We start from the raw sequence: 71,074 nt of genomic DNA, 5'->3' as shown, positions 1-71,074 counted from the left end.
CTATCTCTAAGAATCTTTTCCAACAGCTTTCCCACCACAGGCGTAAGGCTCACTGGTCTCTAAATACCCGGACTATTCCTACTACATTTTTGAACAAGGGGACAACATTCGCCTCCCTCCAATCCTCCGGTACCATTCCCGTGTACAACGAGGACATAAAGATCCTAGCCAGAGATCCAGCAATCTCTTACCTCACCTCGTGGAGCAGCCTGGGGAATATTCCGTCCGCCCCAGGGACTTATCCGTCCTAATGTATTTTAACAACTCTGTGCAATGTTCGATTGGTTCAATGTTCGAGGGGACGAATGGTTCGATGGTTGAGCTCCAACGATGGGCACTAAACTGACTGAACTTTGATAAGTTAGCACCTTTTACTTTATTTTCTTTTCCTTCATATATACTGTAGTGCATAGTACTCTTTTAGCTTTAGTAAAATCTTTAAGAAGTGTATTCCATGATGGTATTTGCTGTGAGTTTGATACTGTGGGCGGGCGCGAGGCATAAACTTGATTCTCACAGCACCTGCGTGTATGGGAGGTGGGGTTGGTGTGTGGCTGGATCTCCTTTTCCCCTAGACATATACCAGCCTGTTGGGTGAGTGTTACAACTCCAACACCTCTTCTCCCTTAGGCTGCGTCCGCACTAGACCGGATAATTTTGAAAACGCCAGTTTTGCGTAAGAACGATTAGCATCCACACGATGAGTTTTTAAAAATATCTCTATCCACAGTGAAACGGAGAGATTTCGGCGAATCTCCTCCTCCTGAGCATGCACAGGACACATCTACCAAAAACAAAGAACGTGTTTGGTGTCAAATCTCGCTGTGGAAGTGCGCATTTGTGTAGTTACAGACTAGAAAAACTTAAAACGACGGACAGCTGTTGGCTCTCGTGCAGGAGAACTTAAAAGTAAAATAAAAACAAATACTGGAGCATACAGGGGCAACCGATAGGGAGTTCATGGACAGATTGACCCGGCTGACGACGAACATTGAAAAACTGACTAACTCTGTTGCATTAATAAAGCACCTTGTTAAATGTATAAAACAGGTCTGCATCAATGTTATCTTGTATTTCCATACAATGTTACATTAGGCTGTTACACATCTATTGTCAGAGAAGTACTTGGATAAATAGGTAAACCACCTTCATACAAGCAAGGACAGAAAACAGGGCCAAGTCAGTATACTTATTTATTCAGTAAGTTATGGGTCAAAGTATTTGGTGAGTACATTTCTAACACTTCTGGCATCAGTTTCGTTGCCGTCTGTTCTGAAATTGTTAGGTTGCGTTCAAGAAAACAATGAAATAGCGCTCTGCCGTCTGACAGAGTTTTCAGAAGTCTCCGGTTACCTCGTCCACACTGATCCGGCCAATCCTGCGTTTTCAAAAATGCACACTTTGGAAAGCATTTCTGAAAAGCTCCGGTTTCGGGAGACGAAAACGCCGTTTTACTGTGGACGGAGGGTAAAAACGAAGAGAAAAAGCTTTGGTTACGGATTTATCCGGTGTAGTGTGGACGCAGCCTAAACATGCTCCAGAAAAATGGTTCAGCACAGCCAAGACAGAGAGAGAAGAGCATCCCTGTGGCCGTTCCCATCAAAAATAAGTATACCGTTTTGGATACTGTTGGTGGGGATGACGTACCAGGAACAAGCTGCAGTGGTCCTGACTATGGCACTGAGGTTGGACCCTCGACTAGGAAGGGGAGGAGGGAAGAGAAGAGAGCGGTATTGATAGGGGATTCTATAGTCAGGGGGGCGGATAGGAGATTTTGTGGGGAAGATCGGGAGTCTCGGATGGTATGTTGCCTCCCTGGTGCCGGGGTCCGGGACATCTCAGATCGGGTGCAGGTTATTCTCGAGAGGGAAGGCAAGAATCCAGATGTTGTGGTCCATGTAGGGACCAATGACGTGGGTAGGATGAGTGAGGGGCTCCTGCGCAGGGAGTTCAGGGAGTTAGGTGCGAAGCTGAAGAGCAGGATCTCCAGGGTAACAATCTCAGGATTGCTACCTGTGCCACGTGCGAGTGAGGCAAGGAACAGAAAGATTATACAGATTAATACATGGCTGAGAGGATGGTGCAGGAGGGAGGGCTTCAGGTTTTTAGATAATTGGGCTTTGTTCCAGGGAAGGTGGGATCTGTTCCGAAGGGACGGTTTACACCTGAACTGGAGCAGTACTAACATTCTTGCAGGGAAGTTTGCTAGTGCTTCTTGGGGGGGTTAAGACTAAATTTGTAGGGGGCGGGGATCCAGAATGTGAGAGAGGATAGCGAGAGGAAGAATAAAGGACGGGGGGGGGGGGGCTACACGGTTCCGGAATATTAAGTGTGTAGTAGAGAAAGGTGAGGCGGAACAAGTGATAAGGAGGACACATGTACAGAGGGATGGTCTGACGGAACATGGAGTTAAATGTGTTGAAAGAGTAAGTAAATTTAGGAAGGACAACAAAATTCTAGGGGCATATAGCCGGATGGGATTTCGGGGAGCTGGGTTAAGCACAATAGGCAGCGATTCAAACAGAGAGAGAAGAAATAGGCTAAAAATTCTATATCTGAATGCACGAAGTGTCAGAAATAAGGCGGATGAGCTTGAAGCCCAGGTGCGAATGGGTAACTATAATGTTGTTGGGATAACGGAGACATGGCTGCAGGGAATGTACAAGGGTATACGTGCTATCGTAGGGACAGAAATGTGGGCAGAGGGAGTGGGGTGGCCATGTTGGTGAGGAATGAGATTCAGTCCTTTGCAAGGGGGGACATAGGGTCAGGAGGAGTAGAGTCTGTGTGGATAGAACTGAGGAACAGAAAGGGCAAAAGGACCCAAATGGGTGTTGTCTACAGGCCACCAAACAGTAGCATGGATATTGGGTGCGTTGAATAGGGAGTTAACATTGGCATGTGGCAAAGGTAATGTCGCAGTAGTTATGGGGGATTTCAACATGCAGATGAACTGGGAGAATCAGGTTGGTGCTGGACCCCAGGATAGGGAGTTTGTAGAGTGCCTACGGGATGCATTCTTGGAACAGCTTGTACGAGAGCCGGCCCGCGACAAGACTATTCTGGATTTAGTGTTATGAAATGAACAGGATTTGACAAGCGATCTTGCAGTAAAGGAGCCATTAGGAGGTAGTGATCATAAAATGGTAAGTTTTTATCTGCAATTTGAGAAGGATAAGGGCAGCTCGGAGGTGTCAGTGTTGCAGTTGACAGGGGAAACTATGGAGCCATGAGGGAGGAGCTGGCCAAAGTTGACTGGACGGATATCCTAGCAGAAAAGACAGTGGAACAGCAATGGCAGGTATTCTTGGGAATAATGCACAAGGTGCAAAATCAGTTCATCCCCCAGAGAAGGAAGGATTCAAAGGGGGGAAAGGGGCCACAGTGGTTGACAGAGGAAGTCAGAGATTGCATAGCATTAAAAAAAAGGAAGTATGACAGAGCTAAGGTGAGTGGGAGGACAGATGATTGGGAAGTTTTTAAGGAACAACAGAACTTAACTAAAAAGGCAAGACGGGGAGAAAAAAAATGAGATACAAACGCAAGCTATCCAGGAATATAAAGGATGATAGCAAAAGCTTTTTTAGGTATGTGAAGAGAAAGAAGATAGTTAAGAACAATGTTGGGCCCTTGAAGAATGAATTGGGTGAAATTGTTATGGGAAACAGAGAAATGGCAGAAGAATTTAATGAGTACTTCAGATCTGTTTTCACTAAGGAAGACACAAGCAATCTCCCAGATGTATGGATGGGCCAAGGACATAGGGTAACAGAGGAAATGAAACAGATTGACATTAGGAAGGAAACGGTGATGAGTAGACTGATGGGACTGAAAGCTGACAAATCCCCAGGTCCAGATGGTCTGCATCCTAGGGTACTAAAGGAGGTGGCCCTGGAAATTGCGGATGCATTGGTAATCATTTTCCAATGTTCCTTAGATTTAGGATCAGTTCCTGAGGATTGGAGAATGGCTAATGTTATCCCACTTTTTAAGAAAGGAGGGAGGGAAAAAACAGAGAACTATCGACCTGTCAGCCTGACATCGGTGGTGGGAAAGATGTTAGAGTCCATTATTAAGGATGAAATAGTGGCATATCTAGATAGCAGTGATAGGATTGGGCCGAGCCAGCATGGATTTACCAAGGGTAAATCATGCTTGACTAATCTGTTGGAGTTTTTCGAGGATGTAACCAGGAAGTTAGATGGGGGAGATCCAGTGGATGTAGTGTACCTCGATTTTCAGAAGGCATTTGATAAGGTCCCACATAGGAGATTGGCGGGAAAAATCAAAGCTCATGGCATCGGGGGGAAGACATTGACATGGATAGAAAACTGGTTGGCAGATAGAAAACAAAGGGTAGCGGTGAATGGGTGTTTCTCGGAATGGCAGGTGGTGACTAGTGGGGTGCCACAGGGCTCGGTATTGGGACCACAGCTGTTTACTATTTACGTCAACGATTTAGATGAAGGCATTGAGAATAACATCAGCAAATTTGCTGATGATACTAAGCTGGGTGGCAGTGTGACATGTGATGAGGATGTTAGGAGAATTCAGGGTGACTTGGATAGGCTGGGTGAGTGGGCAGATACTTGGCAGATGACGTTTAATGTGAATAAGTGTGAGGTTATCCACTTTGGGAGTAAGAACAGGAAGGCAGATTATTATCTGAACGGTGTAGAGTTAGGTAAGGGAGAAATACAAAGAGATCTAGGAGTCCTTGTTCATCAGTCACTGAAGGTGAATGAGCAAGTGCAGCAGGCAGTGAAGAAGGCTAATGGAATGTTGGCCTTTATTACAAAGGGAATTGAGTACAAGAGCAAGGAAATCCTTTTGCTTTTGTACAGCGCCCTGGTGAGACCACACCTGGAGTATTGTGTACAGTTTTGGTCTCCAGGGTTAAGGAAGGACATCCTGGCTGTAGAGGAAGTGCAGCGTAGATTCACGAGGTTAATTCTTGGGATGTCTGGACTGTCTTACGCAGAGAGGTTAGAGAGACTGGGTTTGTACACGCTGGAATTAAGGAGATTGAGAGGGGATCTGATTGAAACATATCAGATTATTAAGGGATTGGACAAGATAGAGGCAGGAAATATGTTCCAGATGCTGGGAGAGTCCAGTACCAGAGGGCATGGTTTGAGAATAAGGGGTAGGTCATTTAGGACAGAGTTAAGGAAAAACTTCTTCTCCCAGAGAGTTGTGAGGGTCTGGAATGCACTGCCTCGGAAGGTAGTGGAGGCCAATTCTCTGGATGCTTTCAAGAAGGAGCTAGATGGGTATCTTATGGATAGGGGAATCAAGGGATATGGGGACAAGGCAGGAACAGGGTATTGATAGTAGATGATCTCAAAATGGCGGTGCAGGCTCGAAGGGCCGAATGGTCTACTTCTGCACCTATTGTCTAAAGTCTCAAAGTTCCGACAGCCCATCATCTCACGCAGACGGTAGAAGGAAGAAAAACTCTTCCTGCCATGAACCTCCAGCGCCGCAGCTTGCCGATACAGCACCCTGGGAGCTCCGACCACAACCAACTCCGAGTCCATCCAAAAACTTTGAGCCTCCGACCAGCCCTCCGACACCGAGCACCATCTCTGCCGAGCTCTTTGACCCCGGCACCGGCCACCAAGCAACAGGCAAAGCCGAGGATTCGGGGCCTTCCTCCCGGAGATTTTCCCATCGCACTGTAGCAGCGGCAGTGAAACAGGCATTTCAAAAGTTTCACCAGATGTTCCTCTGTGCTTCACCCATCCGTCTCCATCAAATCAGGATCGTACACGGCATCCTACTTGACAGATTACAGATATTCATTCCTGGGGTGGCCGCTGCGCGCTGGAAGGATTTATCTGAGGAACGTCTGTCAGGGATGAGTGTTGAGGATGATGTGGACTTTTGTAATCCATCAAATCACATAATCACTCAAACCATCCTGCAAATATGCCCTAGATCTACGTACGCTTTCAAAATTAAAGTCATACTTTTCTGCAATCGTAGTAGCATTATCAATCGCAGCAAAAATCTCACGCAATTGCTTAACGTTCAGTTCCTGGACGACTTCACTTTCGCTACTGCGTTCGGCTTCAATTGTCATCTTTTCCTCTTCCTCTGTCGGTTCTTGGTCATGGGATGCCAAAACCTCTTCAACGTCATCTTCGTCAACTTCCACAAACTCTTAGCCCAACTCACTACAGTATATCCTTACTTTGCTCACCACGATCGAAGCGCTTAATTATGTCTAGCTTTACGCTAAGTGTAACACCCTTACGCGCTCTTTTGGGCTTTTCCGATACCTTAGAACTCATATTGCTAACTGATGGACAAAATAAATCGACATAAAGCACAGATGCTCACAGGCACGAGTTTAAGCAATGTCGGCTGGAATTGCTTTAGGAGCTTGGCTGCTCGGCGCGCGTGCTGCCTTTTTTCGTAACAGGGAAAACACCTTCTGTTAGCGAAAACAGGTAACTAATGTAGGTATTTCGTAACAGCGAGGTGTCGTAGAGCGAACATTCAAAAAACGGGGGACACCTGTACTAGACATCTGAGCCTCCGGGCGTTTAGCGCGCTTAAAGGGCCCCTGGAACTGACTGAGCGACAGAAAGAGGCCCTGGCGGAATTGAAGAACTCGCTCTGGGGGGCGCCCGCTATATGACCGTCCGTTCCAGCTTTTTGTGACGGCTGTCCCACTGCAGTTCTCACTCAGGCTCATGGGGACAGGCGTAGACCTGTTGCCTATTATTCCACCAAGTTAGACCCCGCCGCTCAGGGATCACCCCCCTGCTCGCAGATGCTCCCGGCCATTTACTCCCTAGTTACGGCTGCTTCCAACATCACTCTGTAGCAGCCGGTTACAGTGTATTCGTCCCATGCTATTGTAGCCTTGCTGACCTCCCACGAGACCAGCATCTTACTCAAGCCAGACTGAGTCGCTATGAAATTGCATTACTAAACAACCCACTCCTCACCTTTGCATACTGTAATGCCATCAACCCCGCTACGCTTTTGGAGACGAGCCCCGCTGAGTTGACTGAGCCTCTTCATGACTGTCTGCTCCGGAACCATTTTCTCACCTCCCCACGCCCTGACCTCTCAGATGCACCTGTTCCAGGGGCACAACTTGCCCTTTACACGGATGGCAGTTCCACAGTCTCTGAGACCGGGGAACGCCTCTGTGGTGCTCTCCGGCCCCCAGTGTCTGAGACCGGGGAACGCCTCTGTGGTGCTCTCCGGCCCCCAGTGTCTGAGACCGGGGAACGCCTCTGTGGCGCTCTCCGGCCCCCAGTCTCTGAGACCGGGGAACGCCTCTGTGGCTACGCCGTTGTGGGGGACGACCAGACGCTTGACAGTGGCGCTCTCCAGCCCCCAGTCTCTGCCCAAGAAGCAAAGCTTTTCGCTCTCACTCGCGCCTGTATTTTAGCCAAGGACAAAAGGGCCAATGTTTATACAGACTCTCGCTACGCATTTGGGGTGGCCCTTGATTTTGGACAACTCTGGGCGCAGCGGGGATTTCTCACCTCCTCCGGGACCCCATCCAGAATGCCACGTATGTAAAGAATCTCCTCCAGGCTACACTCCTCCCTGAAAAATTGGCCATGATTAAATGTTTGGCTCACCTGAACGACGACTCTGCAGTGACTAAAGGCAACAACAGGGCCGACTTGACAGCCAAAAATAAGCTGGCCAAGTTAATGCCCGAAGCCTGGCTGAAGATCCTTCCGTTAGTTTTATACCATATGAGAATTACCCCACATTCCACTACAGGGGTATCTGCAGCTGAAATTGTTTATGGACCCCATGGGATGCTGACATGCAGCCTCCCACCCAAATTGGCCTTAATGTCATGGGGGACGAATTGCAGAAGTACTTTCGCCAATTAACGTCCTCTCTAAAGTTTCTCCACTCCCAGGTAAAGAATACCCTTAAGGATTCTGGAGGGGGGGAACGTCACGTGATGACGTAGGATCGAGACGCTGGAACCCAGCCCTCCCGTAAAAAACCAATAAATTAATACTTAAATGAAGAAGAACTAGCCAATACTTTCATAAGGTTACTTATAAATTACTCTGGATTGTTTCAAGCTATGCCTCATAGACAGAGGACGAAGAAAAATACTACCGCGAAGACAGCTGAAGTTCGAAAAGAATCAAGGCCTACTTCTACCGAAGAACCGCGGACTCAGGTACAACACGCTACTGGCGAAATGGAACAGGAAACTGCAGCAACATCGGCCATTTCGAAAGGAAAAGATCAACGAGAACTGCGCAAGCTTACAGGAGTGAGCATGCGCGAACGACAACATGAAAAACTACAAATCCCAACAGCGACTTCAACTGAAAGTGACAGCGACTCTGATAGAGAATCAGACTCTCTGGAACAACTAGGTAAAGACGGAGATGAGAAGTCCTTTGAAAATATATACAAGATTTTGAGGCAAATAATGCATAAATTAAATGCATTAAAAGCATTAAAAGTAATTAAAAGTAACCAAAAAGTAATGAAAGAAAAAATGATGAGTATGGAGGCTATGTTTGATAATATGACAAAGAAACAAGAAAAAATGGAAAAGAAAATTACAGATTTGGAAATGAAAATGGAAGACATGGATGGAAGAATGAAGGAAATGGAAGTAGATAATATTGCCTGGACATCAGAAAGAAAACAACTCGTGGAAAAAATGGATAAACTTGAAAATTTTAATAGACGCAACAATATTAAAATTGTTGGACTTAAAGAAGGCATCGAAGGAGAAGACCCAATAAAATTTTTTCAAAAATGGATTCCTGAAAAATTGGAAATGGGGGAAGAATTTTCAATTGAGATTGAAAGGGCACACAGAGCTTTAAGACCAAGATCTCAAGATGAACAAAATCCGCGATCAATTTTGATAAGATGTTTAAGATACCAGGATAAAGAAAAGATTTTGAGGGCGGCTGCCCAAGGTGCCAAAAGAAGAAAGGGTCCATTGATGATAGCAGAGAAACCAGTTCTTTTTTATCCTGATATAAGTTATAACCTTTTGAAGAGAAAGAAAGAATTTAATTCAGCAAAAAAAATTTTATGGGAAAAAGGTTATAAATTTTTAATGCGTCACCCAGCAACACTGATAGTTTTTCTGGAAGAGGGAAAAAAATTTTTTTCTGATTATCGAGATGCGGAGGTGTTCGCACAAAAACTTCCATCTACTCCCTAATTCAACGTAGAGACTTATAAATGTAATGGTTAAAGACGAAGATAGAGACAGTGAATGGAATTGATGGACATTTAAGGACGATACAAGGGAGAAAAGTAAAATTTTAGAAATGTTAATTGATAAGAATGTGTTTTTTTTTCTTTCCTTTTCTTATATATATACTTTTTACGTTGCGGGGGGGATGGGGAACTTTGAATCGGTTACTACGGGATTCACGTGTGTAATCATGGCGATTGCCATGACCCGTACAACAGAGGGGGGTAATGTTGTGTTTTTTTTCTTTCACAACATTAGTAGGGGGGTATTTTGTTTTTTTCCTTATACTCTATTTTTCTTTTACTTTTTTGCCTGGATGACTGGTGGGGACACACATAGCAACATGGAGACTTCTAAAAGGATTTCCCAAGATACCATGACAGTTGAAAGATTAGGTATTATTATAGATTGGAGTAACATAATTAAAAATAATGACTAACTTATTGAATTTTTTAAGTTTTAATGTTAATGGGCTTAATGGACCAGTAAAAAGAAAAAGAATTTTAACATATATTAAAAAAATGAAAATAGACATAGCTTTCTTACAAGAAACTCATTTAACGGACATAGAACATCAGAAATTAAAAAGAGACTGGGTTGGAAATGTTATTGCAGCTTCATTTAATTCAAAGGCGAGAGGAGTTGCAATATTGGTTAATAAAAACTTACCAATTAAAATACAAAATGTATTAATTGATTCGGCAGGAAGATATTTAATTATACATTGTCAAATTTTTTCAGAACTATGGACACTTATGAATATTTATGCACCAAATGAAAACGATGTAAAATTTATACAGGAGGTTTTTCTGAATTTGGCTAATGCACATGATAAAATATTAATAGGTGGAGATTTTAATTTTTGTCTAGATCCAGTTTTAGATAGATCAATAAAGGCTATTACAAAATCAAAAGTAGTAAAATTAACTCTATCATTGATGAAAGATCTAAATTTGATTGATATATGGAGAAGAATTAATCCAAAAGAAAGAGATTATTCATTTTATTCAAATAGACATAAAACATATTCAAGGATAGATTTTTTCTTATTATCAACGAATATTCAAGATAGAGTGAAAAATGTGGAATATAAAGCAAGAATATTGTCTGATCACTCTCCTTTAATAATGACAATGATTATGATAGATAAAGAGGAATCAATTTATAGATGGAGATTTAACTCAATTTTACTAAAACGACAGGATTTTTGTGATTTTATGAAAAAACAAATTCAGTTCTTTTTAGATACAAATTTACATTCAGTTGATGATAAATTCATACTGTGGGAAGCAATGAAGGCATATTTGAGAGGTCAGATAATAAGTTATACTTCTAAAATTAAGAAGGAATATATGATAGAAATAGATCAACTGGAAAAAGAGATTATAAAATTAGAAAAAGAATCTCAAAGAAATATGACAGAAGAAAAACGAAGACAACTTATCAATAAGAAGTTAAAATACAATACACTCCAGACATATCGAACAGAAAAAGCAATTATGAGAACTAAACAGAGATATTATGAACTAGGTGAAAGATCACATAAGGTCCTTGCATGGCAATTAAAAACAGATCAGGTTTCCAAAACAATAAATGCAATCCGAACAAAAGTGAATGAGGTTACTTATAAGCCTCTAGAAATTAATGAGGCTTTTAAGAACTTTTATTCTGAGTTGTATAAATCAGAATCAAAAAACGATGATGCTAAGATAGAAAGATTTTTAGCACAAATAACTCTTCCAAAATTAGATATGGAAGAACAGAAGGGATTAGGTATGCCTTTTACAGTGAAGGAAGTTGAAGAAGCTCTAGGATCACTTCAAAGTAATAAATCCCCAGGAGAAGATGGTTTTCCGCCTGAATTTTATAAAAAGTTTAAAGATTTATTAATTTCTCCTTTTATGGAGTTAATACATCAAGCGGAAAGAACACATAGACTTCCAGAATCTTTTTCAACAGCTGTTTTAATAGTGTTGCCAAAAAAAGATAGAGATCTTCTAAAACCAGCATCATATAGACCTATTTTTTTATTAAATACTGATTATAAAATAATAGCAAAAATCTTATCTAATAGATTATCTAAATGTTTACCAAAATTAGTGCATATGGATCAAACAGGATTTATCAAAAATAGACAATCGGCAGATAACGTAACCCGATTAATTAGTATAATCCATTTAGCGCAAAAGAGGGAGGAAATGAGTGTGGCAGTTGCTTTAGATGCAGAAAAAGCATTTGATAGATTGGAATGGGATTTTTTATTCAAGGTATTGGAAAAATATGGATTAGGAACACCATTTATAAGATGGATTAATGCCTTGAATACTAATCCCAAAGCTAAAGTAGTGACGAATGGTCAAATTTCGACACCATTTCAGTTAACAAGATCAACTAGGCAAGGTTGTCCATTGTCACCTGCTTTGTTTGTGTTGGCAATAGAGCCATTAGCTGAATTAATCAGAATGGATCCAGATATTAAGGGTTTTAGAGTTAATCAGGAAGAATATAAGATTAATTTATTTGCTGATGATGTTCTACTTTATTTAACAGATCCATTACATTCATTGGGTAAATTATCTTATAGACTAGAAGAATATGGGAAAATATCAGGTTATAAAGTAAATTGGGATAAAAGCGAAATTTTACCTCTTACTAATGGAGATTATAGTCAATGTCGATTAATAACTCAATTTAGATGGCCGGCAAATGGTATAAAATATTTAGGTATAAGAATTGATAATGACATAAAAAACTTATATAAATTAAACTATTTACCACTTTTAAAAAAAATTCAGGAGGATCTTGATAAATGGATGGCATTACCAATAACATTAGTAGGTAGAGTAAATACTATAAAAATGAATATATTCCCTAGACTACAATATTTATTTCAATCATTACCAATACAATTACCCCAGAAGTTTTTTCAAGAGATAAATAAATATGTGAGGAAGTTTCTTTGGAAAGGTAAGATGTCAAGAATATCGTTGGAAAAATTGACATGGAAATTTGATCTAGGAGGGTTACAACTTCCAAATTTTAAGAACTATTATAAAGCAAATCAACTTAGATTTATTGCATCTTTTTTTGAGAAAGATAAACCGGCATGGATTAGAATAGAAATGGACAAAATAGGAGAAAACGTACCAGAAGATTTTATATATAAATGGGAATCTAAATGGATACGGGAAAAGAAAGAATCTCCTATATTAAAACATTTGATTGATTTATGGAATAAGATAAATGTTGATGATGAGACAAAAAAATCTTTATTAGCAAAGAGATCTTTAATTCAAAATAGACTTATTCCTTTTACAATGGACAATCAACTTTTATATAATTGGTTTCAACAAGGGATTAAATATATAGGAGATTGTTTTGAAGGAGGTATATTAATGTCATTTGATCAACTAAAGAATAAATATAAAATATCAAATAACACTTTATTTTGTTACTTTCAATTAAGGGCTTATATAAGAGAAAAACTAGGTCAAACAATGTTATTGCCGAAATCTAAAGAAATAGAAATTTTAATTCAAAAAGGAAATATTAAAAAATTTATATCTTGTATGTATAATTTGATTCAAAACCAGGCAACTAAACAAGGAGTCCATAAGTCAAGACAAAAATGGGAAAGTGATTTGAATATTAAAATTGAAGAAACAAATTGGTCAAGACTGTGTCTTGACAGTATGACAAATACAATAAATGTTCGGTTAAGATTAGTGCAATATAATTTTTTACATCAATTATATATTACACCACAAAAAATAAATAAATTAAATCCAAGTTTATCTGATCAGTGTTTCCGATGTAACCAAGAAACTGGTACATTTTTACATTCTACATGGTCTTGCTCTAAAATTCAACCTTTTTGGACAAATTTAAGACTTTTATTGGAACAAATTACGGGAATAAAACTTCCTCATAATCCAATATTACTTTTACTAGGTGATATTGAAGGGACAAAACCAAAACTCAAACTTAATAAATATCAGAAAGAATTTATAAAAACTGCGCTGGCTGTAGCCAAAAAGGCTATTGCAATTACTTGGAAATCAGATACATATTTAAGTATAGATTGTTGGAAAAAAGAAATCTATGGCTGTATTCCATTAGAAAAAATTACTTATAACTTAAGAGATAAATATGAAACATTTTTGAAAATTTGGGGCCCTTATTTACAAAAGACAGGATTAAATATATAGGTGCTCTGAAGAGAAAATTAATGGCTACTTGGGGAAAGAAATAAATATATATACTAAAGTTATTAAGAACTCCATGGAGCATGTGGAGACCTACCAACAACCAGGCACTCTTTCTTTCTTTCTTTTCTTTCTTTCTTAATTTTTTTTATATAGGGTAGTTAGGGGGGAGGGATTAAGGGGAGGGGGGAAGGGTCACATATCTTTTTTTCTTCACTTGTAACCATTTAAAAATTTAAATAAAATTTAGAAAAAAAAAAAAAAAAAGGATTCTGGAGGGCAAGGAGCGGGGTGGCCAGAGTTGAAAATTGGAGATTTAGTGCTGATCAGGGATTGGGAGAGTCCCAAACTTGGACCCCGGTGGAAAGGTCCATTCCAGATACTACTGCAAACGCCGACAGCAGTTAAAGTACAAGGCCAGGGACGCTGGATACACCTCAGTGACTGTAAAAGATGGCTCCCAGGCCGCAATTAACCATTTGTGGACTCATTTCTTTGTTGTGTGTTGCAATCGATTCTTTAGAGGAAAACTTGTTTTATCGAGCACATCAACGGCTGCACGGCAACCGTACGGCATGTTATCTTTTGGTACAGTCTGTGGAAGCACTGTTTGCAGCTAACCCATTAGCGCTATCCTGGAAGAGACGTGACCTAATAGTGGAGGATAGATCAGGGGTAGAGGGAAGGTTTCGAAAAGGGACGAGGGGATATTTTGTTGAGGGAATAGGCGATAACTATGCCGCGGACCCTGAGTGTTTGGGGACCCGCGAGCGGCATGCAGTGGGGGACGGGGAAGAGTGGGGACCTAGTACACGTTGTCGAAGCACCAGGGATTATCCCTTCTGTTTCCCGGGAAAGCGATGGGGATGCGTTTTCGAGACATTGTTTGGACCACTGATGTAGTATAGACAAGGGGATATTCTCTTGTGAATGTATCCAAGAAGAATGCGTGCCCCTCTCCGAGGGAATTCAGTATGTATGTGGATATTGTAATGGGACTCATGTGTCAGCTGGTTCAGGGACTTTTGAATACTCCTCCCTGGATCCCGAGGAGTACTTACGGTGTGATAAAATAGTAATTCGTAAGAATTCTTGCTACCCGGCCAAGACAGGATACATGTTCCTGTTTAACTGCACCTATACTACGGCCACCACCACTCTACCTACCCTCTTTGTGGTAGGAACAATTGGAGCACTCTCTGTTCCCTGCCCCCCGAATGCCCACGTTTGACGACGACTGATAGCTGGAGCCCTGAGTAAGGAGTTCTGTGCTGACGGAAGGAATCCTGTTACTCTGGGCTACATTGCATGGGCAATGTAACCCATGCCATCCAGTATATTAAGCAACAATTGGATGACTTCAGGCAAGGTTCTAAGAAAGGGTATGGCTGCTGGGAGGACCGTGGGGGTCTTACTTACTGCACAGGCTGATTGTTATAATTGTTGCGTGTTGTGTGTTGCGTGATAATGACTTGCCTAAATGTCGGCTGTAGGATTTTCACGGAAAGGCTGATGATGCCCTTCTCGACCCCCATTTAGTTGGTTATCATGATATGATAAAAGGAGGGGATGATAAGGTACGGGGATAGGTAAATATGGGTATAGACTAAGAACAATGATTAGCTAACGATCAATGACCTTACAGGTATCTCATGTTACTGTTACTGGGTAAGTCAGAAAGAAACCTTACCCAGCAACAGGTGACGTACTAGACATGGTTCTCTGAAAATGCTAGACAAAGGTTCAACTAAGGAATTCTCTGCTCATACAAAAGTATTTTGAGACATAACTAAATATGGGTATAAGAATGATTGAGGGGACATCTTAAGGTATAACTAAATATGGGAAGGATAGCTTAGGGGACAGAACGTTCTAGAGAAAGGGGAAGATGTCAATATAAGGAACTGGTGTTGTATCCAGGCGAGCTTTGGCAGAAAATAATTATAAATAACCAATGATGATTTTACATCTAATTGTATCTTAGCATATGATCAAAACTATTAACGAGTGATCAAAACTATTCCAGAACTGTCTTAACTCGTGTAATTGTAAGATCTCCTGCGTATGTGATGATCAATGTTATAAACTGTGAAGAATTGTGATTCGGGGGAGGGAAGTGTCCGGACTGGCTCTTTGGGAGATCAGTCTGTAACTTCCCCCATAGAATGCTATGAATAAAGAGTAAAGTTTGATGAAGTATTGCTGGTTTTATTGTGTTTGTGGTATTTGCGCTCTTGCACTGGGTCGATCTGCCGTGACACCCAGCCATGTGCCTGGCTTTCCCATGTTGTTGATGGAGCGGCAGTGTGACCTATGTCTCGAGTTGGGTCACAAAACCCCTGAATGTTTCTGGGGAGGACTTTCCGGGTTGGTTCAGTCATTGCAATGTCCTGTTGTTTACTATTTTCATAAGCAACAGCTTTACTGATGTAAACTGGAGTTGCTAGCAGTGTAAACACAGATTCGTATCAGTTAACAGAAGACAACTCGTCGCAGCAGTCTTTGTCTCCTGAGAAACTAAACACTCTGACAAAGTGGACCCCATTCCTCTGAAAGTGAGTGAATCATTCAGACAGCTGATCGTGGAGAGGAATCATATTTGCTGGTCATCAAATTTCACCCAGAGCCATTTGGATGGAGTTGATGTAAAGTTCGGAGTGTCACAGTGAAAGAACTGGACGGCCAAACTCTCTGCGTTGTCCCTCCGACCAGTGGTGACGCCACGGGGACCTACGGCAAATCGCAGTACAACGTCAACCCCAGCTGATGCTGGTGTTTCCTGTTCAGGTGGCGGTGAGGAAGGGGCTGATCTCGGGTTTGTGTAAATCGAGGGCCAGGTCCGAGCTCTGCCGGACAGCTGGAGGCTCCGGGTTCTCCAGTCTTGCATCCCCGGTTTTAGCTTTGCGCCTGAGTCAGGATTGCGGGATCAGTTTGTTGTGGTTCCCCAAGCTGGGAGAGTGGACGTGGGTGGAGGGGACCTGTCTATGTGTCGGAATGGTAAGAAGGGTGTGGGGCAGGATGGAGGGTGGTTTGGGCAACTGTGGGTTATCGGACGCAACATGACCTGGGTGGATGGGCATGGGGTAAATTAAGTTGCTGACGAGGGAGGATCTGGTCCACTGGATCAGACAGCTCAGCTTGCGGGTCCTTTCAGGAGGCCACAATTCTCTCTTCATCTTAATCACTGACTCATCTTCCTGTTAACATTGAGTTTGTTACAGAGCCCCAGAGTCTGCACGTGATTGGTAGGAAGCAGAGCGTTATGGTGAGAGGCTGTTTCTTGGACTCGAGTCCCATGCTTAGTGACGTTCCTGGGGGTTACACCCATTGCTGCTTGTCATCTATGTCAATAATCCGGTTGAGAAAGTACAGGGTATGGGTAGGGAGTTTGCAGCAAGTTCAAACAATTACTTTTTTTGAAAGACAGTCAGTATAAACACTCCCCTCTCTTTCCCTCTCCCCACTCAGAACTGACCAAAAGCTACTTCAGAAGATGCAAGATCTTGAACTGAGTGACCAATGTAAGGGAATGGGAGTGGTTTTAAAGGACTGGGCTGCTGAAAGCACATTACCAGACCTGGAGTGATTGCACCTGAGTCTGACAGAGGCGTAACTGGTTCTTCTGGGCACATTCGGTCTCACTCCAACTATTTCCTACATTCCTTTGTACAGGTATGTAATGTCTAAAGGACCAGTGTTTGAGTAAATGAGACTCACTAAACTTTCTCCTGACTGAATCACTGGATTCTCCAAGTCAGATGGGTTCTCTGCAGTTGATGCTCTCAGTCTTCGGGCTGGTTCACTTGTTGCTGTTCCCTCGTCTTCAGTCGTGGTTTGCTTCCAGTTGGGGTTTTTCTTCCAATAGATCTCTCACCGCAGGTCTAACTTTAACATGAAAGATAATGAAGCACATTAACAATAAAAAGGTGAACCAAACATTTCTGCTTAATGTTACTAAGAACAAAACTCACCGAAATTTAAACGTTGAAGGCAAATATAATGATCTCAGTGAACAATCTTTTATTGTCCCTCAGACGTCACAAAACAATATGGGATAAGCAGGAGCCATCATTCAATCATGGTAAGACACAAGACACAGGAACAGAATTAGGTGATTCGATCCATCTGGTCTGCCCCACCACCCACCCATGGCTGATTTTTATTCCAGCACCATATTCCTGCCTTCCTCCTGTAACCCTGAAGCTACTCAGCAATCATGAATATATTAATCCCTGTCATAAACATACCCAAATGGCAGCCTCAACCAGCCTCTGCGGCTACAAATTCCACACATCAGACATCCTTTTGCCAAAATTCTTTTCTCATCTCAGTTTTAAAGGGAAGCATCTTTATTCTGACGCTGTGCTGTCAGATCACAGACTCTTTGTCTAATGGAAACATCCTCTCCATATCCAATGTATCCAGGCTTTTCAGCATTTGGTAGGTTTACTTAACCATATATCCCCCCACCACCCCTACCGTCCCTCTGAACTCTATTGAGCACAGGTCCAGAACCATCAAATGCTCCTCCCACATAACGCAGGTCATTCCTGAGATTATTCTTGTAAACCTCGTTAGCAACAACTGTACTGAACACATTTCCAGCAATAACAGGCAAATTGGTACCAGGATAATTTACAGAAAAGCATTGTGATTTCTTTACTGTTCTACTATCACAGAACGAGCCATTTCCATTTCCAGGTTAAATGAGGTCCATTTGAAGAAATTTAAACTAATCCAGGGTGAATGTAATAAAAAGAAACTGGAATTACCAGAAATGCTCAGCACGAAAGGAACAGCTGTGGGGAGAGGAACAAACTTTACAATTCAGGTTAATAATGTTTCCTTCAGAATAACTGCAAACATTTTCAGTTTTTAGTGCAGATCTCCAGCATCTTGAGATTCTGCCTGATTTCCACCAAGTGACAGACAGGTGACAGTGAGGGGGGGGATTTGAGGGGACAGTTTGAACACCAAACTCAGGGTCTATTTCTACTGTTGTAAACACAGAACAGCCCATTTACTCATAGCCTCTCACTGTGTGGACGGAATGGGAACTCATCCTCTCCTCAGTTTAGCAGTCATGGCTTCCAAAGGAACTCCAGAGACAAACATCTGATCCCAGACAGGAAGACTTGCTCAACACCTCATAAACCCAAGCAGCTCAATTCCCAGGTCCATTTTACCTGGATCAAAAACCATGATATCCCAGGACTCAACCTCACAGAGTCACACAGGTGAATCTGCCACTCACTGACACTGAGAGTCTCACATATCGTCCCCGCATCTCACACTGGGTAGTGCAATCCAGGATATCCCCACAACCAATGTCCAGCTGCTCGAAATTTCTGCTTCACTGCAGAATGACGACCATCCAGCCCCATCTGTAGAAGCACTAACCAAAGTCAAAGCCAAAACACCGACAGTTCCATATGCCTGGAATGCCGATCACAGGATTAGAGCCCAAGCACCAACTCTCCCAGTACTCTTTGCTGCCAGTAAAATGCTGTAGTGTGTCAGCCAGTCACAGTTCAAAAACTAGAACCTCCACACCAATGCACAACAGAACTGGTACCTGATCACCCTCTGGCATCCCAGCTAACAAAAACCGATTCTGGAAATAACTCAGCAAGGCCAAAGGTGCAAAGACCACTTCACAATGAAGACAAAGGTTAGAAGAAAGATTGCTAATATATAACATTGAGGTGGTGGGATACAGGGTGGACCGAGGTTGACCCAGATGGTTGATGTATATCACTAAAGTGGAGTGGGGGGGGGGGGGTGGTTAGGAGACTGGATACAGGTTGAACAAGATGGGCAGGGATGAGCAGATGGAACCAAGTGGGAGAAGGGATCAAGGACAATCACTGATGGTCCTCCTGCAATACACAGATACTGAATTAATAGTTCATACTACTGTATAAAAGATTCTAATATGACAAAGTTAGAACAAAGAACAAGAACTTTGGCATAAATACTTTGACCCTCATGAAATTTTTATCAACACACCATAGAAAGTTTCCCATCGGACACTTCACGCTTTGCATGGTAACTACTCTGCCCCTGACTGCGAGGAACTGCAGGGACCTTTGGATACAGATCAGCACATTACAGAAAGCATTCTCCCCCTAGACTTCCCAGTCCCTCGGTAAAGAAGGCAGTGAAATCAAAGATCCCCACAACCTGGGACGTTCTCCTATCTCACCCACCCCAATCCGTGGGAAGACACAACAGCCATAAAGCTCCAGGACAAATGCGAGGACCCTCAGGAAGCGAGGCGAGTTGGGGGGAGTTAACGGGACTCAGTGGCCAACATCAGATTTCCCAACACAACATGGAGGAAGCATCATCACCCATCCGGGACGAAGGGGCTCGACCCAAAACGTCAACATTGCTTCTCCTGTAGATGCTGCCTGACCTGCTGTGTTCCACCAGCATGTTGTGTGTGTCGTTGTTTGAACTTCCAGCATCTTCCAGCAATTTCCAGCCACACATTTTAATTCCACATCCCATTCCCATTCTGATAAGTCTATACATGGCCTCCTCTACTGTCAAGATGAAGCCACACTCAGGTTGGAGGAACAACACCTTATATACCGGCTGGATAGCCTCCAACCTGATGGCATGAACATTGACTCCTCTAACTTCCTTTAATGCCCCATCTCCCCTTCTTACCACATCCCTAATATATTTAGTTTATTTCCTCCTCCTCCTTTTTTTCTCTGTTTTTTTTTCTCTCTTTTTGCCCATCACTCTGCCAGTTCTCCATCTCCCTCTGGACCCCCTTTCTTTCTCCCTAAGCCTGCCGGCCCCAGAACCTTTCCCTGCTCCAGCTCTGTATCCCTTTTACCGATCACCTTTCCAGCTCTTAACTTCACCCCAACCCCTCCGGTCTTCCCCTATCATTTCACAATCCCCCTACCCACTACTTTCAAATCTGTTTACTATCTTTCTTTTCAGTTAGTCCTGACGAAGGGTCTCGAACCAAAACGTCGACAGCGCTTCTCCCTATAGATGCTGCCTGGACTGCTGTATTCTGGCGGCATTTAGTGTATTTTGTTGTTTGAATTTGCAGATTCTGCATATTTCCTCCTGTTTGCTGCCGGGCCTGCTGTGTTCCACAGGCATTTACTATGTGTTGTTGCTAGAATTTACAGCAACTGCAGATTTCCCTGTAGATGCTGCCTGGCCTGCTGTGTTCCACCTGCATTTAGTGTGTATTGTTGTTTGAATTTCCAGATTCTGCAGATTTCCTCCTGTTTGCTGCCTGGCCTGCTGTGTTACGCCGGCATTTAGTGTGAGTTATTGTTTGAATTTCCAGCATCCGCAGATTTCCCTGTAGATGCTCCCTGGCCTGCTGTGTTCCACCGGCATTTAGTGCGTGTTGCTGTTTGAATTTCCAGCATCTGCAGATTTCCCTGTAGATGTTGCCTGGCCTGCTGTGTTCCTCCGGCATTTACTGTATGTTGTGGTTTGAATTTCCAGCATCTGCAGATTTCCCTGTAGATGCTGCCCGGCCTGCTGTGTTCCACCAGAATTTTCTGTGTGTTGTTGTTTGAATTTCCAGCATCTGCAGATTTCCCTGTAGATGCTGCCCGGCCTGCTGTGTTCCACTGGCATTTAGTGTATGTTGTGGTTTGAATTTCCAGCATCTGCAGATTTCCCTGTAGATGCTGCCCGGCCTGCTGTGTTCCACCAGAATTTTCTGTGTGTTGTTGTTTGAATTTCCAGCATCTGCAGATTTCCCTGTAGATGCTGCCCGTCCTGTTGTGTTCCACTGGCATTTAGTGTATGTTGTTGTTTGAATTTCCAGCATCTGCAGAATTCCCTCTAGATGCTGCCCGGCCTGCTGTGTTCCACCGGCATTTAGTGTGTGTTGTTGTTTGAATTTCCAGCATCTGCAGATTTCCCTGTAGATCCTGCCTGGCCTGCTGTGTTCTGCCAGCATTTTGTGTGTTTTGTTGTTTGAATTTCCAGCATCTGCAGATTTCCCTGTAGATGCTGCCCGGCCTGCTGTGTTCCACCGGCATTTAGTGTGTGTTGTTGTTTGAATTTCCAGGATCTGCAGATTTCCCTGTAGATGCTGCCTGGCCTGCTGTGTTCCACCTGCATTTAGTGTGTATTGTTGTTTGAATTTCCAGATTCTGCAGATTTCCTCCTGTTTGCTGCCTGGCCTGCTGTGTTACGCCGGCATTTAGTGTGAGTTATTGTTTGAATTTCCAGCATCTGCAGATTTCCCTGTAGATGCTGCCTGGCCTGCTGTGTTCAACTGGCATTTAGTGCGTGTTGCTGTTTGAATTTCCAGCATCTGCAGATTTCCCTGTAGATGCTGCATGGCCTGCTGTGTTCCGCCGGCAATTATTGTATATTGTTGTTGGAATTTCCAGCAGCTGCAGATTTCCCTGTAGATGCTGCCCAGCCGGCTATGTTCCACCAGCATTTTGTGAGTGTTGTTGTTAGAATTTCCAGCATCTGCAGATTTCCATGTAGATGCTTCCTGGCCTGCTGTGTTCCGCCGGCATTTACTGTATGTTGTTGTTTCAATTTACAGCATCTGCAGATTTCCCTGTAGATGTTGCCTGGCCTGCTGTGTTCCACTGCCATTTAGTGTGTGTTGCTGTTTGAATTTCCAGCATCTGCTAATTTCCTCCTGTTTTTTGTCTGGCCTGCTGTGTTCCACTGGCATTTTGTGTGTGTTGTTTCGAATTTCCAGCATCTGCAGTTTTCCCTGTAGATGCTGCCTGGACTGCTGTGTTCTACCGGCATTTTGTGTGTGTTGTTTGAATTTCCAGCATCTGCAGATTTCCCTGTAGATGCTGCCTGGCCTGCTGTGCTCCACTGGCATTTAGAGTGTGTTCTTATTTGATGTTCCTGCATCTGCAGATTTCCTCCAGTTTGCTGCCCGGCCTCCTGTGTTCCAACGGCATTTAGTGTGTCTTGTTATTTCAATTTCCAGCATCTGCAGATTTCCTCCTGTTTGCTGCCTGGCCTGATGTCTTCCACCAGCATTTCTTGTGTCATGTTGTTTGAATTTCCAACATCTGCAGATTTCCCTGCAGATGCTTCCTTTCCTGCTGTGTTCCACCGGCATTTTGTGTGTGTTGTTGTTGCAGTTTGCAGCATCCGCAGATTTCCCTGTAGATGTTGCCTGGCCTGGTGTTTTCTGCCGGCATTTAGTGTGTGTTGTTGTTTGAATTTCCAGCATCTGCAGATTTCCCTGTATATGCTTCCTTTCCTGCTGTGTACCACTGGCATTTAGTGTGTGTTGCTGTTTGAATTTCCAGCATCTGCAGATTTCCTCCTGTTTGCTGCCCAGCCTGCTGTGTTCCACCGGCATTTAATGTGTGTTGTTTTTTCAATTTCCAGCAACTGCAGATTTCCCTGTAGATGCTGCCTGGCCTGCTATGTTCCACTGGAATTTAGGTTGTGTTGTTGTTAGAATTTCCAGCATCTGCAGATTTCCATGTAGATGCTTCCTGGCCTGCTGTGTTCCACCGGCATTTACTGTATGTTGTTGTTTCAATTTCCAGCATCTGCAGATTTCCCTGTAGATGTTGCCTGGCCTGCTGTGTTCCTCCGGCATTTACTGTATGTTGTGGTTTGAATTTCCAGCATCTGCAGATTTCCCTGTAGATGCTGGCCGGCCTGCTGTGTTCCACCAGAATTTTCTGTGTGTTGTTGTTTGAATTTCCAGCATCTGCAGATTTCCCTGTAGATGCTGCCCGTCCTGTTGTGTTCCACTGGCATTTAGTGTATGTTGTGGTTTGAATTTCCAGCATCTGCAGATTTCCCTGTAGATGCTACCCGGCCTGCTGTGTTCCACCAGAATTTTCTGTGTGTTGTTGTTTGAATTTCCAGCATCTGCAGATTTCCCTGTAGATGCTGCCCGTCCTGTTGTGTTCCACTGGCATTTAGTGTATGTTGTTGTTTGAATTTCCAGCATCTGCAGAATTCCCTCTAGATGCTGCCCGGCCTGCTGTGTTCCACCGGCATTTAGTGTGTGTTGTTGTTTGAATTTCCAGCATCTGCAGATTTCCCTGTAGATCCTGCCTGGCCTGCTGTGTTCTGCCAGCATTTTGTGTGTTTTGTTGTTTGAATTTCCAGCATCTGCAGATTTCCCTGTAGATGCTGCCCGGCCTGCTGTGTTCCACCGGCATTTAGTGTGTGTTGTTGTTTGAATTTCCAGGATCTGCAGATTTCCCTGTAGATGCTGCCTGGCCTGCTGTGTTCCGCCGGCATTTATTTGTATGTTGTTGTTTGAATTTCCAGACTCTGCAGATTTCCTCCTGTTTGCTGCCTGGCCTGCTGTGTTACGCCGGCATTTAGTGTGAGTTATTGTTTGAATTTCCAGCATCTGCAGATTTCCCTGTAGATGCTGCCTGGCCTGCTGTGTTCAACTGGCATTTAGTGCGTGTTGCTGTTTGAATTTCCAGCATCTGCAGATTTCCCTGTAGATGCTGCATGGCCTGCTGTGTTCCGCCGGCAATTATTGTATATTGTTGTTGGAATTTCCAGCAGCTGCAGATTTCCCTGTAGATGCTGCCCGGCCGGCTATGTTCCACCAGCATTTTGTGAGTGTTGTTGTTAGAATTTCCAGCATCTGCAGATTTCCATGTAGATGCTTCCTGGCCTGCTGTGTTCCGCCGGCATTTACTGTATGTTGTTGTTTCAATTTATAGCATCTGCAGATTTCCCTGTAGATGTTGCCTGGCCTGCTGTGTTCCACTGCCATTTAGTGTGTGTTGCTGTTTGAATTTCCAGCATCTGCTAATTTCCTCCTGTTTTTTGTCTGGCCTGCTGTGTTCCACTGGCATTTTGTGTGTGTTGTTTCGAATTTCCAGCATCTGCAGTTTTCCCTGTAGATGCTGCCTGGACTGCTGTGTTCTACCGGCATTTTGTGTGTGTTGTTTGAATTTCCAGCATCTGCAGATTTCCCTGTAGATGCTGCCTGGCCTGCTGTGCTCCACTGGCATTTAGAGTGTGTTCTTATTTGATGTTCCTGCATCTGCAGATTTCCTCCAGTTTGCTGCCCGGCCTCCTGTGTTCCAACGGCATTTAGTGTGTCTTGTTATTTCAATTTCCAGCATCTGCAGATTTCCTCCTGTTTGCTGCCTGGCCTGATTTCTTCCACCAGCATTTCTTGTGTCATGTTGTTTGAATTTCCAACATCTGCAGATTTCCCTGCAGATGCTTCCTTTCCTGCTGTGTTCCACTGGCATTTTGTGTGTGTTGTTGTTTGAATTTCCGGCATCTGCAGATTTCCCTGTAGATGCTGCCCGGCCTGCTGTGTTCCACTGGCATTTAGTGTGTGTTCTTGTTTGAATTTCCGGCATCTGCAGATTTCCCTGTAGATGCTGCCCGGCCTGCTGTGTTCCACTGGCATTTAGTGTGTGTTCTTGTTTGAATTTCCGGCATCTGCAGATTTCCCTGTAGATGCTTCCTTTCCTGCTGTGTTCCACTGGCATTTAGTGTGTGTTCTTGTTTGAATTTCCGGCATCTGCAGATTTCCCTGTAGATGCTGCCCGGCCTGCTGTGTTCCACTGGCATTTAGTGTGTGTTCTTGTTTGAATTTCCGGCATCTGCAGATTTCCCTGTAGATGCTCCCTGGACTGATGTGTTCCACCGGCATTTTCTGTGTGTTGTTGTTTGATTTTCCAGCATCTGCAGATTTCCTCCTGTTTGCTGCCTGGCCTGCTGTGTTTTGCCGGCATTTAGTGTGTGTTGTTGTTTGAATTTCCAGCATCTGCAGATTTCCCTGTAGATGCTGCCTGGCCTGCTGTGTTCCACCATCATTTAGTGTGTGTTGTTCTTTGAATTTCCAGCATCTGCATATTTCCTCCTGTTTGATGCCTGGCCTGCTGTGTTCCACCGGCATTTAGTGTGTGTTGTTGTTTGAATTTCCAGCATCTGCAGATTTCCCTGTTGAGGCTGCCTGGCCTGCTGTGTTCTGCCGGCATTTAGAGTGTGTTGTTATTTGAATTTCCAGCATCTGCAGATTTCCCTGTAGATGCTGCCTGGCCTGCTGTGTTCTGCCGGTATTCACTTTGTGTTGTTCTTTGAATTTCCAGCATCTGCAGATTTACCTGTAGATGCTGCCTGGCCTGCTGTGTTCCACCGCCATTTAGTGTGTGTTGTTGTTTGAATTTCCAGCATCTGCTGATTTCCCTGTAGATGCTCCCTGGCCTGCTGTGTTCCCCTGGCATTTAGTGTGTCTTCTTGTTTGAATTTCCAGCATCTGCAGATTTCCCTGCAGATGCTGCCTGGCCTGCTGTGTTCCACTGGCATTTAGTGTGTGTTCTTGTTTGAATTTCCGGCATCTGCAGATTTCCCTGTAGATGCTGCCCGTCCTGCTGTGTTCCACTGGCATTTAGTGTGTGTTCTTGTTTGAATTTCCGGCATCTGCAGATTTCCCTGTAGATGCTGCCCGGCCTGCTGTGTTCCACCGGCATTTAGTGTGTGTTGTTGTTTGAATTTCCAGTATCTGCAGATTTCCTCCTGTTTGCTGCCTGGCATGCTGTGTTCCGCTGGTATTTAGTGTCTGTTGTTGTTTGAATTTCCAGCATCTGCAGATTTCCCTGTATATGCTTCCTTTCCTGCTGTGTACCACTGGCATTTAGTGTGTGTTGCTGTTTGAATTTCCAGCATCTGCAGATTTCCTCCTGTTTGCTGCCTGGCCTGCTGTGTTCCACCGGCATTTAGTTTGTGTTGTTGTTTGAATTTCCAGTATCTGCAGATTTCCTCCTGTTTGCTGCCTGGCCTGCTGTGTTCCGCTGGTATTTAGTGTATGTTGTTGCTTCAATTTCCAGCATCTGCAGATTTAACTGTAGATGCTGCCTGGCCTGCTGTGTTCCACCGCCATTTAGTGTGTGTTGTTGTTTGAATTTCCGGCATCTGCAGATTTCCCTGTAGATGCTGCCCGGCCTGCTGTGTTCCACTGGCATTTAGTGTGTGTTCTTGTTTGAATTTCCAGCATCTGCAGATTTCACTGCAGATGCTGCCTGGCCTGCTGTGTTCCACTGGCATTTAGTGTGTGTTCTTGTTTGAATTTCCGGCATCTGCAGATTTCCCTGTAGATGCTGCCCGGCCTGCTGTGTTCCACTGGCATTTAGTGTGTGTTCTTGTTTGAATTTCCGGCATCTGCAGATTTCCCTGTAGATGCTCCCTGGACTGATGTGTTCCACCGGCATTTAGTGTGTGTTGTTCTTTGAATTTCCAGCATCTGCATATTTCCTCCTGTTTGATGCCTGGCCTGCTGTGTTCCACCGGCATTTAGTGTGTGTTGTTGTTTGAATTTCCAGCATCTGCAGATTTCCCTGTTGAGGCTGCCTGGCCTGCTGTGTTCTGCCGGCATTTAGAGTGTGTTGTTATTTGAATTTCCAGCATCTGCAGATTTCCCTGTAGATGCTGCCTGGCCTGCTGTGTTCTGCCGGTATTCACTTTGTGTTGTTCTTTGAATTTCCAGCATCTGCAGATTTACCTGTAGATGCTGCCTGGCCTGCTGTGTTCCACCGGCATTTTGTGTGTGTTGTTGTTTGATTTTCCAGCATCTGCAGATTTCCTCCTGTTTGCTGCCTGGCCTGCTGTGTTCCACCGGCATTTAGTGTGTGTTGTTGTTTGAATTTCCAGCATCTGCAGATTTCCCTGTAGATGCTGCATGGCCTGCTGTGTTTTGCCGGCATTTAGTGTGTGTTGTTTGAATTTCCAGCATCTGCAGATTTCCCTGTAGATGCTGCCTGGCCTGCTGTGGTCCACCAGTATTTAGTGCGTGTTGTTGTATGAATTTCCGGCATCTGCAGATTTCCCTGTAGATGCTGCCTGGCCTGCTGTGTTCCACCGGCATTTAGTGTGTGTTGTTGTTTGAATTTCCAGCATCTGCATATTTCCTCCTGTTTGCTGCCTGGCCTGCTGTGTTCCACCGGCATTTAGTGTATGTTGTTTGAATTTCCAGCATCTGCAGATTTCCCTGTAGATGCTGCCTGGCCTGCTGTGTTCCACTGGCATTTTGTGTGTGTTGTTGTTTGATTTTCCAGCATCTGCAGATTTCCTCCTGTTTGCTGCCTAGCCTGCTGTGTTCCGCCAGTATTTAGTGTGTGTTCTTGTTTGAATTTCCAGCATCTGCTGATTTCACTGTAGATGCTGCCTGGCCTGCTGTGTTCCACCAGCATTTTGTGTGTGTTGTTGTTTGATTTTCCAGCTTCTGCAGATTTCCTCCTGTTTGCTGCCTAGCCTGCTGTGTTCCGCCAGTATTTACTGTGTGTTCTTGTTTGAATTTCCAGCATCTGCAGATTTCACTGTAGATGCTGCCTGGCCTGCTGTGATCCATGATCATTTTCAGTGTGTTGTTCTTTGAATTTGCAGCATCTGCAGATTTCCCTGTAGATGCTGCCTGGCCTGCTGTGTTCCACCATCATTTTGTGCGTGTTGTTCTTTGAATTTCCAGCATCTGCAGTTTTCCCTGTAGATGCTGCCTGGCCTGCTGTGTACCGCCGGCATTTAGTGTGTGTTGTTGTTTGAATTTTCAGCATCTGCAGATTTCCCTGTAGAGGCTGCCTTGCCTGCTGTGTTCTGCCGGCATTTAGTGTGTGTTGTTGTTTGAAATTCCAGCATCTGCAGATTTCCCTGTAGATGCTGTCTGGCCGGCTGTGTTCCACCGACATTTAGTGTGTGTTGTTGTTTGAATTTCCAGCATCTGCAGATTTCCCTGTTGAGGCTGCCTGGCCTGCTGTGTTCTGCCGGCATTTAGTGTATGTAGTTGTTTGAATTTCCGGCATCTGCAGATTTCCTCCTGTTTGCTACCTGGCCTGCTGTGTTCCACCGGATTTAGTGTGTGTTGTTATTTGATTTTCCAGCATCTGCAGATTTCCCTGTAGATGTTGCCTGGCCTGCTGTGTTCTGCCGGCATTTTGTGTGTGTTGTTATTTGATTTTCCAGCATCTGCAGATTTCCCTGTAGATGTTGCCTGGCCTGCTGTGTTCCGCTGGCATTTTGTGTGTGTTGTTGTTTGAATTTCCAGTATCTGCAGATTTCCTCCTGTTTGCTGCCTGGCCTGCTGTGTTCCACCGCCATTTAGTGTGAGTTGTTATTTGATTTTCCAGCATCTGCAGATTTCCCTGTAGATGTTGCCTGGCCTACTGTGTTCTGCCGGCATTTTGTGTGTGTTGTTATTTGATTTTCCAGCATCTGCAGATTTCCCTGTAGATGCTGCGTGGCCTGCTGTGTTCCACTGGCATTTTGTGTGTGTTCTTGTTTGAATTTCCAGTATCTGCAGATTTCCTCCTGTTTGCTGCCCGGCCTGCTGTGTTCCGCCGGTATTTAGTGTATGTTGTTGCTTGAATTTCCAGCATCTGCAGATTTCCCTGTAGATACTGCCCGGCCTGCTGTGTTCCACCGGCATTTAGTGTGTGTTGTTGTTTGAATTTCCAGCATCTGCAGATTTCCCTGTAGATGCTGCCTGGCCTGCTGTGTTCCACCGGCATTTAGTTTGTGTTGTTGTTTGAATTTCCAGTATCTGCAGATTTCCTCCTGTTTGCTGCCTGGCCTGCTGTGTTCCACCGGCATTTAGTGACTGTTGTTGTTTGAATTTCCAGCATCTGCAGATTTCCCTGTAGATGCTGCCCGGCCTGCTGTGTTCCAATGGAATTTAGTGTATGTTGTTGTTTGAATTTCCAGTATCTGCAGATTTCGCTGTTGATGCTCCCTGGACTGATGTGTTCCACCGGCATTTTGTGTGTGTTCTTGTTTGAATTTCCGGCTTCTGCAGATTTCCCTGTAGATGCTGCCCGGCCTGCTGTGTTCCACTGGCATTTAGTGTGTGTTGTTGTTTGAATTTCCAGCATCTGCAGATTTCCCTGTTGAGGCTGCCTGGCCTGCTGTGTTCTGCCGGCATTTAGAGTGTGTTGTTATTTGAATTTCCAGCATCTGCAGATTTCCCTGTAGATGCTGCCTGGCCTGCTGTGTTCTGCCGGTATTCACTTTGTGTTGTTCTTTGAATTTCCAGCATCTGCAGATTTACCTGTAGATGCTGCCTGGCCTGCTGTGTTCCACCGCCATTTAGTGTGTGTTGCTGTTTGAATTTCCAGCATCTGCTGATTTCCCTGTAGATGCTCCCTGGCCTGCTGTGTTCCCCTGGCATTTAGTGTGTGTTCTTGTTTGAATTTCCAGCATCTGCAGATTTCCCTGCAGATGCTGCCTGGCCTGCTGTGTTCCACCAGCATTTTGTGTGTGGTGTTGTTTGAATTTCCAGCATCTGCAGATTTCCCTGTAGATGCTGCCTGACCTGCTGTGTTCCACCGGCATTTAGTGTGTGTTGTTGGTTGAGTTTCCAGCATCTGCAGATTTCCTGCTGTTTGCTGCCTGGCATGCTGTGTTCCGCCGGTATTTTGTGCGTGTTGTTCTTTGAATTTCGAGCATCTGCAGATTTCCCTTGAGATGCTGCCTGGCCTGCTGTGTTCCAGAGGCATTTAGTGTGTGTTGTTGTTTGAATTTCCAGCATCTGCAGATTTCCTCCTGTTTGCTTCCCGGCCTGCTGTGTTCCGCCGGCATTTAGTGTGTGTTGTTTTTCGAATTTCCAGCATCTGCGTATTTCCTCCTATTTGCTGCCTGGCATGCTGTGTTCCGCTGGTATTTAGTGTATGTTGTTGTTTGAATTTCCAGCATCTCAGATTTCCCTGTAGATGCTTCCTGGCCTGCTGTGTTCCACTGGCATTTAGTGTGTGTTCTTGTTTGAATTTCCGGCATCTGCAGATTTCCCTGTAGATGCTTCCCGGCCTGCTGTGTTCCACCGGCATTTAGTGTGTGTTGTTGTTTGAATTTCCAGTATCTGCAGATTTCCTCCTGTTTGCTGCCTGGCATGCTGTGTTCCGCTGGTATTTTGTGTCTGTTGTTGTTTGAATTTCCAGCATCTGCAGATTTCCCTGTAGATGCTGCCCGGCCTGCTGTGTTCCAATGGAATTTAGTGTATGTTGTTGTTTGAATTTCCAGCATCTGCAGATTTCGCTGTAGATGCTCCCTGGCCTGCTGTGTTCCACCGCCATTTAGTGTGTGTTGTTGTTTGAATTTCCAGCACCTGCAGATTTCCCTGTAGATGCTGCATGGCCTGCTGTGTTTTGCCGGCATTTAGTGTGTGTTGTTCTTTGAATTTCCAGCATCTGCAGATTTCCCTGTAGATGCTGCCTGGCCTGCTGTGTTCCACCGGTATTTAGTGTGTGTTGTTGTTTGAATTTCCAGCATCTGCATATTTCCTCCTGTCTGCTGCCTGGCCTGCTGTGTTCCGCTGGTATTTAGTGTATGTTGTTTGAATTGCCAGCATCTGCAGAATTCCCTGTAGATGCTGCCTGGCCTGCTGTGTTCCACCATCATTTTGTGCGTGTTGTTGTTTGAATTTCCAGCATCTGCAGATTTCCCTGTAGATGCTGCCTGGCCTGCTGTGTTCCACTGGCATTTAGTGTGTGTTGTTGTTTGAATTTCCAGCATCTGCAGATTTCCCTGTAGATGCTGCCTGGCCTGTTGTTTTCCACTGGCATTTAGTGTGAATTGTTGTTTGAATTTCCACCATCTGCAGATTTCCCTGTAGATGCTGCCTGGCCTGCTGTGTTCCACCAGCATTTTGTGTGTGTTGTTGTTTGATTTTCCAGCATCTGCAGATTTCCTCCTGTTTGCTGCCTAGCATGCTGTGTTCCGCCAGTATTTAGTGTGTGTTCTTGTTTGAATTTCCAGCATCTGCAGATTTCACTGTAGATGCTGCCTGGCCTGCTGTGTTCCATGATCATTTTCAGTGTGTTGTTCTTTGAATTTGCAGCATCTGCAGATTTCCCTGTAGATGCTGCCTGGCCTGCTGTGTTCCACCATCATTTTGTGCGTGTTGTTCTTTGAATTTCCAGCATCTGCAGTTTTCCCTGTAGATGCTGCCTGGCCTGCTGTGTTCCACCGGCATTTAGTGTGTATTGTTGTTTGAATTTCCAGCATCTGCAGATTTCCCTGTAGAGGCTGCCTGGCCTGCTGTGTTCTGCCGGCATTTAGTGTGTGTTGTTGTTTGAAATTCCAGCATCTGCAGATTTCCCTGTAGATGCTGTCTGGCCTGCTGTCTTCCACCGGCATTTAGTGTGTGTTGTTGTTTGAATTTCCAGCATCTGCAGATTTCCCTGTTGAGGCTGCCTGGCCTGCTGTGTTCTGCCGGCATTTAGAGTGTGTTGTTATTTGAATTTCCAGCATCTGCAGATTTCCCTGTAGATGCTGCCTGGCCTGCTGTGTTCTGCCGGTATTCACTTTGTGTTGTTCTTTGAATTTCCAGCATCTGCAGATTTCCTCCTGTAGATGCTGTCTGGCCTGCTGTATTCCACCGGCATTTAGTGTGTGTTGTTGTTTGAATTTCCAGCATCTGCAGATTTCCCTGTAGATGCTGCATGGCCTGCTGTGTTTTGCCGGCATTTAGTGTGTGTTGTTTGAATTTCCAGCATCTGCAGATTTCCCTGTAGATGCTGCCTGGCCTGCTGTGGTCCACCGGTATTTAGTGCGTGTTGTTGTATGAATTTCCGGCATCTGCAGATTTCCCTGTAGATGCTGCCTGGCCTGCTGTGTTCCACCGGCATTTAGTGTGTGTTGTTGTTTGAATTTCCAGCATCTGCAGATTTCCCTGTAGACGCTGCCTGGCCTGCTGTGGTCCACCGGTATTTAGTGCGTGTTGTTGTATGAATTTCCGGCATCTGCAGATTTCCCTGTAGATGCTGCCTGGCCTGCTGTGTTCCACCGGCATTTTGTGTGTGTTGTTGTTTGAATTTCCAGCATCTGCATATTTCCTCCTGTTTGCTGCCTGGCCTGCTGTGTTCCACCGGCATTTAGTGTATGTTGTTTGAATTTCCAGCATCTGCAGATTTCCCTGTAGATGCTGCCTGGCCTGCTGTGTTCCACCAGCATTTTGTGCGTGTTGTTGTTTGAATTTCCAGCATCTGCAGATTTCCCTGTAGATGCTGCCTGGCCTGCTGTGTTCCACTGGCATTTTGTGTGTGTTGTTGTTTGATTTTCCAGCATCTGCAGATTTCCTCCTGTTTGCTGCCTAGCCTGCTGTGTTCCGCCAGTATTTAGTGTGTGTTCTTGTTTGAATTTCCAGCATCTGCTGATTTCACTGTAGATGCTGCCTGGCCTGCTGTGTTCCACCAGCATTTTGTGTGTGTTGTTGTTTGATTTTCCAGCTTCTGCAGATTTCCTCCTGTTTGCTGCCTAGCCTGCTGTGTTCCGCCAGTATTTACTGTGTGTTCTTGTTTGAATTTCCAGCATCTGCAGATTTCACTGTAGATGCTGCCTGGCCTGCTGTGATCAATGATCATTTTCAGTGTGTTGTTCTTTGAATTTGCAGCATCTGCAGATTTCCCTGTAGATGCTGCCTGGCCTGCTGTGTTCCACCATCATTTTGTGCGTGTTGTTCTTTGAATTTCCAGCATCTGCAGTTTTCCCTGTAGATGCTGCCTGGCCTGCTGTGTACCGCCGGCATTTAGTGTGTGTTGTTGTTTGAATTTTCAGCATCTGCAGATTTCCCTGTAGAGGCTGCCTTGCCTGCTGTGTTCTGCCGGCATTTAGTGTGTGTTGTTGTTTGAAATTCCAGCATCTGCAGATTTCCCTGTAGATGCTGTCTGGCCGGCTGTGTTCCACCGACATTTAGTGTGTGTTGTTGTTTGAATTTCCAGCATCTGCAGATTTCCCTGTTGAGGCTGCCTGGCCTGCTGTGTTCTGCCGGCATTTAGTGTATGTAGTTGTTTGAATTTCCGGCATCTGCAGATTTCCTCCTGTTTGCTACCTGGCCTGCTGTGTTCCACCGGATTTAGTGTGTGTTGTTATTTGATTTTCCAGCATCTGCAGATTTCCCTGTAGATGTTGCCTGGCCTGCTGTGTTCTGCCGGCATTTTGTGTGTGTTGTTATTTGATTTTCCAGCATCTGCAGATTTCCCTGTAGATGTTGCCTGGCCTGCTGTGTTCCGCTGGCATTTTGTGTGTGTTGTTGTTTGAATTTCCAGTATCTGCAGATTTCCTCCTGTTTGCTGCCTGGCCTGCTGTGTTCCACCGCCATTTAGTGTGAGTTGTTATTTGATTTTCCAGCATCTGCAGATTTCCCTGTAGATGTTGCCTGGCCTACTGTGTTCTGCCGGCATTTTGTGTGTGTTGTTATTTGATTTTCCAGCATCTGCAGATTTCCCTGTAGATGCTGCGTGGCCTGCTGTGTTCCACTGGCATTTTGTGTGTGTTCTTGTTTGAATTTCCAGTATCTGCAGATTTCCTCCTGTTTGCTGCCCGGCCTGCTGTGTTCCGCCGGTATTTAGTGTATGTTGTTGCTTGAATTTCCAGCATCTGCAGATTTCCCTGTAGATACTGCCCGGCCTGCTGTGTTCCACCGGCATTTAGTGTGTGTTGTTGTTTGAATTTCCAGCATCTGCATATTTCCCTGTAGATGCTGCCTGGCCTGCTGTGTTCCACCGGCATTTAGTTTGTGTTGTTGTTTGAATTTCCAGTATCTGCAGATTTCCTCCTGTTTGCTGCCTGGCCTGCTGTGTTCCACCGGCATTTAGTTTGTGTTGTTGTTTGAATTTCCAGTATCTGCAGATTTCCTCCTGTTTGCTGCCTGGCATGCTGTGTTCCGCTGGTATTTAGTGACTGTTGTTGTTTGAATTTCCAGCATCTGCAGATTTCCCTGTAGATGCTGCCCGGCCTGCTGTGTTCCAATGGAATTTAGTGTATGTTGTTGTTTGAATTTCCAGTATCTGCAGATTTCGCTGTTGATGCTCCCTGGACTGATGTGTTCCACCGGCATTTTGTGTGTGTTCTTGTTTGAATTTCCGGCTTCTGCAGATTTCCCTGTAGATGCTGCCCGGCCTGCTGTGTTCCACTGGCATTTAGTGTGTGTTGTTGTTTGAATTTCCAGCATCTGCAGATTTCCCTGTAGATGCTGCCTGGCCTGCTGTGTTCTGCCGGTATTCACTTTGTGTTGTTCTTTGAATTTCCAGCATCTGCAGATTTACCTGTAGATGCTGCCTGGCCTGCTGTGTTCCACCGCCATTTAGTGTGTGTTGCTGTTTGAATTTCCAGCATCTGCTGATTTCCCTGTAGATGCTCCCTGGCCTGCTGTGTTCCCCTGGCATCTAGTGTGTGTTCTTGTTTGAATTTCCAGCATCTGCAGATTTCCCTGCAGATGCTGCCTGGCCTGCTGTGTTCCACCAGCATTTTGTGTGTGGTGTTGTTTGAATTTCCAGCATCTGCAGATTTCCCTGTAGATGCTGCCTGACCTGCTGTGTTCCACCGGCATTTAGTGTGTGTTGTTGGTTGAGTTTCCAGCATCTGCAGATTTCCTGCTGTTTGCTGCCTGGCATGCTGTGTTCCGCCGGTATTTTGTGCGTGTTGTTCTTTGAATTTCGAGCATCTGCAGATTTCCCTTGAGATGCTGCCTGGCATGCTGTGTTCCAGAGGCATTTAGTGTGTGTTGTTGTTTGAATTTCCAGCATCTGCAGATTTCCTCCTGTTTGCTTCCCGGCCTGCTGTGTTCCGCCGGCATTTAGTGTGTGTTGTTTTTCGAATTTCCAGCATCTGCATATTTCCTCCTATTTGCTGCCTGGCATGCTGTGTTCCGCTGGTATTTAGTGTATGTTGTTGTTTGAATTTCCAGCATCTCAGATTTCCCTGTAGATGCTTCCTGGCCTGCTGTGTTCCACTGGCATTTAGTGTGTGTTCTTGTTTGAATTTCCGGCATCTGCAGATTTCCCTGTAGATGCTTCCCGGCCTGCTGTGTTCCACCGGCATTTAGTGTGTGTTGTTGTTTGAATTTCCAGTATCTGCAGATTTCCTCCTGTTTGCTGCCTGGCATGCTGTGTTCCGCTGGTATTTTGTGTCTGTTGTTGTTTGAATTTCCAGCATCTGCAGATTTCCCTGTAGATGCTGCCCGGCCTGCTGTGTTCCAATGGAATTTAGTGTATGTTGTTGTTTGAATTTCCAGCATCTGCAGATTTCGCTGTAGATGCTCCCTGGCCTGCTGTGTTCCACCGCCATTTAGTGTGTGTTGTTGTTTGAATTTCCAGCACCTGCAGATTTCCCTGTAGATGCTGCATGGCCTGCTGTGTTTTGCCGGCATTTAGTGTGTGTTGTTCTTTGAATTTCCAGCATCTGCAGATTTCCCTGTAGATGCTGCCTGGCCTGCTGTGTTCCACCGGTATTTAGTGTGTGTTGTTGTTTGAATTTCCAGCATCTGCATATTTCCTCCTGTCTGCTGCCTGGCCTGCTGTGTTCCGCTGGTATTTAGTGTATGTTGTTTGAATTGCCAGCATCTGCAGAATTCCCTGTAGATGCTGCCTGGCCTGCTGTGTTCCACCATCATTTTGTGCGTGTTGTTGTTTGAATTTCCAGCATCTGCAGATTTCCCTGTAGATGCTGCCTGGCCTGCTGTGTTCCACTGGCATTTAGTGTGTGTTGTTGTTTGAATTTCCAGCATCTGCAGATTTCCCTGTAGATGCTGCCTGGCCTGTTGTTTTCCACTGGCATTTAGTGTGAATTGTTGTTTGAATTTCCACCATCTGCAGATTTCCCTGTAGATGCTGCCTGGCCTGCTGTGTTCCACCAGCATTTTGTGTGTGTTGTTGTTTGATTTTCCAGCATCTGCAGATTTCCTCCTGTTTGCTGCCTAGCATGCTGTGTTCCGCCAGTATTTAGTGTGTGTTCTTGTTTGAATTTCCAGCATCTGCAGATTTCACTGTAGATGCTGCCTGGCCTGCTGTGTTCCATGATCATTTTCAGTGTGTTGTTCTTTGAATTTGCAGCATCTGCAGATTTCCCTGTAGATGCTGCCTGGCCTGCTGTGTTCCACCATCATTTTGTGCGTGTTGTTCTTTGAATTTCCAGCATCTGCAGTTTTCCCTGTAGATGCTGCCTGGCCTGCTGTGTTCCACCGGCATTTAGTGTGTATTGTTGTTTGAATTTCCAGCATCTGCAGATTTCCCTGTAGAGGCTGCCTGGCCTGCTGTGTTCTGCCGGCATTTAGTGTGTGTTGTTGTTTGAAATTCCAGCATCTGCAGATTTCCCTGTAGATGCTGTCTGGCCTGCTGTCGTCCACCGGCATTTAGTGTGTGTTGTTGTTTGAATTTCCAGCATCTGCAGATTTCCCTGTTGAGGCTGCCTGGCCTGCTGTGTTCTGCCGGCATTTAGAGTGTGTTGTTATTTGAATTTCCAGCATCTGCAGATTTCCCTGTAGATGCTGCCTGGCCTGCTGTGTTCTGCCGGTATTCACTTTGTGTTGTTCTTTGAATTTCCAGCATCTGCAGATTTCCTCCTGTAGATGCTGTCTGGCCTGCTGTGTTCCACTGGCATTTAGTGTGTGTTCTTGTTTGAATTTCCAGCATCTGCAGATTTCCCTGTGGATGCTGCCTGGCCTGCTGTGTTCCACCGGCATTTAGTGTATGTAGTTGTTTGAATTTCCAGCATCTGCAGATTTCCTCCTGTTTGCTACCTGGCCTGCTGTGTTCCACCGGCATTTAGTGTGTGTTGTTATTTGATTTTCCAGCATCTGCAGATTTCCCTGTAGATGTTGCCTGGCCTGCTGTGTTCTGCCGGCATTTTGTGTGTGTTGTTGTTTGAATTTCCGGCATCTGCAGATTTCCCTGTAGATGCTGCGTGGCCTGCTGTGTTCCACTGGCATTTTGTGTGTGTTCTTGTTTGAATTTCCAGTATCTGCAGATTTCCCTGTAGATGCTGCCTGGCCTGCTGTGTTCCACCGGCATTTAGTTTGTGTTGTTTTTTGAATTTCCAGCATCTGCATATTTCCTCCTGTTTGCTGCCCGGCCTGCTGTGTTCCACCGGCATTTAGTGTGTGTTGTTGTTTGAATTTCCAGCATCGGCAGATTTCCCTGTAGATGCTGCCTGGCCTGCTGTGTTCCACCGGCATTTAGTTTGTGTTGTTTTTTGAATTTCCAGCATCTGCATATTTCCTCCTGTTTGCTGCCTGGCCTGCTGTGTTCCACCGGCATTTAGTTTGTGTTGTTGTTTGAATTTCCAGTATCTGCAGATTTCCTCCTGTTTGCTGCCTGGCCTGCTGTGTTCCGCTGGTATTTAGTGTGTGTTGTTGTTTGAATTTCCAGCATCTGCAGATTTCCCTCTAGATGCTGCCCGGCCTGCTGTGTTCCACCTGCATTTAGTGTGTGTTGTTGTTTGAATTTCCAGCATCTGCAGATTTCCCTGTAGATGCTGCCCGGCCTGCTGTGTTCCAATGGAATTTAGTGTATGTTGTTGTTTGAATTTCCAGTATCTGCAGATTTCCCTGTAGATGCTCCCTGGACTGATGTGTTCCACTGGCATTTTGTGTGTGTTGTTGTTTGATTTTCCAGCATCTGCAGATTTCCTCCTGTTTGCTGCCTGGCATGCTGTGTTCCTCCAGTATTTAGTGTATGTTGTTGCTTGAATTTCCAGCATCTGCAGATTTACCTGTAGATGCTGCCTGGCCTGCTGTGTTCCCCTGGCATTTAGTGTGTGTTGTTGTTTGAATTTCCAGCATCTGCAGATTTCCCTGTAGATGCTGCCTGGCCTGCTGTGTTCCCCTGGCATTTAGTGTGTGTTCTTGTTTGAATTTCCGGCATCTGCAGATTTCCCTGTAGATGCTGCCCGGCCTGCTGTGTTCCACTGGCATTTAGTGTGTGTTCTTGTTTGAATTTCCGGCATCTGCAGATTTCCCTTTAGATGCTGCCTGGCCTGCTGTGTTCCCCTGGCATTTAGTGTGTGTTCTTGTTTGAATTTCCGGCATCTGCAGATTTCCCTGTAGATGCTGCCCGGCCTGCTGTGTTCCACTGGCATTTAGTGTGTGTTCTTGTTTGAATTTCCGGCATCTGCAGATTTCCCTGTAGATGCTCCCTGGACTGATGTGTTCCACCGGCATTTTGTGTGTGTTGTTGTTTGATTTTCCAGCATCTGCAGATTTCCTCCTGTTTGCTGCCTGGCCTGCTGTGTTTTGCCGGCATTTAGTGTGTGTTGTTGTTTGAATTTCCAGCATCTGCAGATTTCCCTGTAGATGCTGCCTGGCCTGCTGTGTTCCACCATCATTTAGTGTGTGTTGTTCTTTGAATTTCCAGCATCTGCATATTTCCTCCTGTTTGATGCCTGGCCTGCTGTGTTCCACCGGCATTTAGTGTGTGTTGTTGTTTGAATTTCCAGCATTTGCAGATTTCCCTGTTGAGGCTGCCTGGCCTGCTGTGTTCTGCCGGCATTTAGAGTGTGTTGTTATTTGAATTTCCAGCATCTGCAGATTTCCCTGTAGATGCTGCCTGGCCTGCTGTGTTCTGCCGGTATTCACTTTGTGTTGTTCTTTGAATTTCCAGCATCTGCAGATTTCCCTGTAGATGCTGCCTGGCCTGGTGTGTTCCACCGCCATTTAGTGTGTGTTGTTGTTTGAATTTCCAGCATCTGCAGATTTCCCTGTTGAGGCTGCCTGGCCTGCTGTGTTCTGCCGGCATTTAGAGTGTGTTGTTATTTGAATTTCCAGCATCTGCAGATTTCCCTGTAGATGCTGCCTGGCCTGCTGTGTTCCACCAGCATTTTGTGCGTGTTGTTGTTTGAATTTCCGGCATCTGCAGATTTCACTGTAGATGCTGCCCGGCCTGCTGTGTTCCACTGGCATTTAGTGTGTGTTCTTGTTTGAATTTCCGGCATCTGCAGATTTCCCTGTAGATGCTGCCTGGCCTGCTATGTTCCCCTGGCATTTAGTGTGTGTTCTTGTTTGAATTTCCGGCATCTGCAGATTTCCCTGTAGATGCTGCCCGGCCTGCTGTGTTCCACTGGCATTTAGTGTGTGTTCTTGTTTGAATTTCCGGCATCTGCAGATTTCCCTGTAGATGCTCCCTGGACTGATGTGTTCCACCGGCATTTTCTGTGTGTTGTTGTTTGATTTTCCAGCATCTGCAGATTTCCTCCTGTTTGCTGCCTGGCCTGCTGTGTTTTGCCGGCATTTAGTGTGTGTTGTTGTTTGAATTTCCAGCATCTGCAGATTTCCCTGTAGATGCTGCCTGGCCTGCTGTGTTCCACCATCATTTAGTGTGTGTTGTTCTTTGAATTTCCAGCATCTGCATATTTCCTCCTGTTTGATGCCTGGCCTGCTGTGTTCCACCGGCATTTAGTGTGTGTTGTTGTTTGAATTTCCAGCATCTGCAGATTTCCCTGTTGAGGCTGCCTGGCCTGCTGTGTTCTGCCGGCATTTAGAGTGTGTTGTTATTTGAATTTCCAGCATCTGCAGATTTCCCTGTAGATGCTGCCTGGCCTGCTGTGTTCTGCCGGTATTCACTTTGTGTTGTTCTTTGAATTTCCAGCATCTGCAGATTTCCCTGTAGATGCTGCCTGGCCTGCTGTGTTCCACCGCCATTTAGTGTGTGTTTTTGTTTGAATTTCCAGCATCTGCTGATTTCCCTGTAGATGCTCCCTGGCCTGCTGTGTTCCCCTGGCATTTAGTGTGTGTTCTTGTTTGAATTTCCAGCATCTGCAGATTTCCCTGCAGATGCTGCCTGGCCTGCTGTGTTCCACTGGCATTTAGTGTGTGTTCTTGTTTGAATTTCCGGCATCTGCAGATTTCCCTGTAGATGCTGCCCGGCCTGCTGTGTTCCACTGGCATTTAGTGTGTGTTCTTGTTTGAATTTCCGGCATCTGCAGATTTCCCTGTAGATGCTGCCCGGCCTGCTGTGTTCCACCGGCATTTAGTGTGTGTTGTTGTTTGAATTTCCAGTATCTGCAGATTTCCTCCTGTTTGCTGCCTGGCATGCTGTGTTCCGCTGGTATTTAGTGTCTGTTGTTGTTTGAATTTCCAGCATCTGCAGATTTCCCTGTATATGCTTCCTTTCCTGCTGTGTACCACTGGCATTTAGTGTGTGTTGCTGTTTGAATTTCCAGCATCTGCAGATTTCCTCCTGTTTGCTGCCTGGCCTGCTGTGTTCCACCGGCATTTAGTGTGTGTTGTTGTTTGAATTTCCAGTATCTGCAGATTTCCTCCTGTTTGCTGCCTGGCCTGCTGTGTTCCACCGGCATTTAGTTTGTGTTGTTGTTTGAATTTCCAGTATCTGCAGATTTCCTCCTGTTTGCTGCCTGGCCTGCTGTGTTCCGCTGGTATTTAGTGTATGTTGTTGCTTGAATTTCCAGCATCTGCAGATTTAACTGTAGATGCTGCCTGGCCTGCTGTGTTCCACCGCCATTTAGTGTGTGTTGTTGTTTGAATTTCCGGCATCTGCAGATTTCCCTGTAGATGCTGCCCGGCCTGCTGTGTTCCACTGGCATTTAGTGTGTGTTCTTGTTTGAATTTCCAGCATCTGCAGATTTCACTGCAGATGCTGCCTGGCCTGCTGTGTTCCACTGGCATTTAGTGTGTGTTCTTGTTTGAATTTCCGGCATCTGCAGATTTCCCTGTAGATGCTGCCCGGCCTGCTGTGTTCCACTGGCATTTAGTGTGTGTTCTTGTTTGAATTTCCGGCATCTGCAGATTTCCCTGTAGATGCTCCCTGGACTGATGTGTTCCACCGGCATTTAGTGTGTGTTGTTCTTTGAATTTCCAGCATCTGCATATTTCCTCCTGTTTGATGCCTGGCCTGCTGTGTTCCACCGGCATTTAGTGTGTGTTGTTGTTTGAATTTCCAGCATCTGCAGATTTCCCTGTTGAGGCTGCCTGGCCTGCTGTGTTCTGCCGGCATTTAGAGTGTGTTGTTATTTGAATTTCCAGCATCTGCAGATTTCCCTGTAGATGCTGCCTGGCCTGCTGTGTTCTGCCGGTATTCACTTTGTGTTGTTCTTTGAATTTCCAGCATCTGCAGATTTACCTGTAGATGCTGCCTGGCCTGCTGTGTTCCACCGGCATTTTGTGTGTGTTGTTGTTTGATTTTCCAGCATCTGCAGATTTCCTCCTGTTTGCTGCCTGGCCTGCTGTGTTCCACCGGCATTTAGTGTGTGTTGTTGTTTGAATTTCCAGCATCTGCAGATTTCCCTGTAGATGCTGCATGGCCTGCTGTGTTTTGCCGGCATTTAGTGTGTGTTGTTTGAATTTCCAGCATCTGCAGATTTCCCTGTAGATGCTGCCTGGCCTGCTGTGGTCCACCGGTATTTAGTGCGTGTTGTTGTATGAATTTCCGGCATCTGCAGATTTCCCTGTAGATGCTGCCTGGCCTGCTGTGTTCCACCGGCATTTAGTGTGTGTTGTTGTTTGAATTTCCAGCATCTGCATATTTCCTCCTGTTTGCTGCCTGGCCTGCTGTGTTCCACCGGCATTTAGTGTATGTTGTTTGAATTTCCAGCATCTGCAGATTTCCCTGTAGATGCTGCCTGGCCTGCTGTGTTCCACCAGCATTTTGTGCGTGTTGTTGTTTGAATTTCCAGCATCTGCAGATTTCCCTGTAGATGCTGCCTGGCCTGCTGTGTTCCACTGGCATTTTGTGTGTGTTGTTGTTTGATTTTCCAGCATCTGCAGATTTCCTCCTGTTTGCTGCCTAGCCTGCTGTGTTCCGCCAGTATTTAGTGTGTGTTCTTGTTTGAATTTCCAGCATCTGCTGATTTCACTGTAGATGCTGCCTGGCCTGCTGTGTTCCACCAGCATTTTGTGTGTGTTGTTGTTTGATTTTCCAGCTTCTGCAGATTTCCTCCTGTTTGCTGCCTAGCCTGCTGTGTTCCGCCAGTATTTACTGTGTGTTCTTGTTTGAATTTCCAGCATCTGCAGATTTCACTGTAGATGCTGCCTGGCCTGCTGTGATCCATGATCATTTTCAGTGTGTTGTTCTTTGAATTTGCAGCATCTGCAGATTTCCCTGTAGATGCTGCCTGGCCTGCTGTGTTCCACCATCATTTTGTGCGTGTTGTTCTTTGAATTTCCAGCATCTGCAGTTTTCCCTGTAGATGCTGCCTGGCCTGCTGTGTACCGCCGGCATTTAGTGTGTGTTGTTGTTTGAATTTTCAGCATCTGCAGATTTCCCTGTAGAGGCTGCCTTGCCTGCTGTGTTCTGCCGGCATTTAGTGTGTGTTGTTGTTTGAAATTCCAGCATCTGCAGATTTCCCTGTAGATGCTGTCTGGCCGGCTGTGTTCCACCGACATTTAGTGTGTGTTGTTGTTTGAATTTCCAGCATCTGCAGATTTCCCTGTTGAGGCTGCCTGGCCTGCTGTGTTCTGCCGGCATTTAGTGTATGTAGTTGTTTGAATTTCCGGCATCTGCAGATTTCCTCCTGTTTGCTACCTGGCCTGCTGTGTTCCACCGGATTTAGTGTGTGTTGTTATTTGATTTTCCAGCATCTGCAGATTTCCCTGTAGATGTTGCCTGGCCTGCTGTGTTCTGCCGGCATTTTGTGTGTGTTGTTATTTGATTTTCCAGCATCTGCAGATTTCCCTGTAGATGTTGCCTGGCCTGCTGTGTTCCGCTGGCATTTTGTGTGTGTTGTTGTTTGAATTTCCAGTATCTGCAGATTTCCTCCTGTTTGCTGCCTGGCCTGCTGTGTTCCACCGCCATTTAGTGTGAGTTGTTATTTGATTTTCCAGCATCTGCAGATTTCCCTGTAGATGTTGCCTGGCCTACTGTGTTCTGCCGGCATTTTGTGTGTGTTGTTATTTGATTTTCCAGCATCTGCAGATTTCCCTGTAGATGCTGCGTGGCCTGCTGTGTTCCACTGGCATTTTGTGTGTGTTCTTGTTTGAATTTCCAGTATCTGCAGATTTCCTCCTGTTTGCTGCCCGGCCTGCTGTGTTCCGCCGGTATTTAGTGTATGTTGTTGCTTGAATTTCCAGCATCTGCAGATTTCCCTGTAGATACTGCCCGGCCTGCTGTGTTCCACCGGCATTTAGTGTGTGTTGTTGTTTGAATTTCCAGCATCTGCAGATTTCCCTGTAGATGCTGCCTGGCCTGCTGTGTTCCACCGGCATTTAGTTTGTGTTGTTGTTTGAATTTCCAGTATCTGCAGATTTCCTCCTGTTTGCTGCCTGGCCTGCTGTGTTCCACCGGCATTTAGTTTGTGTTGTTGTTTGAATTTCCAGTATCTGCAGATTTCCTCCTGTTTGATGCCTGGCATGCTGTGTTCCGCTGGTATTTAGTGACTGTTGTTGTTTGAATTTCCAGCATCTGCAGATTTCCCTGTAGATGCTGCCCGGCCTGCTGTGTTCCAATGGAATTTAGTGTATGTTGTTGTTTGAATTTCCAGTATCTGCAGATTTCGCTGTAGATGCTCCCTGGACTGATGTGTTCCACCGGCATTTTGTGTGTGTTCTTGTTTGAATTTCCGGCTTCTGCAGATTTCCCTGTAGATGCTGCCCGGCCTGCTGTGTTCCACTGGCATTTAGTGTGTGTTGTTGTTTGAATTTCCAGCATCTGCAGATTTCCCTGTTGAGGCTGCCTGGCCTGCTGTGTTCTGCCGGCATTTAGAGTGTGTTGTTATTTGAATTTCCAGCATCTGCAGATTTCCCTGTAGATGCTGCCTGGCCTGCTGTGTTCTGCCGGTATTCACTTTGTGTTGTTCTTTGAATTTCCAGCATCTGCAGATTTACCTGTAGATGCTGCCTGGCCTGCTGTGTTCCACCATCATTTAGTGTGTGTTGTTCTTTGAATTTCCAGCATCTGCATATTTCCTCCTGTTTGATGCCTGGCCTGCTGTGTTCCACCGGCATTTAGTGTGTGTTGTTGTTTGAATTTCCAGCATTTGCAGATTTCCCTGTTGAGGCTGCCTGGCCTGCTGTGTTCTGCCGGCATTTAGAGTGTGTTGTTATTTGAATTTCCAGCATCTGCAGATTTCCCTGTAGATGCTGCCTGGCCTGCTGTGTTCTGCCGGTATTCACTTTGTGTTGTTCTTTGAATTTCCAGCATCTGCAGATTTCCCTGTAAATGCTGCCTGGCCTGCTGTGTTCCACCGCCATTTAGTGTGTGTTGTTGTTTGAATTTCCAGCATCTGCAGATTTCCCTGTTGAGGCTGCCTGGCCTGCTGTGTTCTGCCGGCATTTAGAGTGTGTTGTTATTTGAATTTCCAGCATCTGCAGATTTCCCTGTAGATGCTGCCTGGCCTGCTGTGTTCCACCAGCATTTTGTGCGTGTTGTTGTTTGAATTTCCGGCATCTGCAGATTTCACTGTAGATGCTGCCCGGCCTGCTGTGTTCCACTGGCATTTAGTGTGTGTTCTTGTTTGAATTTCCGGCATCTGCAGATTTCCCTGTAGATGCTGCCTGGCCTGCTATGTTCCCCTGGCATTTAGTGTGTGTTCTTGTTTGAATTTCCGGCATCTGCAGATTTCCCTGTAGATGCTGCCCGGCCTGCTGTGTTCCACTGGCATTTAGTGTGTGTTCTTGTTTGAATTTCCGGCATCTGCAGATTTCCCTGTAGATGCTCCCTGGACTGATGTGTTCCACCGGCATTTTCTGTGTGTTGTTGTTTGATTTTCCAGCATCTGCAGATTTCCTCCTGTTTGCTGCCTGGCCTGCTGTGTTTTGCCGGCATTTAGTGTGTGTTGTTGTTTGAATTTCCAGCATCTGCAGATTTCCCTGTAGATGCTGCCTGGCCTGCTGTGTTCCACCATCATTTAGTGTGTGTTGTTCTTTGAATTTCCAGCATCTGCATATTTCCTCCTGTTTGATGCCTGGCCTGCTGTGTTCCACCGGCATTTAGTGTGTGTTGTTGTTTGAATTTCCAGCATCTGCAGATTTCCCTGTTGAGGCTGCCTGGCCTGCTGTGTTCTGCCGGCATTTAGAGTGTGTTGTTATTTGAATTTCCAGCATCTGCAGATTTCCCTGTAGATGCTGCCTGGCCTGCTGTGTTCTGCCGGTATTCACTTTGTGTTGTTCTTTGAATTTCCAGCATCTGCAGATTTACCTGTAGATGCTGCCTGGCCTGCTGTGTTCCACCGCCATTTAGTGTGTGTTTTTGTTTGAATTTCCAGCATCTGCTGATTTCCCTGTAGATGCTCCCTGGCCTGCTGTGTTCCCCTGGCATTTAGTGTGTGTTCTTGTTTGAATTTCCAGCATCTGCAGATTTCCCTGCAGATGCTGCCTGGCCTGCTGTGTTCCACTGGCATTTAGTGTGTGTTCTTGTTTGAATTTCCGGCATCTGCAGATTTCCCTGTAGATGCTGCCCGGCCTGCTGTGTTCCACTGGCATTTAGTGTGTGTTCTTGTTTGAATTTCCGGCATCTGCAGATTTCCCTGTAGATGCTGCCCGGCCTGCTGTGTTCCACCGGCATTTAGTGTGTGTTGTTGTTTGAATTTCCAGTATCTGCAGATTTCCTCCTGTTTGCTGCCTGGCATGCTGTGTTCCGCTGGTATTTAGTGTCTGTTGTTGTTTGAATTTCCAGCATCTGCAGATTTCCCTGTATATGCTTCCTTTCCTGCTGTGTACCACTGGCATTTAGTGTGTGTTGCTGTTTGAATTTCCAGCATCTGCAGATTTCCTCCTGTTTGCTGCCTGGCCTGCTGTGTTCCACCGGCATTTAGTTTGTGTTGTTGTTTGAATTTCCAGTATCTGCAGATTTCCTCCTGTTTGCTGCCTGGCCTGCTGTGTTCCACCGGCATTTAGTTTGTGTTGTTGTTTGAATTTCCAGTATCTGCAGATTTCCTCCTGTTTGCTGCCTGGCCTGCTGTGTTCCGCTGGTATTTAGTGTATGTTGTTGCTTGAATTTCCAGCATCTGCAGATTTAACTGTAGATGCTGCCTGGCCTGCTGTGTTCCACCGCCATTTAGTGTGTGTTGTTGTTTGAATTTCCGGCATCTGCAGATTTCCCTGTAGATGCTGCCCGGCCTGCTGTGTTCCACTGGCATTTAGTGTGTGTTCTTGTTTGAATTTCCAGCATCTGCAGATTTCACTGCAGATGCTGCCTGGCCTGCTGTGTTCCACTGGCATTTAGTGTGTGTTCTTGTTTGAATTTCCGGCATCTGCAGATTTCCCTGTAGATGCTGCCCGGCCTGCTGTGTTCCACTGGCATTTAGTGTGTGTTCTTGTTTGAATTTCCGGCATCTGCAGATTTCCCTGTAGATGCTCCCTGGACTGATGTGTTCCACCGGCATTTAGTGTGTGTTGTTCTTTGAATTTCCAGCATCTGCATATTTCCTCCTGTTTGATGCCTGGCCTGCTGTGTTCCACCGGCATTTAGTGTGTGTTGTTGTTTGAATTTCCAGCATCTGCAGATTTCCCTGTTGAGGCTGCCTGGCCTGCTGTGTTCTGCCGGCATTTAGAGTGTGTTGTTATTTGAATTTCCAGCATCTGCAGATTTCCCTGTAGATGCTGCCTGGCCTGCTGTGTTCTGCCGGTATTCACTTTGTGTTGTTCTTTGAATTTCCAGCATCTGCAGATTTACCTGTAGATGCTGCCTGGCCTGCTGTGTTCCACCGGCATTTTGTGTGTGTTGTTGTTTGATTTTCCAGCATCTGCAGATTTCCTCCTGTTTGCTGCCTGGCCTGCTGTGTTCCACCGGCATTTAGTGTGTGTTGTTGTTTGAATTTCCAGCATCTGCAGATTTCCCTGTAGATGCTGCATGGCCTGCTGTGTTTTGCCGGCATTTAGTGTGTGTTGTTTGAATTTCCAGCATCTGCAGATTTCCCTGTAGATGCTGCCTGGCCTGCTGTGGTCCACCGGTATTTAGTGCGTGTTGTTGTATGAATTTCCGGCATCTGCAGATTTCCCTGTAGATGCTGCCTGGCCTGCTGTGTTCCACCGGCATTTAGTGTGTGTTGTTGTTTGAATTTCCAGCATCTGCATATTTCCTCCTGTTTGCTGCCTGGCCTGCTGTGTTCCACCGGCATTTAGTGTATGTTGTTTGAATTTCCAGCATCTGCAGATTTCCCTGTAGATGCTGCCTGGCCTGCTGTGTTCCACCAGCATTTTGTGCGTGTTGTTGTTTGAATTTCCAGCATCTGCAGATTTCCCTGTAGATGCTGCCTGGCCTGCTGTGTTCCACTGGCATTTTGTGTGTGTTGTTGTTTGATTTTCCAGCATCTGCAGATTTCCTCCTGTTTGCTGCCTAGCCTGCTGTGTTCCGCCAGTATTTAGTGTGTGTTCTTGTTTGAATTTCCAGCATCTGCTGATTTCACTGTAGATGCTGCCTGGCCTGCTGTGTTCCACCAGCATTTTGTGTGTGTTGTTGTTTGATTTTCCAGCTTCTGCAGATTTCCTCCTGTTTGCTGCCTAGCCTGCTGTGTTCCGCCAGTATTTACTGTGTGTTCTTGTTTGAATTTCCAGCATCTGCAGATTTCACTGTAGATGCTGCCTGGCCTGCTGTGATCCATGATCATTTTCAGTGTGTTGTTCTTTGAATTTGCAGCATCTGCAGATTTCCCTGTAGATGCTGCCTGGCCTGCTGTGTTCCACCATCATTTTGTGCGTGTTGTTCTTTGAATTTCCAGCATCTGCAGTTTTCCCTGTAGATGCTGCCTGGCCTGCTGTGTACCGCCGGCATTTAGTGTGTGTTGTTGTTTGAATTTTCAGCATCTGCAGATTTCCCTGTAGAGGCTGCCTTGCCTGCTGTGTTCTGCCGGCATTTAGTGTGTGTTGTTGTTTGAAATTCCAGCATCTGCAGATTTCCCTGTAGATGCTGTCTGGCCGGCTGTGTTCCACCGACATTTAGTGTGTGTTGTTGTTTGAATTTCCAGCATCTGCAGATTTCCCTGTTGAGGCTGCCTGGCCTGCTGTGTTCTGCCGGAATTTAGTGTATGTAGTTGTTTGAATTTCCGGCATCTGCAGATTTCCTCCTGTTTGCTACCTGGCCTGCTGTGTTCCACCGGATTTAGTGTGTGTTGTTATTTGATTTTCCAGCATCTGCAGATTTCCCTGTAGATGTTGCCTGGCCTGCTGTGTTCTGCCGGCATTTTGTGTGTGTTGTTATTTGATTTTCCAGCATCTGCAGATTTCCCTGTAGATGTTGCCTGGCCTGCTGTGTTCCGCTGGCATTTTGTGTGTGTTGTTGTTTGAATTTCCAGTATCTGCAGATTTCCTCCTGTTTGCTGCCTGGCCTGCTGTGTTCCACCGCCATTTAGTGTGAGTTGTTATTTGATTTTCCAGCATCTGCAGATTTCCCTGTAGATGTTGCCTGGCCTACTGTGTTCTGCCGGCATTTTGTGTGTGTTGTTATTTGATTTTCCAGCATCTGCAGATTTCCCTGTAGATGCTGCGTGGCCTGCTGTGTTCCACTGGCATTTTGTGTGTGTTCTTGTTTGAATTTCCAGTATCTGCAGATTTCCTCCTGTTTGCTGCCCGGCCTGCTGTGTTCCGCCGGTATTTAGTGTATGTTGTTGCTTGAATTTCCAGCATCTGCAGATTTCCCTGTAGATACTGCCCGGCCTGCTGTGTTCCACCGGCATTTAGTGTGTGTTGTTGTTTGAATTTCCAGCATCTGCAGATTTCCCTGTAGATGCTGCCTGGCCTGCTGTGTTCCACCGGCATTTAGTTTGTGTTGTTGTTTGAATTTCCAGTATCTGCAGATTTCCTCCTGTTTGCTGCCTGGCCTGCTGTGTTCCACCGGCATTTAGTTTGTGTTGTTGTTTGAATTTCCAGTATCTGCAGATTTCCTCCTGTTTGATGCCTGGCATGCTGTGTTCCGCTGGTATTTAGTGACTGTTGTTGTTTGAATTTCCAGCATCTGCAGATTTCCCTGTAGATGCTGCCCGGCCTGCTGTGTTCCAATGGAATTTAGTGTATGTTGTTGTTTGAATTTCCAGTATCTGCAGATTTCGCTGTAGATGCTCCCTGGACTGATGTGTTCCACCGGCATTTTGTGTGTGTTCTTGTTTGAATTTCCGGCTTCTGCAGATTTCCCTGTAGATGCTGCCCGGCCTGCTGTGTTCCACTGGCATTTAGTGTGTGTTGTTGTTTGAATTTCCAGCATCTGCAGATTTCCCTGTTGAGGCTGCCTGGCCTGCTGTGTTCTGCCGGCATTTAGAGTGTGTTGTTATTTGAATTTCCAGCATCTGCAGATTTCCCTGTAGATGCTGCCTGGCCTGCTGTGTTCTGCCGGTATTCACTTTGTGTTGTTCTTTGAATTTCCAGCATCTGCAGATTTACCTGTAGATGCTGCCTGGCCTGCTGTGTTCCACCGCCATTTAGTGTGTGTTGCTGTTTGAATTTCCAGCATCTGCTGATTTCCCTGTAGATGCTCCCTGGCCTGCTGTGTTCCCCTGGCATTTAGTGTGTGTTCTTGTTTGAATTTCCAGCATCTGCAGATTTCCCTGCAGATGCTGCCTGGCCTGCTGTGTTCCACCAGCATTTTGTGTGTGTTGTTCTTTGAATTTCGAGCATCTGCAGATTTCCCTTGAGATGCTGCCTGGCATGCTGTGTTCCAGAGGCATTTAGTGTGTGTTGTTGTTTGAATTTCCAGCATCTGCAGATTTCCTCCTGTTTGCTTCCCGGCCTGCTGTGTTCCGCCGGCATTTAGTGTGTGTTGTTTTTCGAATTTCCAGCATCTGCATATTTCCTCCTATTTGCTGCCTGGCATGCTGTGTTCCGCTGGTATTTAGTGTATGTTGTTGTTTGAATTTCCAGCATCTCAGATTTCCCTGTAGATGCTTCCTGGCCTGCTGTGTTCCACTGGCATTTAGTGTGTGTTCTTGTTTGAATTTCCGGCATCTGCAGATTTCCCTGTAGATGCTTCCCGGCCTGCTGTGTTCCACCGGCATTTAGTGTGTGTTGTTGTTTGAATTTCCAGTATCTGCAGATTTCCTCCTGTTTGCTGCCTGGCATGCTGTGTTCCGCTGGTATTTTGTGTCTGTTGTTGTTTGAATTTCCAGCATCTGCAGATTTCCCTGTAGATGCTGCCCGGCCTGCTGTGTTCCAATGGAATTTAGTGTATGTTGTTGTTTGAATTTCCAGCATCTGCAGATTTCGCTGTAGATGCTCCCTGGCCTGCTGTGTTCCACCGCCATTTAGTGTGTGTTGTTGTTTGAATTTCCAGCACCTGCAGATTTCCCTGTAGATGCTGCATGGCCTGCTGTGTTTTGCCGGCATTTAGTGTGTGTTGTTCTTTGAATTTCCAGCATCTGCAGATTTCCCTGTAGATGCTGCCTGGCCTGCTGTGTTCCACCGGTATTTAGTGTGTGTTGTTGTTTGAATTTCCAGCATCTGCAGATTTCCCTGTAGATGCTGCCTGGCCTGTTGTTTTCCACTGGCATTTAGTGTGAATTGTTGTTTGAATTTCCACCATCTGCAGATTTCCCTGTAGATGCTGCCTGGCCTGCTGTGTTCCACCAGCATTTTGTGTGTGTTGTTGTTTGATTTTCCAGCATCTGCAGATTTCCTCCTGTTTGCTGCCTAGCATGCTGTGTTCCGCCAGTATTTAGTGTGTGTTCTTGTTTGAATTTCCAGCATCTGCAGATTTCCCTGTAGATGCTGCCTGGCCTGCTGTGTTCCACCAGCATTTTGTGCGTGTTGTTGTTTGAATTTCCGGCATCTGCAGATTTCACTGTAGATGCTGCCCGGCCTGCTGTGTTCCACTGGCATTTAGTGTGTGTTCTTGTTTGAATTTCCGGCATCTGCAGATTTCCCTGTAGATGCTGCCTGGCCTGCTATGTTCCCCTGGCATTTAGTGTGTGTTCTTGTTTGAATTTCCGGCATCTGCAGATTTCCCTGTAGATGCTGCCCGGCCTGCTGTGTTCCACTGGCATTTAGTGTGTGTTCTTGTTTGAATTTCCGGCATCTGCAGATTTCCCTGTAGATGCTCCCTGGACTGATGTGTTCCACCGGCATTTTCTGTGTGTTGTTGTTTGATTTTCCAGCATCTGCAGATTTCCTCCTGTTTGCTGCCTGGCCTGCTGTGTTTTGCCGGCATTTAGTGTGTGTTGTTGTTTGAATTTCCAGCATCTGCAGATTTCCCTGTAGATGCTGCCTGGCCTGCTGTGTTCCACCATCATTTAGTGTGTGTTGTTCTTTGAATTTCCAGCATCTGCATATTTCCTCCTGTTTGATGCCTGGCCTGCTGTGTTCCACCGGCATTTAGTGTGTGTTGTTGTTTGAATTTCCAGCATCTGCAGATTTCCCTGTTGAGGCTGCCTGGCCTGCTGTGTTCTGCCGGCATTTAGAGTGTGTTGTTATTTGAATTTCCAGCATCTGCAGATTTCCCTGTAGATGCTGCCTGGCCTGCTGTGTTCTGCCGGTATTCACTTTGTGTTGTTCTTTGAATTTCCAGCATCTGCAGATTTACCTGTAGATGCTGCCTGGCCTGCTGTGTTCCACCGCCATTTAGTGTGTGTTTTTGTTTGAATTTCCAGCATCTGCTGATTTCCCTGTAGATGCTCCCTGGCCTGCTGTGTTCCCCTGGCATTTAGTGTGTGTTCTTGTTTGAATTTCCAGCATCTGCAGATTTCCCTGCAGATGCTGCCTGGCCTGCTGTGTTCCACTGGCATTTAGTGTGTGTTCTTGTTTGAATTTCCGGCATCTGCAGATTTCCCTGTAGATGCTGCCCGGCCTGCTGTGTTCCACTGGCATTTAGTGTGTGTTCTTGTTTGAATTTCCGGCATCTGCAGATTTCCCTGTAGATGCTGCCCGGCCTGCTGTGTTCCACCGGCATTTAGTGTGTGTTGTTGTTTGAATTTCCAGTATCTGCAGATTTCCTCCTGTTTGCTGCCTGGCATGCTGTGTTCCGCTGGTATTTAGTGTCTGTTGTTGTTTGAATTTCCAGCATCTGCAGATTTCCCTGTATATGCTTCCTTTCCTGCTGTGTACCACTGGCATTTAGTGTGTGTTGCTGTTTGAATTTCCAGCATCTGCAGATTTCCTCCTGTTTGCTGCCTGGCCTGCTGTGTTCCACCGGCATTTAGTTTGTGTTGTTGTTTGAATTTCCAGTATCTGCAGATTTCCTCCTGTTTGCTGCCTGGCCTGCTGTGTTCCACCGGCATTTAGTTTGTGTTGTTGTTTGAATTTCCAGTATCTGCAGATTTCCTCCTGTTTGCTGCCTGGCCTGCTGTGTTCCGCTGGTATTTAGTGTATGTTGTTGCTTGAATTTCCAGCATCTGCAGATTTAACTGTAGATGCTGCCTGGCCTGCTGTGTTCCACCGCCATTTAGTGTGTGTTGTTGTTTGAATTTCCGGCATCTGCAGATTTCCCTGTAGATGCTGCCCGGCCTGCTGTGTTCCACTGGCATTTAGTGTGTGTTCTTGTTTGAATTTCCAGCATCTGCAGATTTCACTGCAGATGCTGCCTGGCCTGCTGTGTTCCACTGGCATTTAGTGTGTGTTCTTGTTTGAATTTCCGGCATCTGCAGATTTCCCTGTAGATGCTGCCCGGCCTGCTGTGTTCCACTGGCATTTAGTGTGTGTTCTTGTTTGAATTTCCGGCATCTGCAGATTTCCCTGTAGATGCTCCCTGGACTGATGTGTTCCACCGGCATTTAGTGTGTGTTGTTCTTTGAATTTCCAGCATCTGCATATTTCCTCCTGTTTGATGCCTGGCCTGCTGTGTTCCACCGGCATTTAGTGTGTGTTGTTGTTTGAATTTCCAGCATCTGCAGATTTCCCTGTTGAGGCTGCCTGGCCTGCTGTGTTCTGCCGGCATTTAGAGTGTGTTGTTATTTGAATTTCCAGCATCTGCAGATTTCCCTGTAGATGCTGCCTGGCCTGCTGTGTTCTGCCGGTATTCACTTTGTGTTGTTCTTTGAATTTCCAGCATCTGCAGATTTACCTGTAGATGCTGCCTGGCCTGCTGTGTTCCACCGGCATTTTGTGTGTGTTGTTGTTTGATTTTCCAGCATCTGCAGATTTCCTCCTGTTTGCTGCCTGGCCTGCTGTGTTCCACCGGCATTTAGTGTGTGTTGTTGTTTGAATTTCCAGCATCTGCAGATTTCCCTGTAGATGCTGCATGGCCTGCTGTGTTTTGCCGGCATTTAGTGTGTGTTGTTTGAATTTCCAGCATCTGCAGATTTCCCTGTAGATGCTGCCTGGCCTGCTGTGGTCCACCGGTATTTAGTGCGTGTTGTTGTATGAATTTCCGGCATCTGCAGATTTCCCTGTAGATGCTGCCTGGCCTGCTGTGTTCCACCGGCATTTAGTGTGTGTTGTTGTTTGAATTTCCAGCATCTGCATATTTCCTCCTGTTTGCTGCCTGGCCTGCTGTGTTCCACCGGCATTTAGTGTATGTTGTTTGAATTTCCAGCATCTGCAGATTTCCCTGTAGATGCTGCCTGGCCTGCTGTGTTCCACCAGCATTTTGTGCGTGTTGTTGTTTGAATTTCCAGCATCTGCAGATTTCCCTGTAGATGCTGCCTGGCCTGCTGTGTTCCACTGGCATTTTGTGTGTGTTGTTGTTTGATTTTCCAGCATCTGCAGATTTCCTCCTGTTTGCTGCCTAGCCTGCTGTGTTCCGCCAGTATTTAGTGTGTGTTCTTGTTTGAATTTCCAGCATCTGCTGATTTCACTGTAGATGCTGCCTGGCCTGCTGTGTTCCACCAGCATTTTGTGTGTGTTGTTGTTTGATTTTCCAGCTTCTGCAGATTTCCTCCTGTTTGCTGCCTAGCCTGCTGTGTTCCGCCAGTATTTACTGTGTGTTCTTGTTTGAATTTCCAGCATCTGCAGATTTCACTGTAGATGCTGCCTGGCCTGCTGTGATCCATGATCATTTTCAGTGTGTTGTTCTTTGAATTTGCAGCATCTGCAGATTTCCCTGTAGATGCTGCCTGGCCTGCTGTGTTCCACCATCATTTTGTGCGTGTTGTTCTTTGAATTTCCAGCATCTGCAGTTTTCCCTGTAGATGCTGCCTGGCCTGCTGTGTACCGCCGGCATTTAGTGTGTGTTGTTGTTTGAATTTTCAGCATCTGCAGATTTCCCTGTAGAGGCTGCCTTGCCTGCTGTGTTCTGCCGGCATTTAGTGTGTGTTGTTGTTTGAAATTCCAGCATCTGCAGATTTCCCTGTAGATGCTGTCTGGCCGGCTGTGTTCCACCGACATTTAGTGTGTGTTGTTGTTTGAATTTCCAGCATCTGCAGATTTCCCTGTTGAGGCTGCCTGGCCTGCTGTGTTCTGCCGGAATTTAGTGTATGTAGTTGTTTGAATTTCCGGCATCTGCAGATTTCCTCCTGTTTGCTACCTGGCCTGCTGTGTTCCACCGGATTTAGTGTGTGTTGTTATTTGATTTTCCAGCATCTGCAGATTTCCCTGTAGATGTTGCCTGGCCTGCTGTGTTCTGCCGGCATTTTGTGTGTGTTGTTATTTGATTTTCCAGCATCTGCAGATTTCCCTGTAGATGTTGCCTGGCCTGCTGTGTTCCGCTGGCATTTTGTGTGTGTTGTTGTTTGAATTTCCAGTATCTGCAGATTTCCTCCTGTTTGCTGCCTGGCCTGCTGTGTTCCACCGCCATTTAGTGTGAGTTGTTATTTGATTTTCCAGCATCTGCAGATTTCCCTGTAGATGTTGCCTGGCCTACTGTGTTCTGCCGGCATTTTGTGTGTGTTGTTATTTGATTTTCCAGCATCTGCAGATTTCCCTGTAGATGCTGCGTGGCCTGCTGTGTTCCACTGGCATTTTGTGTGTGTTCTTGTTTGAATTTCCAGTATCTGCAGATTTCCTCCTGTTTGCTGCCCGGCCTGCTGTGTTCCGCCGGTATTTAGTGTATGTTGTTGCTTGAATTTCCAGCATCTGCAGATTTCCCTGTAGATACTGCCCGGCCTGCTGTGTTCCACCGGCATTTAGTGTGTGTTGTTGTTTGAATTTCCAGCATCTGCAGATTTCCCTGTAGATGCTGCCTGGCCTGCTGTGTTCCACCGGCATTTAGTTTGTGTTGTTGTTTGAATTTCCAGTATCTGCAGATTTCCTCCTGTTTGCTGCCTGGCCTGCTGTGTTCCACCGGCATTTAGTTTGTGTTGTTGTTTGAATTTCCAGTATCTGCAGATTTCCTCCTGTTTGATGCCTGGCATGCTGTGTTCCGCTGGTATTTAGTGACTGTTGTTGTTTGAATTTCCAGCATCTGCAGATTTCCCTGTAGATGCTGCCCGGCCTGCTGTGTTCCAATGGAATTTAGTGTATGTTGTTGTTTGAATTTCCAGTATCTGCAGATTTCGCTGTAGATGCTCCCTGGACTGATGTGTTCCACCGGCATTTTGTGTGTGTTCTTGTTTGAATTTCCGGCTTCTGCAGATTTCCCTGTAGATGCTGCCCGGCCTGCTGTGTTCCACTGGCATTTAGTGTGTGTTGTTGTTTGAATTTCCAGCATCTGCAGATTTCCCTGTTGAGGCTGCCTGGCCTGCTGTGTTCTGCCGGCATTTAGAGTGTGTTGTTATTTGAATTTCCAGCATCTGCAGATTTCCCTGTAGATGCTGCCTGGCCTGCTGTGTTCTGCCGGTATTCACTTTGTGTTGTTCTTTGAATTTCCAGCATCTGCAGATTTACCTGTAGATGCTGCCTGGCCTGCTGTGTTCCACCGCCATTTAGTGTGTGTTGCTGTTTGAATTTCCAGCATCTGCTGATTTCCCTGTAGATGCTCCCTGGCCTGCTGTGTTCCCCTGGCATTTAGTGTGTGTTCTTGTTTGAATTTCCAGCATCTGCAGATTTCCCTGCAGATGCTGCCTGGCCTGCTGTGTTCCACCAGCATTTTGTGTGTGTTGTTCTTTGAATTTCGAGCATCTGCAGATTTCCCTTGAGATGCTGCCTGGCATGCTGTGTTCCAGAGGCATTTAGTGTGTGTTGTTGTTTGAATTTCCAGCATCTGCAGATTTCCTCCTGTTTGCTTCCCGGCCTGCTGTGTTCCGCCGGCATTTAGTGTGTGTTGTTTTTCGAATTTCCAGCATCTGCATATTTCCTCCTATTTGCTGCCTGGCATGCTGTGTTCCGCTGGTATTTAGTGTATGTTGTTGTTTGAATTTCCAGCATCTCAGATTTCCCTGTAGATGCTTCCTGGCCTGCTGTGTTCCACTGGCATTTAGTGTGTGTTCTTGTTTGAATTTCCGGCATCTGCAGATTTCCCTGTAGATGCTTCCCGGCCTGCTGTGTTCCACCGGCATTTAGTGTGTGTTGTTGTTTGAATTTCCAGTATCTGCAGATTTCCTCCTGTTTGCTGCCTGGCATGCTGTGTTCCGCTGGTATTTTGTGTCTGTTGTTGTTTGAATTTCCAGCATCTGCAGATTTCCCTGTAGATGCTGCCCGGCCTGCTGTGTTCCAATGGAATTTAGTGTATGTTGTTGTTTGAATTTCCAGCATCTGCAGATTTCGCTGTAGATGCTCCCTGGCCTGCTGTGTTCCACCGCCATTTAGTGTGTGTTGTTGTTTGAATTTCCAGCACCTGCAGATTTCCCTGTAGATGCTGCATGGCCTGCTGTGTTTTGCCGGCATTTAGTGTGTGTTGTTCTTTGAATTTCCAGCATCTGCAGATTTCCCTGTAGATGCTGCCTGGCCTGCTGTGTTCCACCGGTATTTAGTGTGTGTTGTTGTTTGAATTTCCAGCATCTGCAGATTTCCCTGTAGATGCTGCCTGGCCTGTTGTTTTCCACTGGCATTTAGTGTGAATTGTTGTTTGAATTTCCACCATCTGCAGATTTCCCTGTAGATGCTGCCTGGCCTGCTGTGTTCCACCAGCATTTTGTGTGTGTTGTTGTTTGATTTTCCAGCATCTGCAGATTTCCTCCTGTTTGCTGCCTAGCATGCTGTGTTCCGCCAGTATTTAGTGTGTGTTCTTGTTTGAATTTCCAGCATCTGCAGATTTCACTGTAGATGCTGCCTGGCCTGCTGTGTTCCATGATCATTTTCAGTGTGTTGTTCTTTGAATTTGCAGCATCTGCAGATTTCCCTGTAGATGCTGCCTGGCCTGCTGTGTTCCACCATCATTTTGTGCGTGTTGTTCTTTGAATTTCCAGCATCTGCAGTTTTCCCTGTAGATGCTGCCTGGCCTGCTGTGTTCCACCGGCATTTAGTGTGTATTGTTGTTTGAATTTCCAGCATCTGCAGATTTCCCTGTAGAGGCTGCCTGGCCTGCTGTGTTCTGCCGGCATTTAGTGTGTGTTGTTGTTTGAAATTCCAGCATCTGCAGATTTCCCTGTAGATGCTGTCTGGCCTGCTGTCTTCCACCGGCATTTAGTGTGTGTTGTTGTTTGAATTTCCAGCATCTGCAGATTTCCCTGTTGAGGCTGCCTGGCCTGCTGTGTTCTGCCGGCATTTAGAGTGTGTTGTTATTTGAATTTCCAGCATCTGCAGATTTCCCTGTAGATGCTGCCTGGCCTGCTGTGTTCTGCCGGTATTCACTTTGTGTTGTTCTTTGAATTTCCAGCATCTGCAGATTTCCTCCTGTAGATGCTGTCTGGCCTGCTGTGTTCCACTGGCATTTAGTGTGTGTTCTTGTTTGAATTTCCAGCATCTGCAGATTTCCCTGTGGATGCTGCCTGGCCTGCTGTGTTCCACCGGCATTTAGTGTATGTAGTTGTTTGAATTTCCAGCATCTGCAGATTTCCTCCTGTTTGCTACCTGGCCTGCTGTGTTCCACCGGCATTTAGTGTGTGTTGTTATTTGATTTTCCAGCATCTGCAGATTTCCCTGTAGATGTTGCCTGGCCTGCTGTGTTCTGCCGGCATTTTGTGTGTGTTGTTATTTGATTTTCCAGCATCTGCAGATTTCCCTGTAGATGCTGCGTGGCCTGCTGTGTTCCACCGGCATTTAGTGTGTGTTGTTGTTTGAATTTCCAGCATCTGCAGATTTCCCTGTAGATACTGCCCGGCCTGCTGTGTTCCACCGGCATTTAGTGTGTGTTGTTGTTTGAATTTCCAGCATCGGCAGATTTCCCTGTAGATGCTGCCTGGCCTGCTGTGTTCCACCGGCATTTAGTTTGTGTTGTTTTTTGAATTTCCAGCATCTGCATATTTCCTCCTGTTTGCTGCCTGGCCTGCTGTGTTCCACCGCCATTTAGTGTGTGTTGTTGTTTGAATTTCCAGCACCTGCAGATTTCCCTGTAGATGCTGCATGGCCTGCTGTGTTTTGCCGGCATTTAGTGTGTGTTGTTCTTTGAATTTCCAGCATCTGCAGATTTCCCTGTAGATGCTGCCTGGCCTGCTGTGTTCCACCGGTATTTAGTGTGTGTTGTTGTTTGAATTTCCAGCATCTGCAGATTTCCCTGTAGATGCTGCCTGGCCTGTTGTTTTCCACTGGCATTTAGTGTGAATTGTTGTTTGAATTTCCACCATCTGCAGATTTCCCTGTAGATGCTGCCTGGCCTGCTGTGTTCCACCAGCATTTTGTGTGTGTTGTTGTTTGAATTTCCAGCATCTGCAGATTTCACTGTAGATGCTGCCTGGCCTGCTGTGTTCCATGATCATTTTCAGTGTGTTGTTCTTTGAATTTGCAGCATCTGCAGATTTCCCTGTAGATGCTGCCTGGCCTGCTGTGTTCCACCATCATTTTGTGCGTGTTGTTCTTTGAATTTCCAGCATCTGCAGTTTTCCCTGTAGATGCTGCCTGGCCTGCTGTGTTCCACCGGCATTTAGTGTGTATTGTTGTTTGAATTTCCAGCATCTGCAGATTTCCCTGTAGAGGCTGCCTGGCCTGCTGTGTTCTGCCGGCATTTAGTGTGTGTTGTTGTTTGAAATTCCAGCATCTGCAGATTTCCCTGTAGATGCTGTCTGGCCTGCTGTCTTCCACCGGCATTTAGTGTGTGTTGTTGTTTGAATTTCCAGCATCTGCAGATTTCCCTGTTGAGGCTGCCTGGCCTGCTGTGTTCTGCCGGCATTTAGAGTGTGTTGTTATTTGAATTTCCAGCATCTGCAGATTTCCCTGTAGATGCTGCCTGGCCTGCTGTGTTCTGCCGGTATTCACTTTGTGTTGTTCTTTGAATTTCCAGCATCTGCAGATTTCCTCCTGTAGATGCTGTCTGGCCTGCTGTGTTCCACTGGCATTTAGTGTGTGTTCTTGTTTGAATTTCCAGCATCTGCAGATTTCCCTGTGGATGCTGCCTGGCCTGCTGTGTTCCACCGGCATTTAGTGTATGTAGTTGTTTGAATTTCCAGCATCTGCAGATTTCCTCCTGTTTGCTACCTGGCCTGCTGTGTTCCACCGGCATTTAGTGTGTGTTGTTATTTGATTTTCCAGCATCTGCAGATTTCCCTGTAGATGTTGCCTGGCCTGCTGTGTTCTGCCGGCATTTTGTGTGTGTTGTTATTTGATTTTCCAGCATCTGCAGATTTCCCTGTAGATGCTGCGTGGCCTGCTGTGTTCCACCGGCATTTAGTGTGTGTTGTTGTTTGAATTTCCAGCATCTGCAGATTTCCCTGTAGATACTGCCCGGCCTGCTGTGTTCCACCGGCATTTAGTGTGTGTTGTTGTTTGAATTTCCAGCATCGGCAGATTTCCCTGTAGATGCTGCCTGGCCTGCTGTGTTCCACCGGCATTTAGTTTGTGTTGTTTTTTGAATTTCCAGCATCTGCATATTTCCTCCTGTTTGCTGCCTGGCCTGCTGTGTTCCACCGGCATTTAGTTTGTGTTGTTGTTTGAATTTCCAGTATCTGCAGATTTCCTCCTGTTTGCTGCCTGGCCTGCTGTGTTCCGCTGGTATTTAGTGACTGTTGTTGTTTGAATTTCCAGCATCTGCAGATTTCCCTGTAGATGCTGCCCGGCCTGCTGTGTTCCAATGGAATTTAGTGTATGTTGTTGTTTGAATTTCCAGTATCTGCAGATTTCCCTGTAGATGCTCCCTGGACTGATGTGTTCCACTGGCATTTTGTGTGTGTTGTTGTTTGATTTTCCAGCATCTGCAGATTTCCTCCTGTTTGCTGCCTGGCATGCTGTGTTCCTCCAGTATTTAGTGTATGTTGTTGCTTGAATTTCCAGCATCTGCAGATTTACCTGTAGATGCTGCCTGGCCTGCTGCGTTCCACCGGCATTTAGTGTGTATTGTTGTTTGAATTTCCAGATTCTGCAGATTTCCTCCTGTTTGCTGCCTGGCCTGCTGTGTTACGCCGGCATTTAGTGTGAGTTATTGTTTGAATTTCCAGCATCTGCAGATTTCCCTGTAGATGCTGCCTGGCCTGCTGTGTTCAACTGGCATTTAGTGCGTGTTGCTGTTTGAATTTCCAGCATCTGCAGATTTCCCTGTAGATGCTGCATGGCCTGCTGTGTTCCGCCGGCAATTATTGTATATTGTTGTTGGAATTTCCAGCAGCTGCAGATTTCCCTGTAGATGCTGCCCGGCCGGCTATGTTCCACCAGCATTTTGTGAGTGTTGTTGTTAGAATTTCCAGCATCTGCAGATTTCCATGTAGATGCTTCCTGGCCTGCTGTGTTCCGCCGGCATTTACTGTATGTTGTTGTTTCAATTTACAGCATCTGCAGATTTCCCTGTAGATGTTGCCTGGCCTGCTGTGTTCCACTGCCATTTAGTGTGTGTTGCTGTTTGAATTTCCAGCATCTGCTAATTTCCTCCTGTTTTTTGTCTGGCCTGCTGTGTTCCACTGGCATTTTGTGTGTGTTGTTTCGAATTTCCAGCATCTGCAGTTTTCCCTGTAGATGCTGCCTGGACTGCTGTGTTCTACCGGCATTTTGTGTGTGTTGTTTGAATTTCCAGCATCTGCAGATTTCCCTGTAGATGCTGCCTGGCCTGCTGTGCTCCACTGGCATTTAGAGTGTGTTGTTGTTTGAAATTCCAGCATCTGCAGATTTCCCTGTAGATGCTGTCTGGCCTGCTGTCTTCCACCGGCATTTAGTGTGTGTTGTTGTTTGAATTTCCAGCATCTGCAGATTTCCCTGTAGATGCTGCCTGGCCTGCTGTGTTCCACTGGCATTTTGTGTGTGTTGTTGTTTGAATTTCCAGCATCTGCAGATTTCCCTGTAGATGCTGCGTGGCCTGCTGTGTTCCACCGGCATTTAGTGTGTGTTGTTGTTTGAATTTCCAGCATCTGCAGATTTCCCTGTAGATACTGCCCGGCCTGCTGTGTTCCACCGGCATTTAGTGTGTGTTGTTGTTTGAATTTCCAGCATCGGCAGATTTCCCTGTAGATGCTGCCTGGCCTGCTGTGTTCCACCGGCATTTAGTTTGTGTTGTTTTTTGAATTTCCAGCATCTGCATATTTCCTCCTGTTTGCTGCCTGGCCTGCTGTGTTCCACCGCCATTTAGTGTGTGTTGTTGTTTGAATTTCCAGCACCTGCAGATTTCCCTGTAGATGCTGCATGGCCTGCTGTGTTTTGCCGGCATTTAGTGTGTGTTGTTCTTTGAATTTCCAGCATCTGCAGATTTCCCTGTAGATGCTGCCTGGCCTGCTGTGTTCCACCGGTATTTAGTGTGTGTTGTTGTTTGAATTTCCAGCATCTGCAGATTTCCCTGTAGATGCTGCCTGGCCTGTTGTTTTCCACTGGCATTTAGTGTGAATTGTTGTTTGAATTTCCACCATCTGCAGATTTCCCTGTAGATGCTGCCTGGCCTGCTGTGTTCCACCAGCATTTTGTGTGTGTTGTTGTTTGAATTTCCAGCATCTGCAGATTTCACTGTAGATGCTGCCTGGCCTGCTGTGTTCCATGATCATTTTCAGTGTGTTGTTCTTTGAATTTGCAGCATCTGCAGATTTCCCTGTAGATGCTGCCTGGCCTGCTGTGTTCCACCATCATTTTGTGCGTGTTGTTCTTTGAATTTCCAGCATCTGCAGTTTTCCCTGTAGATGCTGCCTGGCCTGCTGTGTTCCACCGGCATTTAGTGTGTATTGTTGTTTGAATTTCCAGCATCTGCAGATTTCCCTGTAGAGGCTGCCTGGCCTGCTGTGTTCTGCCGGCATTTAGTGTGTGTTGTTGTTTGAAATTCCAGCATCTGCAGATTTCCCTGTAGATGCTGTCTGGCCTGCTGTCTTCCACCGGCATTTAGTGTGTGTTGTTGTTTGAATTTCCAGCATCTGCAGATTTCCCTGTTGAGGCTGCCTGGCCTGCTGTGTTCTGCCGGCATTTAGAGTGTGTTGTTATTTGAATTTCCAGCATCTGCAGATTTCCCTGTAGATGCTGCCTGGCCTGCTGTGTTCTGCCGGTATTCACTTTGTGTTGTTCTTTGAATTTCCAGCATCTGCAGATTTCCTCCTGTAGATGCTGTCTGGCCTGCTGTGTTCCACTGGCATTTAGTGTGTGTTCTTGTTTGAATTTCCAGCATCTGCAGATTTCCCTGTGGATGCTGCCTGGCCTGCTGTGTTCCACCGGCATTTAGTGTATGTAGTTGTTTGAATTTCCAGCATCTGCAGATTTCCTCCTGTTTGCTACCTGGCCTGCTGTGTTCCACCGGCATTTAGTGTGTGTTGTTATTTGATTTTCCAGCATCTGCAGATTTCCCTGTAGATGTTGCCTGGCCTGCTGTGTTCTGCCGGCATTTTGTGTGTGTTGTTATTTGATTTTCCAGCATCTGCAGATTTCCCTGTAGATGCTGCGTGGCCTGCTGTGTTCCACCGGCATTTAGTGTGTGTTGTTGTTTGAATTTCCAGCATCTGCAGATTTCCCTGTAGATACTGCCCGGCCTGCTGTGTTCCACCGGCATTTAGTGTGTGTTGTTGTTTGAATTTCCAGCATCGGCAGATTTCCCTGTAGATGCTGCCTGGCCTGCTGTGTTCCACCGGCATTTAGTTTGTGTTGTTTTTTGAATTTCCAGCATCTGCATATTTCCTCCTGTTTGCTGCCTGGCCTGCTGTGTTCCACCGGCATTTAGTTTGTGTTGTTGTTTGAATTTCCAGTATCTGCAGATTTCCTCCTGTTTGCTGCCTGGCCTGCTGTGTTCCGCTGGTATTTAGTGACTGTTGTTGTTTGAATTTCCAGCATCTGCAGATTTCCCTGTAGATGCTGCCCGGCCTGCTGTGTTCCAATGGAATTTAGTGTATGTTGTTGTTTGAATTTCCAGTATCTGCAGATTTCCCTGTAGATGCTCCCTGGACTGATGTGTTCCACTGGCATTTTGTGTGTGTTGTTGTTTGATTTTCCAGCATCTGCAGATTTCCTCCTGTTTGCTGCCTGGCATGCTGTGTTCCTCCAGTATTTAGTGTATGTTGTTGCTTGAATTTCCAGCATCTGCAGATTTACCTGTAGATGCTGCCTGGCCTGCTGCGTTCCACCGGCATTTAGTGTGTATTGTTGTTTGAATTTCCAGATTCTGCAGATTTCCTCCTGTTTGCTGCCTGGCCTGCTGTGTTACGCCGGCATTTAGTGTGAGTTATTGTTTGAATTTCCAGCATCTGCAGATTTCCCTGTAGATGCTGCCTGGCCTGCTGTGTTCAACTGGCATTTAGTGCGTGTTGCTGTTTGAATTTCCAGCATCTGCAGATTTCCCTGTAGATGCTGCATGGCCTGCTGTGTTCCGCCGGCAATTATTGTATATTGTTGTTGGAATTTCCAGCAGCTGCAGATTTCCCTGTAGATGCTGCCCGGCCGGCTATGTTCCACCAGCATTTTGTGAGTGTTGTTGTTAGAATTTCCAGCATCTGCAGATTTCCATGTAGATGCTTCCTGGCCTGCTGTGTTCCGCCGGCATTTACTGTATGTTGTTGTTTCAATTTACAGCATCTGCAGATTTCCCTGTAGATGTTGCCTGGCCTGCTGTGTTCCACTGCCATTTAGTGTGTGTTGCTGTTTGAATTTCCAGCATCTGCTAATTTCCTCCTGTTTTTTGTCTGGCCTGCTGTGTTCCACTGGCATTTTGTGTGTGTTGTTTCGAATTTCCAGCATCTGCAGTTTTCCCTGTAGATGCTGCCTGGACTGCTGTGTTCTACCGGCATTTTGTGTGTGTTGTTTGAATTTCCAGCATCTGCAGATTTCCCTGTAGATGCTGCCTGGCCTGCTGTGCTCCACTGGCATTTAGAGTGTGTTGTTGTTTGAAATTCCAGCATCTGCAGATTTCCCTGTAGATGCTGTCTGGCCTGCTGTCTTCCACCGGCATTTAGTGTGTGTTGTTGTTTGAATTTCCAGCATCTGCAGATTTCCCTGTTGAGGCTGCCTGGCCTGCTGTGTTCTGCCGGCATTTAGAGTGTGTTGTTATTTGAATTTCCAGCATCTGCAGATTTCCCTGTAGATGCTGCCTGGCCTGCTGTGTTCTGCCGGTATTCACTTTGTGTTGTTCTTTGAATTTCCAGCATCTGCAGATTTCCTCCTGTAGATGCTGTCTGGCCTGCTGTGTTCCACTGGCATTTAGTGTGTGTTCTTGTTTGAATTTCCAGCATCTGCAGATTTCCCTGTGGATGCTGCCTGGCCTGCTGTGTTCCACCGGCATTTAGTGTATGTAGTTGTTTGAATTTCCAGCATCTGCAGATTTCCTCCTGTTTGCTACCTGGCCTGCTGTGTTCCACCGGCATTTAGTGTGTGTTGTTATTTGATTTTCCAGCATCTGCAGATTTCCCTGTAGATGTTGCCTGGCCTGCTGTGTTCTGCCGGCATTTTGTGTGTGTTGTTATTTGAATTTCCAGCATCTGCAGATTTCCCTGTGGATGCTGCCTGGCCTGCTGTGTTCCACCGGCATTTAGTGTATGTAGTTGTTTGAATTTCCAGCATCTGCAGATTTCCTCCTGTTTGCTACCTGGCCTGCTGTGTTCCACCGGCATTTAGTGTGTGTTGTTATTTGATTTTCCAGCATCTGCAGATTTCCCTGTAGATGCTGCCTGGCCTGCTGTGTTCCGCCGGTATTTAGTGTATGTTGTTGCTTGAATTTCCAGCATCTGCAGATTTCCCTGTAGATACTGCCCGGCCTGCTGTGTTCCACCGGCATTTAGTGTGTGTTGTTGTTTGAATTTCCAGCATCGGCAGATTTCCCTGTAGATGCTGCCTGGCCTGCTGTGTTCCACCGGCATTTAGTTTGTGTTGTTTTTTGAATTTCCAGCATCTGCATATTTCCTCCTGTTTGCTGCCTGGCCTGCTGTGTTCCACCGGCATTTAGTTTGTGTTGTTGTTTGAATTTCCAGTATCTGCAGATTTCCTCCTGTTTGCTGCCTGGCCTGCTGTGTTCCGCTGGTATTTAGTGACTGTTGTTGTTTGAATTTCCAGCATCTGCAGATTTCCCTGTAGATGCTGCCCGGCCTGCTGTGTTCCAATGGAATTTAGTGTATGTTGTTGTTTGAATTTCCAGTATCTGCAGATTTCCCTGTAGATGCTCCCTGGACTGATGTGTTCCACTGGCATTTTGTGTGTGTTGTTGTTTGATTTTCCAGCATCTGCAGATTTCCTCCTGTTTGCTGCCTGGCATGCTGTGTTCCTCCAGTATTTAGTGTATGTTGTTGCTTGAATTTCCAGCATCTGCAGATTTACCTGTAGATGCTGCCTGGCCTGCTGCGTTCCACCGGCATTTAGTGTGTATTGTTGTTTGAATTTCCAGATTCTGCAGATTTCCTCCTGTTTGCTGCCTGGCCTGCTGTGTTACGCCGGCATTTAGTGTGAGTTATTGTTTGAATTTCCAGCATCTGCAGATTTCCCTGTAGATGCTGCCTGGCCTGCTGTGTTCAACTGGCATTTAGTGCGTGTTGCTGTTTGAATTTCCAGCATCTGCAGATTTCCCTGTAGATGCTGCATGGCCTGCTGTGTTCCGCCGGCAATTATTGTATATTGTTGTTGGAATTTCCAGCAGCTGCAGATTTCCCTGTAGATGCTGCCCGGCCGGCTATGTTCCACCAGCATTTTGTGAGTGTTGTTGTTAGAATTTCCAGCATCTGCAGATTTCCATGTAGATGCTTCCTGGCCTGCTGTGTTCCGCCGGCATTTACTGTATGTTGTTGTTTCAATTTACAGCATCTGCAGATTTCCCTGTAGATGTTGCCTGGCCTGCTGTGTTCCACTGCCATTTAGTGTGTGTTGCTGTTTGAATTTCCAGCATCTGCTAATTTCCTCCTGTTTTTTGTCTGGCCTGCTGTGTTCCACTGGCATTTTGTGTGTGTTGTTTCGAATTTCCAGCATCTGCAGTTTTCCCTGTAGATGCTGCCTGGACTGCTGTGTTCTACCGGCATTTTGTGTGTGTTGTTTGAATTTCCAGCATCTGCAGATTTCCCTGTAGATGCTGCCTGGCCTGCTGTGCTCCACTGGCATTTAAAGTGTGTTGTTGTTTGAAATTCCAGCATCTGCAGATTTCCCTGTAGATGCTGTCTGGCCTGCTGTCTTCCACCGGCATTTAGTGTGTGTTGTTGTTTGAATTTCCAGCATCTGCAGATTTCCCTGTTGAGGCTGCCTGGCCTGCTGTGTTCTGCCGGCATTTAGAGTGTGTTGTTATTTGAATTTCCAGCATCTGCAGATTTCCCTGTAGATGCTGCCTGGCCTGCTGTGTTCTGCCGGTATTCACTTTGTGTTGTTCTTTGAATTTCCAGCATCTGCAGATTTCCTCCTGTAGATGCTGTCTGGCCTGCTGTGTTCCACTGGCATTTAGTGTGTGTTCTTGTTTGAATTTCCAGCATCTGCAGATTTCCCTGTGGATGCTGCCTGGCCTGCTGTGTTCCACCGGCATTTAGTGTGTGTTGTTATTTGATTTTCCAGCATCTGCAGATTTCCCTGTAGATGTTGCCTGGCCTGCTGTGTTCTGCCGGCATTTTGTGTGTGTTGTTATTTGATTTTCCAGCATCTGCAGATTTCCCTGTAGATGCTGCGTGGCCTGCTGTGTTCCGCTGGCATTTAGTGTGTGTTGTTATTTGATTTTCCAGCATCTGCAGATTTCCCTGTAGATGTTGCCTGGCCTGCTGTGTTCTGCCGGCATTTTGTGTGTGTTGTTATTTGATTTTCCAGCATCTGCAGATTTCCCTGTAGATGCTGCCTGGCCTGCTGTGTTCCACCGGCATTTTGTGTGTGTTGTTGTTTGAATTTCCAGCATCTGCAGATTTCCCTGTAGATACTGCCCGGCCTGCTGTGTTCCACCGGCATTTAGTGTGTGTTGTTGTTTGAATTTCCAGCATCGGCAGATTTCCCTGTAGATGCTGCCTGGCCTGCTGTGTTCCACCGGCATTTAGTTTGTGTTGTTTTTTGAATTTCCAGCATCTGCATATTTCCTCCTGTTTGCTGCCTGGCCTGCTGTGTTCCACCGGCATTTAGTTTGTGTTGTTGTTTGAATTTCCAGTATCTGCAGATTTCCTCCTGTTTGCTGCCTGGCCTGCTGTGTTCCGCTGGTATTTAGTGACTGTTGTTGTTTGAATTTCCAGCATCTGCAGATTTCCCTGTAGATGCTGCCCGGCCTGCTGTGTTCCAATGGAATTTAGTGTATGTTGTTGTTTGAATTTCCAGTATCTGCAGATTTCCCTGTAGATGCTCCCTGGACTGATGTGTTCCACTGGCATTTTGTGTGTGTTGTTGTTTGATTTTCCAGCATCTGCAGATTTCCTCCTGTTTGCTGCCTGGCATGCTGTGTTCCTCCAGTATTTAGTGTATGTTGTTGCTTGAATTTCCAGCATCTGCAGATTTACCTGTAGATGCTGCCTGGCCTGCTGCGTTCCACCGGCATTTAGTGTGTATTGTTGTTTGAATTTCCAGATTCTGCAGATTTCCTCCTGTTTGCTGCCTGGCCTGCTGTGTTACGCCGGCATTTAGTGTGAGTTATTGTTTGAATTTCCAGCATCTGCAGATTTCCCTGTAGATGCTGCCTGGCCTGCTGTGTTCAACTGGCATTTAGTGCGTGTTGCTGTTTGAATTTCCAGCATCTGCAGATTTCCCTGTAGATGCTGCCCGGCCGGCTATGTTCCACCAGCATTTTGTGAGTGTTGTTGTTAGAATTTCCAGCATCTGCAGATTTCCATGTAGATGCTTCCTGGCCTGCTGTGTTCCGCCGGCATTTACTGTATGTTGTTGTTTCAATTTACAGCATCTGCAGATTTCCCTGTAGATGTTGCCTGGCCTGCTGTGTTCCACTGCCATTTAGTGTGTGTTGCTGTTTGAATTTCCAGCATCTGCTAATTTCCTCCTGTTTTTTGTCTGGCCTGCTGTGTTCCACTGGCATTTTGTGTGTGTTGTTTCGAATTTCCAGCATCTGCAGTTTTCCCTGTAGATGCTGCCTGGACTGCTGTGTTCTACCGGCATTTTGTGTGTGTTGTTGTTTGAATTTCCAGCAAATGCAGATTTCCCTGTAGATGCTGCCTGGCCTGCTGTGTTCCACTGGCATTTAGTGTGTGTTGTTGTTTGAATTTCCAGCATCTGCAGATTTCCCTGTAGATGCTGCCTGGCCTGTTGTTTTCCACTGGCATTTAGTGTGAATTGTTGTTTGAATTTCCACCATCTGCAGATTTCCCTGTAGATGCTGCCTGGCCTGCTGTGTTCCACCAGCATTTTGTGTGTGTTGTTGTTTGATTTTCCAGCATCTGCAGATTTCCTCCTGTTTGCTGCCTAGCATGCTGTGTTCCGCCAGTATTTAGTGTGTGTTCTTGTTTGAATTTCCAGCATCTGCAGATTTCACTGTAAATGCTGCCTGGCCTGCTGTGTTCCATGATCATTTTCAGTGTGTTGTTCTTTGAATTTGCAGCATCTGCAGATTTCCCTGTAGATGCTGCCTGGCCTGCTGTGTTCCACCATCATTTTGTGCGTGTTGTTCTTTGAATTTCCAGCATCTGCAGTTTTCCCTGTAGATGCTGCCTGGCCTGCTGTGTTCCACCGGCATTTAGTGTGTATTGTTGTTTGAATTTCCAGCATCTGCAGATTTCCCTGTAGAGGCTGCCTGGCCTGCTGTGTTCTGCCGGCATTTAGTGTGTGTTGTTGTTTGAATTTCCAGCATCTGCAGATTTCCCTGTAGATGCTGTCTGGCCTGCTGTCTTCCACCGGCATTTAGTGTGTGTTGTTGTTTGAATTTCCAGCATCTGCAGATTTCCCTGTTGAGGCTGCCTGGCCTGCTGTGTTCTGCCGGCTTTTAGAGTGTGTTGTTATTTGAATTTCCAGCATCTGCAGATTTCCCTGTAGTTGCTGCCTGGCCTGCTGTGTTCTGCCGGTATTCACTTTGTGTTGTTCTTTGAATTTCCAGCATCTGCAGATTTCCTCCTGTAGATGCTGTCTGGCCTGCTGTGTTCCACTGGCATTTAGTGTGTGTTCTTGTTTGAATTTCCAGCATCTGCAGATTTCCCTGTAGATGCTGCCCGTCCTGTTGTGTTCCACTGGCATTTAGTGTATGTTGTTGTTTGAATTTCCAGCATCTGCAGAATTCCCTCTAGATGCTGCCCGGCCTGCTGTGTTCCACCGGCATTTAGTGTGTGTTGTTGTTTGAATTTCCAGCATCTGCAGATTTCCCTGTAGATCCTGCCTGGCCTGCTGTGTTCTGCCAGCATTTTGTGTGTTTTGTTGTTTGAATTTCCAGCATCTGCAGATTTCCCTGTAGATGCTGCCCGGCCTGCTGTGTTCCACCGGCATTTAGTGTGTGTTGTTGTTTGAATTTCCAGGATCTGCAGATTTCCCTGTAGATGCTGCCTGGCCTGCTGTGTTCCGCCGGCATTTATTTGTATGTTGTTGTTTGAATTTCCAGATTCTGCAGATTTCCTCCTGTTTGCTGCCTGGCCTGCTGTGTTCTGCCGGCATTTAGTGTGAGTTATTGTTTGAATTTCCAGCATCTGCAGATTTCCCTGTAGATGCTGCCTGGCCTGCTGTGTTCAACTGGCATTTAGTGCGTGTTGCTGTTTGAATTTCCAGCATCTGCAGATTTCCCTGTAGATGCTGCATGGCCTGCTGTGTTCCGCCGGCAATTATTGTATATTGTTGTTGGAATTTCCAGCAGCTGCAGATTTCCCTGTAGATGCTGCCCGGCCGGCTATGTTCCACCAGCATTTTGTGAGTGTTGTTGTTAGAATTTCCAGCATCTGCAGATTTCCATGTAGATGCTTCCTGGCCTGCTGTGTTCCGCCGGCATTTACTGTATGTTGTTGTTTCAATTTACAGCATCTGCAGATTTCCCTGTAGATGTTGCCTGGCCTGCTGTGTTCCACTGCCATTTAGTGTGTGTTGCTGTTTGAATTTCCAGCATCTGCTAATTTCCTCCTGTTTTTTGTCTGGCCTGCTGTGTTCCACTGGCATTTTGTGTGTGTTGTTTCGAATTTCCAGCATCTGCAGTTTTCCCTGTAGATGCTGCCTGGACTGCTGTGTTCTACCGGCATTTTGTGTGTGTTGTTTGAATTTCCAGCATCTGCAGATTTCCCTGTAGATGCTGCCTGGCCTGCTGTGCTCCACTGGCATTTAGAGTGTGTTCTTATTTGATGTTCCTGCATCTGCAGATTTCCTCCAGTTTGCTGCCCGGCCTCCTGTGTTCCAACGGCATTTAGTGTGTCTTGTTATTTCAATTTCCAGCATCTGCAGATTTCCTCCTGTTTGCTGCCTGGCCTGATTTCTTCCACCAGCATTTCTTGTGTCATGTTGTTTGAATTTCCAACATCTGCAGATTTCCCTGCAGATGCTTCCTTTCCTGCTGTGTTCCACCAGCATTTTGTGTGTGTTGTTGTTTGAATTTCCAGTATCTGCAGATTTCCTCCTGTTTGCTGCCCGGCCTGCTGTGTTCCACCGGCATTTAGTTTGTGTTGTTGTTTGAATTTCCAGTATCTGCAGATTTCCTCCTGTTTGCTGCCTGGCCTGCTGTGTTCCACCGGCATTTAGTTTGTGTTGTTGTTTGAATTTCCAGTATCTGCAGATTTCCTCCTGTTTGCTGCCTGGCCTGCTGTGTTCCGCTGGTATTTAGTGTATGTTGTTGCTTGAATTTCCAGCATCTGCAGATTTAACTGTAGATGCTGCCTGGCCTGCTGTGTTCCACCGCCATTTAGTGTGTGTTGTTGTTTGAATTTCCGGCATCTGCAGATTTCCCTGTAGATGCTGCCCGGCCTGCTG

The sequence above is a fragment of the Hemitrygon akajei genome, chromosome 9, assembly GCF_048418815.1.
Source record: "Hemitrygon akajei chromosome 9, sHemAka1.3, whole genome shotgun sequence".
Lineage (NCBI taxonomy): Eukaryota > Metazoa > Chordata > Chondrichthyes > Myliobatiformes > Dasyatidae > Hemitrygon > Hemitrygon akajei.
This window is presented reverse-complemented; position numbering follows the sequence as displayed.